Source organism: Salvelinus fontinalis, chromosome 6, assembly GCF_029448725.1.
Source record: "Salvelinus fontinalis isolate EN_2023a chromosome 6, ASM2944872v1, whole genome shotgun sequence".
In the NCBI taxonomy this organism is placed as follows: Eukaryota; Metazoa; Chordata; class Actinopteri; order Salmoniformes; family Salmonidae; genus Salvelinus; species Salvelinus fontinalis.
In genome coordinates, this window is record NC_074670.1 from 55,346,613 (window position 1) to 55,418,701 (window position 72,089).

Genomic DNA, 72,089 nt, shown 5'->3' on the forward strand with positions numbered 1-72,089 from the left:
TTCCTGTCCATTCATTGGCTGTGAGTCTTGGACGCCATCTACGGCATGAAATATTTGTATGGGAACATCATCATGGCCTGGATATATTGACGATGACAACGTGGCATAAGGGCTTCCCTATTTGTGCCACGAGATGAGAGGCTCTTTTTAGCTGACGCCGGAGGCCCTGAGAAGCGTGTGTTGATTACATGGCCAGTGTCCAAGCTGACAGTTGCCATGTTTGCATAATCGCTGTGTTTCCTTGACAGTTTCGGGGAGACCCATGATGACAGGCGCTAGGCTAGCTGCTACACAAGGCTAGTGTGTGTGTGTGTGTGTGTGTGTGTGTGTGTGTGTGTGTGTGTGTGTGTGTGTGTGTGTGTGTGTGTGTGTGTGTCTGTGTGTGTGTGTGTGTGTGTGTCTGTGTGTGTGTGTGTGTGTGTGTGTGGGGGGGGGGGGGGGGTGGTTAAACACAATACTGGCACTGAGCTACAGAGAGAGTATGGATAAAAAAACATGCTAAAGGCAAGACCCGTGAGGTTTACGGAAAAATGTGTCCTCGTAGATAGATTTGCAAACATTTTTAATATATTTTTTTCCAACCTTGCTCTGACATGATCTAGGTCCTAGCTAGCTATGGCATTGATTGTGAAATTGGACCAGTCAGTGCTGGTGCTTGTTGGTATTGGGCCTACGATGACCACATTTAAAATACCCAAATGCGGGACAACAGGATGATTTTGTGGGACAGTGTAACCGACATGAATAAATGCATCCTCCAATTGCAAAGTTTGTCTATTGTCTCAATAAAATGTTCTATTTTGTTAGGTATGTTAGGTATGCCTAACACCAAGTTAGGCATACCTAACTTCAAAATAGGCCACGGCATCATCACTGTCAATCGCGAATGGTAATATCAGAAATGTCCAAACTGTGTCTGCATGCCAATCATTTGATCTCAATCATTTTCATGGGAACATACTAACAAGATATTCTTGAATTACTGTTTGTGAGCAGATGGTGTTAACAAACTATATAGCCTTTCTGTATTTTGTTTCAACCAAAGCACATTCTGCCTAGTGTGTGTGCACTGTTGAGTTTTTTGGGACATAATCATTTTGGGGGACAAGTTAAGCATTCTAAAATCTCATGAGAAATAATTTGTTGTTTTTTGTGTAATGTTATACTATCATCTTCCAAGACATTGATTCAGCTTTGATCTAACTTTACTAAACCAACACCGTTGTGAGAATCATTGTGAGAAGTGGTGCTCTGGTGTGCTCTGGCAGTGGTGTCTGGTGTCACGCCCTAACCATAGAGAGCTTTTTATGTCTCTATTTTGGTTTGGTCAGGGTGTGATTTGGGTGGGCATTCTATGTTAATTTTCTATGTTTTGTATTTCTTTGTTTGGCCGGGTGTGGTTCTCAATCAGAGGCAGCTGTCTATCGTTGTCTCTGATTGAGAACCATACTTAGGTATCTTTTTCCCACATGGTTTTGGTGGGTAGTTTTCTGTTTTGTGTCTGCACCAGACAGAACTGTTTCGTTTTGTTCTCACTTTGTTATTTTGTTTCAGTGTTCAGTTTGAATAAATTATCATGAACACGTACCACGCTGCGCTTTGGTACTCTTCTTCAGACGAATGTGACACGTAGCCTACTCTTGATGCAAAAACGAGAGACCATTGTGTGGCTGTTTTATAAAAATCTCTGAATATTTGGCCCAGGAAACGTTTCTGATTGGTCTCAGTAACCTTTTACTGCAGTGGGCTAAATCAGAGTCACAGAGTGATTATTTGTAGCCTTAAACAAATCTATTTTGAAACAAAGGTATACACCTCATACACAATGTTATGGGCTTAAAAAAAGAAAACACCTGTACCATGTCAGATGTAGAGTTGACATGTATTACATTTTGAGTTTGTATCCCAATATTACTGTAACGGCTGTCTAATGCCTCCTCCTCGGATGAGGAGAAGGAGTAAGGGTCGGACCAAAATGCAGCGTTGTATGTAGACATAATGAATTTAATAAATGAAAGACGAAACACGAAGAACACTTGAATTGATTACAAAATAACAAACGACGTAGACTGACCTGAACAAGAACTTACATAAACACGAAGAACGCATGAAACGGGAACAGACTACCTAAACGAACGAACAAACGAAACAGTCCCGTGTGGTGCAAACAGACACAGACACAGGAACAATCACCCACAAACAAACAGTGAGAACAGCCTACCTTAATATGGTTCTCAATCAGAGGAAACATCAAACACCTGCCTCTAATTGAGAACCATATCAGGCAACACATTTAACCCAACATAGAAATACATAACATAGAATGCACACCCCAACTCACGCCATGACCAACTAAACACATACAAAAACAAGGAAAACAGGTCAGGAATGTGACAGAACCCCCCCCTCAAGGTGCGAACTCCGGGTGCACCACCTAAAGTCTAGGGGAGGGTCTGGGTGGGCATCTGTCCACGGTGGCGGCTCCGGCTCCGGACGTGGTCCCCACCCCACCATAGTCAATCCTCGCTTCCGTAGCCTCCTCCAAATGGCCACCCTCCAAATTAACCCCACCGGACTAAGGGGCAACACCGGAATGAGGGGCAACACCGGACTGAGGGGCAGCTCCGGACTGAGGGGCAGCACCGGACTGGCTGGCGGATCCTGGCTGGCTGGCTCTGGCGAATCCTGGCTGGCTGGCTCTGGCGGATCCTGGCTGGCTGGCTCTGGCGGATCCTGGCTGGCTGGCTCTGACGGATCCTGGCTGGCTGGCTCTGGCGGATCCTGGCTGGCTGGCTCTGGTTGCTCCTGTCTGGCTGGTGGCTCTGGCTGCTCCTGTCTGTCTGGCGGCTCTGGCTGCTCCTGTCTGTCTGGCGGCTCTGGCTGCTCCTGTCTGGCGGAAGGCTCTGGCTGCTCCTGTTTGGCGGAAGGCTCTGGCTGCTCCTGTCTGGCGGAAGGCTCTAGCGGCTCCTGTCTGGCGGAAGGCTCTAGCGGCTCCTGTCTGGCGGAAGGCTCTAGCGGCTCCTGTCTGGCGGAAGGCTCTAGCGGCTCCTGTCTGGCGGAAGGCTCTAGCGGCTCCTGTCTGGCGGAAGGCTCTAGCGGCTCCTGTCTGGCGGACGGCTCTAGCGGCTCCTGTCTGGCAGACGGCTCTGAAGGCTCAGGACAGACGGGCGGCTTTGAAGGCTCAGTACAGACGGGCGGCTTTGAAGGCTCAGGACAGACGGGCGGCTTTGAAGGCTCAGGACAGACGGGCAGTTCAGGCGGCGCTTGGCAGACGGACAGCTCAGACGGCGTTTGGCAGACGGGCAGTTCAGACGCCGCTGAGCAGACGGCAGACTCTGGCCGGCTGAGGCGCACTGTAGGCCTGGTGCGTGGTGCCGGAACTGGAGGTACCGGGCTAAGGACACGCACCTTCACGCTAGTGCGGGGAGCAGCAACAGGACGCACAGGACTCTGGAGACGCACAGGAGGCTTAGTGCGTGGTGTAGGCACTGGTGGTAATGGGCAGGAGACACGTACCATAGGGCTAGTGCGTGGAGGAGGAACAGGGCTCTGGAGACGCACAGGAGGCTTAGTGCGTGGTGCCGCAACTGGTGGTACCGGGCTGAAGACACGCACCATATGGTTAGTGCGTGGAGGAGGAACAGGGCTACACTACGTGGGAGGAAATCGACAGGTGAGTGATTCTGTAACGGCTGTCTAATGCCTCCTCCTCGGATGAGGAGAAGGAGTAAGGGTCGGTCCAAAATGCAGCGTTGTATGTAGACATAATGAATTTAATAAATGAAAGACGAAACACAAAGAACACTTGAATTGATTACAAAATAACAAACGACGTAGACTGACCTGAACAAGAACTTACATAAACACGAAGAACGCATGAAACAGGAACAGACTACCTAAACGAACGAACAAACGAAACAGTCCCGTGTGGTGCAAACAGACACAGACACAGGAACAATCACCCACAAACAAACAGTGAGAACAGCCTACCTTAATATGGTTCTCAATCAGAGGAAACGTCAAACACCTGACGTGTTTTCATATTTAAAAATTTGGGCAGCGATTACAGCCATTACAGTCTTTCTAGGTAAGTCTCTAAGAGCTTTCCACACCTGGATTGTAAAATATCTGCACATTATTATTTTTCTAATTCTTCAAGCTCTGTCAAGTTGGTTGTTGATCATTGCTAGATAGCCATTTCAGATTTTCAAGCTGATTTAAGTCAAAGCTGTAACTAGGTCACTCAGGAACATTCAAAGTCGTCTTGGTAAGCAATTCCAGTGTATATTTGGCCTTGTGTTTTAGGTTATTGTCCTGCTGAAAAGTGAAACATAAACACTTAGCCTATGGAATGGATGTATTAATAGTTACTTTTATGTCTTGAAGCATAATAACTGTATGAAAAGTAACTATTAATGCATCCATATTCTAATTGTTTATGTTTTGTTGAAAATGTCAGGACATTTGCCCTAAATCTATTACTATTTCCATTATACCCATTTTCACCAGATTTGATCTTCAACCCATTGAAAATTGCCTTAAAAATCTACATTTAACGTGTTAACCGGTCTAACTGTGTGTATCACCCCATCATTGTTTGATCTAGCATGGATGAGAGCCTGTAACAAGTCAAAAAATTATCTAGCACTTTTTCCAGGTTGGCTGGTCTACTATTAAGGCTACCTTGCAGTGGTGGAAAAAGTACTCAGTTGTCATACTTGAGTAAAAGTAAAGATACCTTAATAGAAAATGACTCAAGTAAAAGTGAAAGTCACCCAGTAAAATACTACTTGAGTAAAAGTCTAAAAGTATTGGGTTTAAAATATACATAAGTATCAAAAGTAAAAGTATAAATCATTTCACATTCCTTATATTAAGGAAACCATATGGCACGATATTCTTGTTTTTTAAATGTACGGATAGCCAGGGGCACACTCCAACACTCAGACAAAATGTACAAACGAAGCATTGTGTTTAGTGAGTCTGCCAGATCAGAGGCAATAGAGATGTCCAGGGATGTTCTCTTGATGTATGTGAATTGGATCATTTTCTTGTCCTGCTAAGCATGCAAAATGTAACGAGTACTTTTGGGTTTCAAGGAAAATGTATGGAGTAAAAAGTACATTATTTTCTTTAGGAATGTAGTGGAGTAAATGTTGTCAAAATATAAATAGTTAAGTACAGATACCTCAAAAAACGAATTAAGTAGTACTTTAAAGTATTTTCACTTAAGTACTTTACACCACCTCCTCTCACTGCTTTTTAGTACCATATTCTTTTGACATGTAGCACATTGTGCGTCAGTGTAACACATTGAATTATCGTCAACAAGCCATTACAAACAACAATGAATGTCATCTCCTAGTCCCTGAACGACCCTCTGCGGTTCAACCAAATACGTCTTTGGCTTATCCACATCTCTGAAAAATGTGTGTGACATATATTAGCCCAATTCATGTTTTCCATTTCCAAGATTCCACTACATGAGAAAGGAGAAAACACTTCCAAAATCTCCAACACGCTGTATTGGTTTTGGGATTCCCGCAGTGATCTCAGATGAAGCACGAAGAGAGTCCTTTCATTACGGCAAATCATTATTACATTAAATTAACAAGGAACTATTTCTGGTGAAGATGTGAGGAACAGTCATGCTAAATGTAACAATGCATGCAAAATAAGAATGACCTCCCACACTGGCCCAGGAACAACCACAAAGACAATGATACAAACTGAATACAACAGTAATAGTATGATTATGTGAACATCTCTTGTCAGCGTGCATATCAACACTAAAACATTAAAGGGACAGTTTAGCTAAAATGTAATTTAGCTGTAATTTAGCTGGACTATCCATTTAAGGACAAGACATCACAGGAATTCCTCATGAAGATCGGTAGAGAGTTCAACTTTCCAATTCTCCAAGTGATTATTTTTCACTCCGGTTGACCGGTAGGGCTAGGCCCACAGGAAGTGGAGCGTAAGTGAAACAGGAAGAGGGGAAGGTAGACGGTCTGATCCCCGGCATGTAAATCAAGCTTCTTTTATGAGGCCGGCCACCCTGGAAGATGCAGTGCTCTTGTTGTGAGAGAAAACAGTGGAGAAGTACACGTCATAACATTGACACCTCGGAGGGGGTCGGCTGGGAGCCATCCCAAATCGTCCCGGGGCCTTTGCTTCCAAGTGCCCTCTCGGCCTCCCAACACCACTGGCCCCCAAACCCCCATCATCCAAAAAACCATCCACCCATCCCTCTCTCTCTCTCCCTCTGTCTCTCTCGCGCTGACTCTCTGATGCTTCTGTGTCCTCCAAAACACTTTCTCCAACAATAAACACAAGGCCTAGGTGGTCCTGTCAGGGGTGCTAGTCTTCATAGAATAACCAGCTACCACAGGAATTCTTCCCACTGGCTCAAATGCTGTAGTCCAGTCCAGTATACACTCAAATGTTCTTTTAAAGGGACACACAGGGTGCACAGTAAATTGTCACAGTACTGTTGGCTATTAATTAGTTAAGGTACACACACTTAAAGATAATACAGTCATGTATTATGTATTCCAAGACACACCGTTCTTCCTTCCAGTTAATGGTAGAACAAGTGTGAGAGTTATGAATGATTGAATGTATGTTATTTTACATTGATTACTGTATTAAACATAGTACAGGGGACACACTGAATCCTGTGAGCAATGTGTGGATGGAATCCTTCGAAATCCCTGAAATAACCATTTTTGTGTCGCGAATGACCTCATGGTCATGTCAATAGTGTTGTGTGTGTATTGCTTTCAGCGGTGGGCTGTCGGGGTGAACAACCGCACTGTTTGTGTGGAAACAGTTTGTCGCATTTCATTCGTTACATTAGTCCACCTCATTACAGGCACAGGTTACCTCTATTCCCAGCAAAGCTTCGCCTGTATTTAAACAAATATTACGGACACACTTTATTAATTGACCTTTTCACTGTAGGTTACCCCGACGGCATGTTTTTGGACGTCTTTGTTTTCATCGCCATTTACGACAGAGGCCGAGTGATGTAGTGCTGTTGTGGCCTGATATAATTGCAAGTGCACCAGAAGTGTTCGCAGGAAGCTGTGTGTTTACCTCGAGTGTGTGACAGGACCCGAAGAAATGCAGAGCATAATGGAGTTTATTTAGGTTCGCACTCACTTACCCTGGCCAGTGTCTGGCACCCTGAACCAGGGGGACACGTTCTTAGGGGGAGACGTCATGGTGCCGTTGCAAAGAGAAACTGTGTTCTCCGCCACCCGGTCAGTCAGAGGGATTATTCAAATTGAAACGAGCAGGCTGTGGAATAAATGTGAGATCATAGTCAAACGTTGTTCGGATATTGCCATCGCAAAATCAACACCCACCGGTTGAACCAGTTTATCAAGTTTATTTGTGGCGGGAAATAGTTTGTGGGGGGAGTTGTTACATTTTTCTTTTTTGTCATTCAAAGAAAACATGCAAGATGCTATAATCTTGATTTTCTCTATCCTCTCAGATTTTAAATGGTTTTGGTATAGGGCCTAGCTATAGGTAATAGGTTATTCAGCTGCTATTGTCATTGTACCAAATTAAAGTCACAATCTGGAGTATTTCCTGCTGTTCAATGATCATTTCAAATAATAATTTATTCTTAAAGAATATAACGCATACTGTAAAAAAAGCATTATGAGCTTATTAATACTGTTTTACACTATCCTAGCCCAGAGCTTCAAAATATGTTTAAAATATGTTTACAATTATCATGTTAATCTCATTAATTTTCAGTCTTTGTATCCATTCCTGTGTCTATAATTTGGGGTTACATTTCTTCAGCCCCAGTCTCTCAGTTTCACTGGCGGGGCTGCTGTTGGGTTGAATCACAAACTCCACATTGTGGTTTTAAATAATTTCAGAGATGAAATCAAGGAAACCTCATATATTTAATTTAACTAAGTTAAACGTGTAGTCACTGTGTTATGACAGTTAATTACAACAATGTTGACATGTATGGCGGCAGGTAGCCTCAAGGTTAGAGCGTTGGTCCAGTAAACAAAATGTTGCTGGTTCAAATCCCAGAACCAACAGGATAAAACATCTGTCACTGTGCCTTTGAGCAAGGCACTTAACCATAATTGCTCCAGGGGCTCTGGACAATGGTGACCATGTCTGTGACCCCACTCTCCCCCCAGGGGGAGTTGGGATATGCAAGTAATGCATTTCCATCACCTGTACAAGTGTGTAAGAGGAAATGTAATGTTGATTGAAAATGTAATAAAGCATTTTTTTTACATCAGAAGTTGTCACAAAGTGCTCAACACATTACTGGGCCAAGAAGCAAGTTTGTTTTCTTTCATCAAGAGCTCATTTATCCCAATCTTCACCGGAAACCAAAAGTATAAAGTCAGTAGATTGTCCCTTTAAATGAAAGGGAAGGCAACCATATATTCTGCTGTGGTGGAAAAAGTACCCCATTTTCATACTTGAGTATAAGTAAAGATACCTTAAAAGAAAATGACTCAAGTAAAAGTGAAAGTCAACCAGTAAAATACTACTTGAGTGAAAGTTTTAAAGTATTTGGTTTTAAATGTACTCAAGTATCAAAAGTAAAAGTATAAATCATTTAAAATGTCTTATATTAAGCAAACCAGGTGACACGATTTTCTAGTTTTTTAAATTTACGGATAGCCATGGGCACAGTTCAACAATCAGACATAATTTACAAACGAAGCATTGTGTTTAGTGAGTCTGCCAGGTCAGAGGCAATAGAGATGTCCAGGGATGTTCTCTTGATAAGTGTGTGAATTAGACAATTTTCCTGTCCTGCTACGCATTCAAAATGTAACGAGTACTTTTGGGTTTCAGGGAAAATGTAAGCATCTTTAGTAATGTAGTGGAGTAAAAGTTGTCAAAAATATAAATAGTAAAGTAAAGTACAGGTACCCCAAAAAACTATTACGTAGTACTTAAAAGTATTTTTACTTAAGTACTTTACACCACTGATATTCTGAAGATAGGATGTAACATGAGTGAAACACAACATCAGTTGTACTTCGACCAACAGTATTTAGATTGAATGCAGTCAGTATGTCTAGGGCAGTGGCAACCTTTTCTGAGTCAAGATCACTGTCTGAGTCAAAATGCAAGCCAAGATCTACTGCTCAGATTTCTTTTAAACATGATTTAAAAAACGTAAGTCTATGCAACATTAATCAATTTAACAGTTCTGTAGCAATGAGGTTTGTGCAGTAGACAATAGGCCCAATATATTTTGACTGCATATTGGCTGTGCTTGAATTTCCCTGTCAATTATGTTCTTCTCAGACCATTTTGAAATTATATTTGAAAAAATCTAGGTATATGAACACAATGGTAATAGATAATTTGTTGTATTACTTGTGAACAGCGGCGACCGGTCAGTCAGGACAGGCGGGGCACCTGTTTAGCTAAAAAAATCTCTCTCTCTATATATATATATATACAGCGCATTCGGAAAAGTTTTCAGACTCCTCCCCTTTTTCCAAATTTAGTTGTGTTACAGCCTTATTCAAAAATTGATTAAAACATTTTTTCCTCATGAATATGCACACAATACCCCATATTGACAAAGTGAAAGCAGATTTTTATACATTTTTGCAAATGTATTAAACATAAAAAACGAAATACCTTATTTACATATGTATTCAGACCTTTTGCGATAAGACTCGAAATTGAGCACAGGTGCATCTTGTTTCCATTGATCATCCTTGAGATGTTTCTACAACTTGATTGGAGTGCACCTGTGGTAAATTCAATTGATTGGACATGATTTGGAAAGGCACAGACTTGTCTATATAAGGTCCCACAGTTGATAGTGCATGTCAGAGCAAAAACCAAACCATGAGGTCGAAGGAATTGTCCTTAGTGCTTCGAGACAGGATTGTGTCGAGGCACAGATCTGGGGAAGGGTACAAAATAATTTCTACAGCATTGAAGGTCCCCAAGAAAACAGTGGTCTCCATAATTCTTAAATGGAAGAAATGTTGAACCACAAAGACTCTTACTACAGTTGGCCGCTCGGGCAAACTGAGCCATTGGGGGAGAAGGTCAGGGAGGTGACCAAGAACCCAATGGTCACTCTGACAGAACTCCAGAGTTCCTCTGTGGAGATGGGAGAACCTTCCAGAAGGACAACCATCTCTGCAGCACTCCACCAATCAGGCCTTTATGGTAGAGTGGCCAGACGGAAGCCACTCCTCAGGAAAAGGCACATGACAGCCTGCTTTGAGTTTGCCAAAAGGCACCTAAAGGACTTTCAAACCATGACAAACAAGATTCTCTGGTTTGATGAAACCAAGATTGAACTCAATGGAAAGTGTCACGTCTGGAAGAAAGCCTGGCACCATCCCTACGGTGAAGCATGGTGGTGGCAGCATCATGCTGTGGGGATGTTTTTCAGCTGCAGGGACTGGGAGACTTCCAGGATCGAGAGAAAGATAAACGATGCAAAGTGCAGAGAGAGCCTTGTTGATAACCTGCTTCAAGACTCTCAGGACCTCAGACTGGGGTGAAGGTTCACCTTCCAACAGGACAATGACCCTAAGCACACAGCCAAGACAACACAGGAGTCTCTGAATGTCCTTGAGTGGCCCAGCCAGAGGCCAGACTTGAACCCGATCGAACATCTCTGGAGAGACCTGAAAATAGCTGTGCAGCGACGCTCCCCATCCAACCTGACAGAGCTTGAGAGGATCTGCTGAGAAGAATCGGAGAAACTCCCCAAATACAGGTGTGCCAAGCTTGTAGCGTCATACCCAAGAAGACTCGGGGCTGTAATCGCTGACAAAGGTGCTTCAACAAAGTACTGAGGAAAGGGTCTGAATACTTTCAATACATTTGCAAAAAGGTCTAAAAAACATTTTATGCGTTGTCATTATGTGTAACGCTCGTCTTCCTCCTCGTCTGAGGAGGAGCAAGGATCGGACCAAAGCGCAGCGGGGTTTGAATACATACTATCGTTTATTAAACAAAGACGAAAAAACACTTGAACAAACGACGTGAACAGACCTGAACTTGAGAACATATAAAACATGAACGCACGAACAGGTACAAACGAACGAAACAGTAACGTGTGGCGAACAAACACAGACACAGCAACAATCACCCACAAACAAACATTGAAAACAGCGTACCTTAATATGGTTCCCAATCAGAGACAATGATAAACACCTGCCTCTGATTGAGAACCATATTAGGCCAAACGAACAAACCTAAACATAGAAACAAATAACATAGACTGCCCACCCCAACTCACGCCCTGACCAACTGAATAAAGACAAAACAAGGGAAATAAGGTCAGGAACGTGACATTATGGGGTATTATGTGTAGATTGATGAGGTGGAAAAAACGTTTTAATCCATTTTAGAATAAGGCTGCAAAGTGTCAAAATGTGGAAAAAGTCTAGGGGTCTGAATACATTCCGAAAGCACTGTAGAAATTGTTAAACCAATCAAAATATATTTTAAATTGATGACAGCTTTGCACGTTCTTGGCATTCTTTCAACCAGCTTCATGAGGTAATCACCTGGAATACATTTCAATTAACAGGTGTGCCTTGTTAAAAGTACATTTTTTGAATGTATTTCTGCTGCAGAGAACAAGTTAATTAGAGTTACCAGCCTCAGAAATTGCAGCCGAAATAAATGCTTCACAGAGTTCAAGTGACAGACACATCTCAACATCAACTGTTCAGAGGACACTGCGTGAATCAGGCCTTCATGGTTAAATTGCTGCAAACAAACCACTACTAAAGGACACGAATAATAAGAAGAGACTTGCTAGGGCCCAAAAAACGAGCAATGGACATTAGACCGGTGGAAATCTGTCCTTTGGTCTGATGAGTCCAAATTTGAGATTTTTAGGTCCACCGCCGTGTCTTTGTGAGACGCAGACTAGGTGAACGGATGATCTCCGCATGTGTGGTTCCTACCATGAAGCATGGAGGAGGTGGTGTGGGGGTGCTTTGCTGGTGACACTGTCAGTAATTTATTTAGAATTCAAGGCACACTTAACCAGCATGGCTACCACAGCAATCTACAGCGATAAGGCATCTCATCTGGTATACACTTAGTGGGACTATCATTTGTTTTTCAACAGGACAATGACCCAATACACCTCCAGGCTGTGTCAGGGCTATTTGACCCGTGAAGGAGAGTGATGGATTGCAGCATCAGATGACCTGGCCTCCAATCATCCGACCTCAACCCAATTGCGATGGTTTGGCATGAGTTGGACCGCAAAGTGAAGGAAAAGCAGCCAACAAGTGCTCAGCATATGTGGGAACTCCTTCGAGACTATTGTAAAAGCATTCCAGGTGAAGCTGATTGAGAGAATGCCAAGCGTGCCCAAAGCTGTCATCAAGGCAAATGGTGGCTACTTTGAAGAATCTCAAAATGTAAAATATGTTTTGATTTGTTTAACACTTTTTTGGTTACTACATGATTCCATTCGTGTTATTTCATAGTTTTGATATCTTCACTTATATTATACAATGTAGAAAATAGTAAAAATAAAGAACAACCCTTGAATGAGGTGTGTCCAAACTTTTCACTGGTACTGTATACAGTATATATACATAATTGTATTTTTGGACTGTTTTGCATGTTATTTTGGCATTAATACTTATCACATATCAGTTTGCAAACAATGTTTAAAAAATAATCAATGAGTTAATTAAGCCGCATACAAACATGGTATTTTTTTTTGCTTTCTTGAGAAAGGCAGCTCCAAAATACAGGTGTTTCAGCCCAGCGCAGTGCCTTCTGTTGTGGTGAGACAGACAGACGAAAATACGAAGCGTAGGGGTTGGTAATGTTCTCTAGTTGCGCCGTGATTAGCTCTGTCACTCATGGGAACACTACGTCACAGCAAACTCTATGGGGAGAGCTCAAAAAATTCAAGCCCCTTGGGTGCTGCCATAGCTACATTAGAGGTGCCATCCAAGAAGTCTCAAGGTCAATGGCCACAGATAAAATGTGTTATATCTACCGTAGCTTTGATTGGTTTGATCATGTCAAGCTCATACTTTCAAAATCTTATCTAGAAAGCTAGCAGTCATCATCATGAATCAAGTCAACAATCTACTGGCAAATCATTTTCAATCCTTGTCATATGAAGAGAAATTACAGATAAAAAGTATCAAGTGCTCATCTGCCACTGGACATAAACATTACACAACATGTTGGAAATCGCAAATTCAACAATGAGTAGTTTTGAAGGAATCAGTGGCTAACTGCCCTTATTGCAAAGCAATCACTAACCTGATGTTTAGTGAGTGTGTGTGGTCCAAATCTGCGTTCAAGGGTCTCTTTTCCAAGCTTAAAAGGATAAACATTCAACATTGGGCATGCTGTCAATCCAGCATGACTTCACCTATATTCAAAACAACTGGAAACGCAGAACTGGGAAATCTCAGACTTGAATGAGTTCAAGATAACTGGGAAGCTCCAACTTGGAAAATACGTTTTGAACGGTCATCCATTTGGAATTCCAAGTCCGTAACTCGGGCCTCTTTCTAGAGCTCCGACCTGAAGATTACTGACGCCATTACTCAACCTTGCTTTTTTTCTGAGTTCCCAGTCTTGAAAGCACCATAATCCAGAGAATACCAGACTTTGATGACAAATTTGATGACAAAAAGGACTGCCACGCCACCTTCCTGTTCAAGTGAGCACAGCACAACAAGGAGAGTCCAAAAATGTATTGTATGCTGCTGTATAAATGATGTAATATGCCAGAAAATATGTATAGTAAGCTGTTAGTAGCCCTTGTGCCTCACCCTAATAATTTTGTCCCTTTTCCCCTTATAACGTACTGTTCTGACTTGGTGGTGCACATGTAGCCCATAGCCCATTTTAGAGAAATGTCATCATCGAATATTGAGCTTTCATTGTCTGTTTATGTGCCCCCTTTATTACTCCTACTGTTCTGACTTGGTGTACAGGGAGTATACTGTAAGAACGGCCCATGTTCTGAATTCAGTCGCTGTACATTTCAAAGTGCTGAACAAATAATTGTATTGACTACATCCATCCTAGTTCGCTCATTAATGTTTTATACTAAATTACGAATTGTCTCTTACCCGGTCGTCATCCTGTTATGCTATTTTTTGTACATCTCAATTGTCAGTAGAAACCAAATGTGTTTAAGGAAGTCAGCCATATCAGCTATGTTTTTTTTAAAGGCAGTAAATTAGGCTGAATGAAATGTTTCGCTACCAGAGAAGGTTCCGCTGATAGCCAGGTGTAGCAGTGGTAAGCTGTTGGGACTCTGCTGTTGGAATAGCTTTATGTAGACCCTAACAGTTTGTGGGCACTGTTTGTCATCGTTATAGTGCAATTCATGTATTGTGTAGTGCTGTACTCTGTAGTGGCTTTGCTGGCATGCATCTAAAACATAATTTTTCTCCCCACCAAGATTTACATGCTAAAATCGTCACTGTTTGTGAGGCACAGCTGTGCGAGCAGAATAATTAGCTTTTTTTTTTTTACTGGACTGAGGCTGGCTCACAGACACCGTTCCTCCACTCTCCCTCCCTCCACTGAGAAAAGGTGACAGTCTTCCAGCTGATGGCAAAGCTCAAGTCACACTGCATTATTTCTGCCTCATGCACCAATTCATGTTGTTACTCTATGACAAGAGAAGGTGAAACATTCCTCGATATTAAAAAAGACACAAGCCGCAAATAATAACAACGCAAGCTGGAAGCCTTTGAACCTGAATTGAATGATTTATATACAAACCAGTCGCCGGGGGACACAAGTGTATTGCCGGCTGTATACAAAAAGCCCAGACTATAGTGGAGATGCATAAAGCTCACTGGTGGCTGCACAGGCTGGCGTCATGGGAACCCCCCAACCATATCAAGAGATGTTACAGAAGGCTGAAGCACTGGCCAGACACCAGTCCCGCTTCAGAGTAATGGAGGACACTTGAATCAGTTTGGTCACATTTGATTTTGTCAATGTTTAAAATAATATCTGTCCTGGAATTCACCAAACCCCCATTGATAATGTGATCAGTGCTGTGTGTACAATGCATTTGGAAAGTATTAAGAGCCCTTTACTTTTTCCACATTTTGTAGCATTACAGCATTATTCTAAAATGGATAAAATCGTCTTTTCCTCATCAATCTACAAACAATACCCCATAATGACAAAGCAACAAAAGTTATTTTTTTAAATGTTTGCACCTAAAAAATAAATAAAAATGAAATATCACATTTGCATAAGTTTTCAGACCCTTTACTCAGTGCTTTGTTGAAGCACCTTAGGCAGCGATTACAGACTCAAATCTTCTTGGGTATGACGCTACAAGCTTGGAACACCTGTATTTGGGGAGTTTCTCCCATTCTTCTCTGCAGATCCTCTCAAGCTCTGTCAGGTTGGATGGGGAGCGTCGCTGCACAGCTATTTTCAGGTCTCTCCAGAGATGTTCAATCAGGTTCAAGTCCAGCCTCTGGCTGGGCCACTCAAGGACATTCAGAGACTTGTCCCGAAGCCACTCCTGCATTGTCTTGGCTGTGTACTTAGGGTCATTGTCCTGTTGGAAGGTGAACCTTAACCCCAGTCTGAGGTCCTGAGCGCTCTGGAGCAGGTTTTCATCAAGGATCACTTTGTACTTTGCTTCGTTCATCTTTCCCTCGTTCCTGACAAGTCTCCCAGTCCCTACTGCTTAAAAACATCCCCACAGCATGATGCTGCCACCACCATGCTTCACCGTAGGGATGGGGCCAGGCTTTCTCCAGACGTGACCCTTGGCATTCAGGCCAAAGAGTTCAATCTTGGTTTCATCAAACCAGAGAATTGTGTTTCTCATGGTCTGAGAGTCATTTAGGTGCCTTTTGGCAAACTCCAAGCGGGCTGTCATGTGCCTTTTTACTGAGGAGTGGCTTCCGTCTGACCACTTTACCATAAAGGCCTGATTGGTGGAGTGCTGCAGAGATGGTTGTCCTTCTGGAAGGTTCTCCCTTCTCCACAGAGGAGATATGGAGCTCTGTCAAAGTGACCATTGGGTTCTTGGTCACCTCCCTAACCAAGGCCCTTCTCCCCCGATTTCTGCGTTTTCCCGGGCAGAGAGTTCTAGGAAGAGTCTTGGTGGTTCCAAACGTCTTCCATTTAAGAATTATGGAAGCCACTGTGTTTTTGGGGACCTTCAATGCCGCAGAATATTTTTGGTACCCTTCCCCAGATCTGTGCCTTGACACAATCCTGTCTCGGAGCTCTACGGAGAATTCCTTCGACCTCCTGGCTTGGTTTTTGCTCTGACATTCACTGTCAACTGTGGGACCTTATATAGAGAGGTGTGTGCCTTTCCAAATCATGCCCAATCAATAGAATTTACTACAGGTGGACTCCAATCAAGATTTATAAGCTCTCAAGGATGATCATTGGAAACAGGATGCACATAAGCTCAATTTCGAGTGTCACAGGAAAGAGTCTGAATACATATGTACATAAGATATTTCAGTTTTTTTAGTTTTAATAAATTAGCAAAAATGTATAAATACCTGTCGGGCTCCTTCATGTCCAGTATCTGTGACGAGAGGGGCCTGGCGCTGACCTACGCTGCTATGCCCGTCAGGCATTGTAAACACCTCCGAAGGGACCAAAGGTGATTACTGTAACTGCCTGCGAAACACCACTGGAAATATTGTACATGGTTAACACCTTTTGTCTTAACTGTTAGTTAGAGCTAGTTATTTTACTTTTGGAGTATTTTCATGAAAAATTCATGAAAACAAAAATAAGATTTTTAGTGTTAATTTAAGGTTGGAAATAATTCATAGATTGATCATTCCGTTCCAACACTCAGAGTCTCCAAGCCTGGTCGATCCTCAGTGTTAGCTACACCTTTGAAGTGATTAAATGTTACAGTAAACCATATTGTTTCTACTTGTGTTGATTTTTTTAGATAGAGTTGGTCTCTTACATAGTTTATGGCTAGTTTTTACTGCCATTGCGGTAACTTTGTCACATTTGTCTGACCTTCATGTTAGTGATGGCGTTAGCCATGGAGGCAGTCCCAAGTATGAACAGCCTCACTAGCCTGACACCAGTGAATTCTTACCCAAATATCCAGTAAAAAGATATTTCCACAAATCACAAGTAACTTATAACAAGCTTTTTTTTGCATTTGAAAGATTATTTTCATGATTTGGGGATTTTTTATGAGGGTGATGGCAGGTTGAAACTAGACCTCATAAATCATCAGCAGCGGAAGGCCAAGCTAAATAGAACAGCAGAAATATATCTCTAGACCTGTGGTCTCCAAGGCATTCCTAGTCGATCACCAAACATTTCTGTAAAGAACCCAACGATAAAGCCTTGTGTTTCAATTTTTTTTATTCGCATTTCTTCTGCCTGTCTGTATAAATATGAGGAAAAGGAGGAGTGACATTATTGAAAGGGTGATATTACTAGACATTGTGATGTACTGTCTTATTAGTTTGAGTTAATTTTTTCTTGCTCATCGATAAAACTGAAGAAATGCAGAATTTACATTACTAATAATTGCAAAACACTCACTTAAAATACATAACACGTAATACGTGACATTAATAGAATACAGAACACTTGAAACATTACAGGACATTTTTCATGAAGGAAATTGAAATTGAAAAATGCGATCATTTTTGGGAAAACCGTTTAAGAGCTAGTTATTATACAGTCTGACAGCAGACAAGTCTAACCCTCCTGTTTCATGGGATTGTATGAAGGGTAATTGGGAATGTAATCGAGGTAATGAAGTAATGGCACGTTTGTATACTTTTAAATGTGATTTCGCCAATGCAGACATAAGTTGTGTAAAAAACTCAATATTGCTGTGTTATGAGAATTTCATATGATTCTATACATAGTCCCCTGCCTGTCACAATGTTCAAAGCAGATGTCTTACCTTGTGTGTATGACATCGTTATAGTTTATTTTCTTCTCTATGGCAACCTTTGTCATTCTCCCCTTTCGGGGCCATCGGGCACTTATACCCAGAAAGGGGGTTGACAATCACAAAATTGCTACATATTGTAAGATGTCTCTTTAATGTGTGCATTTAAGAAGATCCCCATGCAGGTTATGTGGATTGAAATAATTAATATGCAAGAAACCCAAACAAGTCTAATGGAGTCTAATTAGATATATTTTTATTTTACAATTAAGCATTTGCAGTTTAGATACTTAACTAAATAACATGGATGGGCATCAAATATTGCAAAATGCTCTGAAAAGTTTCTCCTGGATGGCATAGTATTCTCTACAGTGGAAGAGAATGAGAGAGAGGAGGTTGGAAAGAGGGAGGGGCGGGGGGGGCGGGGGGTTCACTGAATGTTTCATTATATCTAATGTTGCCTTCTCCAAAGCGCTCTCCAAAGTAAGCGAGCAGCCTGAGCAAGGGCCGAAATGCTCAACCCCCTTGTGACCACTTGGAGCAAAGCAACTCTCCACTTTCTTTTTTTCGCCCTCAAATGAGAGCCTTCGCATGGATTCTGTGTTTGAACACAGTGGCGCTTTTTATTAAACCTCGATTTGCGTTTGCATGTTTGAACGCGTCGAGTTTCACTCTGAGAAGGTTTGACATAATTAAAACAGGGGGCAATATTTTTAGTATGATAAAGAGGTAAAGTGTAACACATATTTTCCTAAGCGGCTCTGCCATCGCAAACACATGAAGATGGAGGTTTTTAGTTTACTGATCAAATGAAGGGGTTGTGGGAAATCAACAGTCTACAATTTGGACAGAAACAGTTATTCCCCACCACTGAATGTTTTTTAAGTTTAAGATTATTTGTTAGCCTAATAACACCATTTAACTGTGATTATAATAACACCCTTTAACTGGGATCATAATAACACCATTTAACTGGGATCATATCGACCAAACAGCACAGCCTCTTGTGCCTGACTCCAAAAACCTACAATACATAGTCGTTTAATTCCATAACAATATCATGACAACTATTACTATGACACCAAATAGTGCCACATTAATTCAACACAATTATTGTTTTTAAATTATGTTTTTATTAGGCTTTAACAAGATATTATATTCATATCATATTCATATTTATCGAACAAAACAAGGCCAGTACTAATACATACAAAATTGAAAATTATAAATATGTATGGTGCCTAATTTTGTTAGCGCAATAATTTTGACTGTCATAAGAATCAAAACAAACTGTAACAATAATTAATGATGAGAACCAGGTGACAGTAAATGAGTGGTCTTCCTACAGTATGATAATTCTTGTCTTGACACCTGGCTTTGGACACTGGTATCAATCCAAGAGCTTTGGGTTGGTCACGCTATGAATGAGAACACAGTTGTTGACATAAATCAAGGCAGGGCGTGACATCCCCTGAGACATCCACTGAACATTAAGAATGATCCTAATTGCCCCCCATCATTTTGGCTAAATGTTTAATGAATACGGTGATTATCCCTTCAGGGAAGAGTGTGTGTGTGTGTGTGTGTGTGTGTGTGTGTGTGTGTGTGTGTGTGTGTGTGTGTGTGTGTGTGTGTGTGTGTGTGTGTGTGTGTGTGTGTGTGTGTGTGTGTGTGTGTGTGTGTGTGTGTATACATATGTGTGTGTGTGTGCTGTGCAGCCGGCCGACTGCTCATTGATTTGATTTCCCCGGGCCGGCATGTGCGAGGACTTAGTGCACCAGCCTGGAGACATCTGTTGAGTATTAGGGGCAATAACAGCTGGGCGGACCTCAAACATGGTCACCCACTTCACCCCGCTGTGTCTCTGAGGATAACCCTGGCCGCTTCACACTCCAGATGACAAGTGCCTGTTCATCGGCACACAGACTGAGCCCAGGGGCTTCAGAATACAGAGCCACGACCTCCACGGGCAGTCATGGGCCACCACTGCCAAGCACAGTCAGTCCCACTGTGTATCATCATGGTGGGTGGGGTTCTGACTTCACAATGAGAATATCCTTTTCTGTTTGGTTTCCCAGAAATTGTCAGCCCTGTGTCAGCTTGCTGTTGAAATAAATGTTGGTTCACTGTGGTTGTCCATCAATTGTATCTCATCTTGAGCATTCATCTTAGACATTGGGAAGGTTGATTGCAGAGTGTAGCAATGTTTTAATATAGGACAGCATCTATTGTTTTTGTTTCAATTAAAATGCTTTCTTCTGACATTGTTCTTTTTGCAAAGTATATCCCTTTTTCACAGACATACTGTTTATTCACACTAGCTTTAATATTTGTAAATATAAATGATCTGATGGTAGAACATAATACATTGTTTCAACTGTAAACAAAACTATATTTATGAGACTGTACGAAAAATAAACATCATCAATAATGTAATGTTGGTTCCACCATTAGCTGTGTAAATCCTTTCTTGAGGTCAATAAAGGAAGTAGGATTGTAGAGATTTGTGAGCCGTGCTTTTATGATTCAAGGGAGGTGTACAGATGGTCTGTGTAAACTTGTCATACTGATTCTCTCTGTGTGTGTGTGTGTGTGTGTGTGTGTGTGTGTGTGAGTGTGTGAGTGTGTGTGAGAGAGAGAGAGAGAGAGAGAGAGAGAGAGAGAGAGAGAGAGAGAGAGAGAGAGAGAGAGAGAGAGAGAGAGAGAGAGAGAGAGATGTACTTTTCTCAACTCTCTGTATCAACAGAGACCTAGTGCCCTCTACTGGGGGTATTGCTAAACAAGATGTCTGAGTAATGTTCCTTCCAGATTCCCTGTAATGCTTCATTGCATGTAGCAAATAAAGCCTTACTTAATTAACATGAACATTCCGTACACTGCAAACCTACCAAGTTGAAATAGAATAAAAAACAACCACTGATATACTTTAATGCGCTGCATGTTTCCTTCACAGAAAAATGATATGTGATTTTGTCATGTTTCATTTATTTATGCATCAGGGCAATTGCTCATCAGTTGCTATTCAAAGGTACTATAATATGAAGAGTTTTTTCCCCCAAAACACTATATATCCCTTTTCAGAAATGTTGGTAAATGAGCTTTTATTGTTTAAAGAAATTATGAAAGAGATTGGTGTGTTTTTTCACTATCCAATCAAAGCATTGGGGTTGTTCAATGACTGACATGTATTGGTTTAAAATCTATCACTTGGTTTTATTTCATTTTTTTTTTTTTTTTTTTTTTTTTTTGCTAAATGCAATATATCCACCTCCCTCTTAGATAAATAAGTAGCACTTCTAAGTTTTTACACAGTCAAATGTAGCATCTAACCATTTTCTTTATAAAGAACTGTACAAATGATACATTTGTGGCATCAATATTTTAAAAATGTTCAAAAAAATTCTGAAATACATTAATATGAGATCTGTATGTAAACCATTTACATTTGGCATTTTTATCAGATGCTCTTAACCAGACCGACTTACAGTTAGTGTATTCATCTTAAAATAGCTAGGTAAGAAAACCACATATCACAGTCAAATATACAGGATATGGACATTCCATTCCAGCTATACAATGGATATATAGCATTTTTCAAAAAACTAAACATTTTCATACTAAAATCTTTGATTTAAAAAAATCTGAGAACAGTAATATTTTACACACACGTGAAGGTACAATCATTTCTCATGAAAAAACACAAATGTGAAAAATATTGTGGATTTGCGTTTTTGGAAATAAACTCTTCATATGCAGTTTCTGGAACCCTAGAGATGATCTGTGCTGCTCAGCAGTTTCTGGAAACCTAGAGATGATCTGTGCTGCTCAGCAGTTTCTGGAACCCTAGAGATGATCTGTGCTGCTCAGCAGTTTCTTGAACCCTAGAGATGATCTGTGCTGCTCAGCAGTTTCTGGAACAACTAGAGATGATCTGTGCTGCTCAGCAGTTTCTGGAACCCTAGAGATGATCTGTGCTGCTCAGCAGCTCAGGATCAGAACTGCTTCTTTAATTCAACTCAAGAGAATCACTGTAACAGCATTGTTAAATCCCTTTTAAGACAATGGCCAAAGAAAGAGTTTTATTTTGGCTTGGCACGTTATGATGGGTGCTGTGGTTGTTTCCCCTGCGTTACTGGTGAGCCCTGTATCCTGCACAGCAAGCTGGCATTAACAGGCCATGTGTTACGCGTTTACACATTCTTTAACATCCAGTGTCCAGTTACATCCTCTCTCTGTCTTGCTCACATATACCCCTTATGTACCCTAACTTAAAGGACACACCTACACACATGCAGCACACACACACACACACACACACACCCATACATCATTAGTCAACTGAACAGATGATTGTGAGAATATGTGTAAAGCCTTTATTTGAAGCAAGGTAGCAACACATTAAGATGGTGTAGTAGGTTTTATACTGTTATAAAAATGCAGGTTTCTTCAATGATCATGACACATTTCAAATTTCAAGATTGTATTATTGTATGTAGGGGACACGCATGTGTGTACGTATGGTATACATCGTCCAACGAAATGCTTCCTTGCAGGTTCCTTTTCGACAATGGAACAACAATAAGAAATAATAAAATATAATAATATGAACATAAAGTAAATGACTCGGTAGAATAAAATAAACATTTTAACATCACATATTGCAATTTCTCCACTGCCACATTAACCATTCATATTGTTGTCTTACATGGGTACGTTTTGTGTGTGGTCTGGGAAAGTTACGGAGGGTTTTTGCTTCAACCTGGACAAACAGCGTTGAGGGAACACATGTATATGCAGTTAAAGAAGTCTCATGTTGAGTTTTGGCATTAGAGTTTCGGGCGGGGTAGTAAATAATGTATATTATTACTGAGATCCTGACATTCAAAAAAAAATGTACGTTTGGAAATAAGGACTCGGCTATTTTGCCGTACTCTCCTCTGACCTCCCTGCCTATGATCCTCAACATTCTGTACCCGTTCTTCCACAGCCAGCAGTCTCCACGAGCCCAGTTTCGCTCCAGCGACGACAAAACTCCCGAACTCGTAAAGATAACATTGATTCAAACGTTGATAATATTCCGACTGTGTTCAACAAAAGAGCGGGCACATTTTCCAGCCAGCTGTCCCAAAAGGGAGACAACTCCACTCTTAAATGGAGCAGAATATTACTTCTCCAAATGGTTTTAAGTGGCTGCACAACCAGGTGACCAGAGAAATGGCCTCCAGTGACCCACAAAGCTAGGGCTCAGCCCCCAACCCCTCACAGTACATATGCTGGCCATTTCCACACACACATGGGCTTCTGGGGAAATGATATGTAAAAATGGTGTCCCACACAAAAGGAAGCAGGAAAGACTGCTCTATCTTTTTGAGATTTGAGAACCTGTGAAGATAAAATCAAGTGAAATCATAAATTAATTGTGCAGATTCATAAACACATTTTTAAAAATGTTGAATTGCATTATTAACATGTATTGTTGAGATGACATGTTGCTGTGCAGTAGCTGCAATTTATTAGAATTAAATCTTTGTTATATGCATAAACTGCACCCTCGTTTTTGTAAAGCACTCACATTCTGATTACCTAAGAAGCAGATTGGATTGGGTTTTATTTATTTTAATAAGGTGTATTTGATCCCAGAGGATAGTAGATGAAAGCATTACTGAAAGCACTAATTTTCTAAGTGGTCCTCCATGGTAAAGGTTGGAAACATAACAATACATTATGGCTCAACTAGGTTTAACTGTCTTTTTAACTACACATGCGTATAGGTAATCTTGCTGTTTGTACAGGTTGAAGCAAAAACCCTCCATAGCTTTAATTTCCACTGCTTATTTGAAAACGAGATAACAATCTCAACGTGACTTCCCTGATCACTCATGACAAGCAGGTTCTTCTTTGGAATAGGTCTCTCTTTCTGGTAGTAACCAATAATATTCCTGATCATTTTAGAGAATCTTAATAGACTTTTGGGACTATTTTATGAGGGACACCCTGGTTTAAAGGGACACCCTGGTTTAATTTCTCATAAAGATGTGATGTGCTAAATAAAATTCCATTTCACAAAACATTAATTTCAGCCTCTGCTGCATGCAATCCTAGCAAAACAATTCTAAGATATCAAATCACACGCAAAATGGAAAATATTTAATGAGGACCACATTTTTTTCATAAATTACACCACTTTGCGCCATATTGGGAGTGAAATATATTTTTGGATGGTTTCGCTTTGAAATGACTCACATGCATATAGAGGATTAATGGTCATGAAACTTCAAAAAGTGTTTTTCTTTGAGACGCATCATCATTACGAAGTAGTGAATCTGTCAGAGGCCGATTCCATGTGCTATAGTCACCAAGTTGGCCTCGCAAATAGTATGCGGTCTATGTAGTTGTACGGACTACCTCGCTAGCAGCAGGCTAGCCACACTGCAGCTGTTTGCTAGATTATGTATCTAGGTACCTACCCATGCTTCCATATAATGTTGTTTAAAATAAGCATGGGGCATCAGATACAAGACTGGAGTCTGTGCAGCATGTAGGTCAATCGTAGATATGATCATGTTTTTTTGTGGATTTTGAACCGATATCAAGTAACAATGCTGCTTTGTTGCTGTGACATCATCAGGAAAGGCCTAGGTAACATTAGATCAGAATGTCAGTTTGCATAATTTTTTGTTCAATAAAATTGTTATTTAATTTTCAATGGAATCTATTCAAAGCTCAGTTCAAAGCTGAGTGTTTGTTCAGCCTTTGTTTCACTTCTACTCTATTCATTTGAAGATGCAGCACAACATTTTGGTTACGTGACATTATTACTTCATCAAATCCTTATTTTAGGTTTAGATAAGACTATGAGAGGGAAGCAGTTCCATCAGAGGACACACACCACAGACTGCCAAGTCAGTCTTGTCTCATAGTGGTCTATCTGATACCATGTAACCAGTGGTTAGAAACAGCAGTACAGCTGTAATTATGCTATAGAGAACCCTTCTAACGCTGGATCAAACTTTAAATTGATCATCATGGTTTGGTTGAGAATAGAGCAGCATGCTGACCGTTTCAGGAAGGATCCTGTGGGAGGCTGATGCTCTGACATACAGTGCCCTTATTAGGACAGCCTGACACCAACTCATTATGACACTGACAAGTATGAGTGACTGGCATCAATTCCCTTGTGACTGTGAAGTTATCCTAATATGGACACCGTACAGGCAGGATCCGGAGGAAAAGACATCCAACACAGAACAAAGAAAGGCACAAGACACTGGGCTCTCTGGGCGCACTACTAAAAGCACAGTAACTCTGGCCCCACTCTCTCAGTGTTCTTACGTGAATGTCTGTGTGTACTTGTAGCTGTACTTGTATGTGTGTATGTGCGTATTTGTGGGCGCGTTTCTGTGTGTGTGTGTGTTTGTGTGTGTGTCTCAGTTCAAGTTTGGTGTGCTTACATAAATGTGCAAGTGTCTGGTTGTCGTTGACCTGTATGTGTTTACTCCATGGGTTCATTTGTCTCTATAATGGGCTGTGCCTGTTTGTTCCACTGTGAGTTTTTTGTGTTGGTTCATTCATTGAGGTTTGACTGGATGTTGAACAGCACTACTGTTGCCAAATCTGTCTGCCATGCGACTAAAAGCCAGCTCCCCTGGTTACCCACTAAGTGCTCCAGTGAAAACATTCTGCTTGTCTTGCATCTTTCGGAGTTATTACACCTGTCAATCATCTCAGGCCTCAATGCATCAAAGCTAATTAGCATTGAAATGAATCTCTGGTAAAAACATGAAAAAGGGCTACTTTTTTATTAGGCCAGTGTCCACTTGTGTGAGTGAGAGATGCCTTTCCCAAACAGTGGTGAACTATACACAGCTCACTTCTATTTTATTATCATTGTCCATGTTAGCCCTCCTCCAAGAAAGACATCTTTAATTTGTTTGGATTCCACAGAACAGGAGGGATATTATATCTATATATAACCAGACAGTGTTTCTGCTTGGACAAGTCAGCCGAGGCAAACTTGTTTTTTCAGGTGCTGGTACTTTGGAGGACGTTGAGCCGCAACCTTGGAGGTTTCCACGTAGAAGCACCGGAGCCAGAGTCAAGCTGAAGCAAGCAGTGCTGGAAAGGGAAGGTGGTGTGTCGGCGAGTTTAGCGATGGATGGTGGATAATGCTGCAGGAATGAATCACGGCACGCTTCGTTGACGCTGACGCACTGTGGCGGAGGAGACGCTTGTTCCCATTGCGTAGCCACTCATGGTCTCCTCGTTTACTGTATAGATGCTCGTTAACACCTATGATGTCATCAAGAAGGGACTCAGTGAGGCTTGAGATGCGCTTTACATTGATGGTTCACCCTGTCAGATGCTCTCTTTTCCATCTGCATGTATTGATGTCTATGTTGCTTCCACAGACATGTTAGCTTTATTATAATCTTTACTAATGGATTCTATTGACCTTTAACCGTGGCTTATTATCCAAATATGAGACTAATAAATACATGCGCTTGGTTGACGTTTGGGAGTGTGGGAGTGAGTGATGACAGGGGCGGGGCATCCTCAAGCAAGATCCTCCAAAATTGAAACATAGGCCTACATTTTCTACATAACACCTGACCCACGTGACGTTTTCGAACAGATATACATTACAGTCTCCTGTCCTCTCTCTCTCTCTCTCTCTCTCTCTCTCTCTCTCTCTCTCTCTCTCTCTCTCTCTCTCTCTCTCTCTCTCTCTCTCTCCTTCCTTCCCTTCCCTCCCTCCCTCCCTCCATCTTTAGGCCTAACTTTTCATGTGAACTTCAAACAAATAAAGATGCCTTTCAAACAAACAGTTGTACCACTGAACTCTCTCAGCAGAGTAAACATTCCTACTCACAAAGCAGCGTGACAGGGGCAGGGGGAAATGACACTGTTGTTGCTGTTGTCTTACCCAGCCACCCCTATGTGTAGTTTTCCATCTGGCTGCATGGGGGATAGAGGAACATAAACCTAGCGGATGGGATACAGTAGTAGGCTCCTTCTCAGGGAGAGGGTGTGTTTAGTGCAGTCAGCCTGGGGAGTGTCAAGCAACCTCTTACGGGAGGTAAAGAGATGGAGGGAAAGAGGGCCGGAGAGAGATGAGAAAGAGAGAGAGAGAGAGAGAGAGAGAGAGAGAGAGAGAGAGAGAGAGAGAGAGAGAGAGAGAGAGAGAGAGAGAGAGAGAGAGAGAGAGAGAGAGAGAGAGAGAGAGAGAGAGAGAGAGAGAAGAGAGAGAGAGAGAGAGAGAGAGAGAGAGAGAGAGAGAGAGAGAGAGAGAGAGAGAGTGAGAGAGAGAGAGAGAGAGAGAGAGAGAGAGAGAGAGAGAGAGAGAGAGAGAGAGAGAGAGAGAGAGAGAGAGAGAGAGAGAGAGAGAAATGGATAGAGGCAGACAGACAGAAAGTAAGAGAAAGAAACAGAGAGAAAGAGACAGAGAGAGAGAGAAAGAGAGAAAGAGAGAACGAGAGAGAGACAGGCTGCATGGCTGGAATTAATGAATGAAAAAGAGAAAGAAGGAGTAAGAGACGGTAGGGTTAGAGGAGTTGAGCGATGAAGAGGAAAGTAACAAACTGGAAGACAATGGATGGGCACAATAGACTGAAAGTGATTAAGGACCGACTGAGAAAGAGATAGACTGTAGGTGTGACAGGTAAGTGTAGAGAACAGGGGTGAGACAGATGATGAGATGGAAAGAGGGCGAGGAGAGCAAGTTGATGGGGGCATAATAACTGTATTTGACAGAGAGGGCTGAAGAAAATAGTTGAATGGAGAGATGGGGGGGTTGAAAGGTAGAGGAGAGAGAGTGAGAGAGAAAGAAAGAAAGAGCTAGAGGGCCCCAGTGTGGTGTGTTTGTACAGCTGAACACAAGCTGAAGAAGCCCAGGCCCCTCTCTCACACTCCATTAGGCCCTAAGCTCCACGGAGTGCTGCACTCAACACATAAACAGCGTCCCGGAACACCTCGGGATGTGTGAAAGAGCAAGGTAGACGCAGGGCGGCTCAACAAGAAACAACAACCGCCTATTCACATCTGCACAATGCCTCCAAATTGCTGAAAGATAGAGTTGAGTTGTGTTGGCTGGCTGGCCTGGGCGCAGCAGTGAAAAGGGTCCTCCCTGTCAAGCCCCACTCACCCACAGAACCACTCACTGAAGGCCAATGTTTCCAGTGGGAAGGGAAGGACCAGACAACTGTATTTAGCTAGTGTGTGTCAAGGCCATAGTTGACACTCTCAAACATGTATTTACAGTATCACATTTTGGGTTTAGTGGCTACAGTACATGTGTCTGTTGTGTCCAAAACCATGTTGGTATCTCCACATCTATCAATATCTAGTAATCAATACTTCATCTGTCAGGTCATGCGTTTCCAAGCTACAGTGAAAGTGAATGACATGACCAGAGAGGAATTCCCCAAAATAACTTATGTTGTCTACTGCATGGAAATAAATTGCCAGTAAATTAAACCCCTAAAATGAAGAAGTGGACAAAGAGAGAGAGGGAGAGAGAGAGAGAGATAAGGGGGAAATGAGAAGGAGAGAGAGATGGGAGAAAGGAGAGGCAGAGAGAGAGAAGGGGGAAAGGAGAGGGAGAGAGAGAGAGAGAAGGGGAGAAGGAGAGGGAGAGAGAGGGGGAAGAGAATGAGAGGGGAGAGAGAGAGAGAGAGAGGGGGGAGAGAGAAGGGGAGAAGGAGAGGGAGAGAGATAGAGAGAGACAGAAAGAGAGAGGGAGGGGAGAGAGAAGGGGAGAAGGAGAGGGAGACAGAGAGAGAAGGGGAAAAGGAGAGGGAGAGAGAGATTAGGTTATATTTCATCATGAAAACATTCCTTGGACTGAATGATTGTATTGCTCCAGTGTTCTTCATGGACAGAGCTAATGGAACGTGAAGAGGGAATCCATCAATACTGTCATTCTCACTCACACACACACACACACACACACACACACACACACACACACACACACACACACACACACACACACACACACACACACACACACACACACACACACACACACACGTTCCTTTTACTATACTTGTGTTGACCAAACAATTGATTCTCATTCAAAATCCTATTTTCCCTAACCCCTAAACCAAAACTTAACCCTAACGGTAACCCTAATTCTAACCCTAACCCTAAACTAAACAGCTAAGCAAAAAATAGCCTTTTTCCTTGTGAGGACCGAAGAAATGTCCCCACTTGTCTGCATTTTCCTTGTTTTACTATCCCTTTGAGGACTTCAGGTCCCCACAAGGATAGTAAAACCAAAAACACACACAGCCATATATTATACTGTTTACATTACAAACGGTCACAAAACATTGGGCCCCCATCAGGCCACTCTCTAAGTGGAAGAGTGCATGATGCATAAACATGATGTTTGGGTTCTCACAAGACCTGCACTCAACACTGGGTAAGATATTAAATAAGATACATTATAATGAGGCTGCACCCTCAGTCACAGTGTTGTGGAACAAACAGCCCACCATGGTTTTAGAACGGTACACAGAGAGAGTAAGAGGACCCCCCTTTCTGACCCTGGTCTGGCCCAGATCTAACCTGGTCTATCCTGCCCCCCTATGGTGTAAACCTACAGGAACTCTGCTATGCCCCGGCCCCTCTCTCACCCCCCGGACACCCAGATGGGCTCTCCAGCTTCAGGGTCAAGTGATGTGAAGAAACAGATAAGTCGGGGCCAGCTCGGGGAGAGACTAAACACTCGCCGTGGGGAATGTCATTGTTTTGGATATCTTCAGGAGGGTTTTTATGTACTCAGCTGTAGCTTGGCCTGCCCATGGCAGCAGTACTGGGAGTCCGGACGCGTACTGGATTCCAGTTCCATGCCGTTTGCTGCTATTCTACATGGTCAAACCCATGCCACACACACTGAGGAAAAGGAGGGATATCACAACCGATACTCCAGTGTGACTGTCTGTCAGTCGTGCTCTCTTGTCTCTCTCTCTCTCTGTGGTTTTTCAGTGAACGGTGTGTCAGCAGTTATTACTCATATTCTGATTTATAAAAACGATTAGACGTTGAATAAAAAATAAAGACAACATGACATAAGCAACATAAACAGCCCCACACTCACAAATGTGAAAATGCTGAAATTGTGTGATTCTGTTTCCTAAATTGTGCCCTCTGTTGGGCAATATTGTTCCTACTACTCCTGCCCCATCCCTCTGAAATAATTGCTGAATGGTATTTTTTAGGAGGCAGTCATAGTGGACATGCAGCTACAGTTTCACATCATTTAGCACTATGACCACCGCCATGATTCCTCCAAACACTCACAGTATAATGCATCAATAGTTAATTTAGTTCATCGTGGCAAGCTGTGGGCACAGATGTCAGTTCAACATTTAGTTTTGATTTACATTTGATTGAGTTGTCAACTTACATGAATTTAACATGAAATCAACAAACATTTGAATTATGTCATTGAATTAATGTTAAAAGTTGCATGAAAAACAAAAGACAAACATTTTGAAAATGTATTTACGAATCCAATTCAGTTTTCCATCATCAAATTGAATATTTTGCTGGAATGGTGTGGAAACAACATTGATTCAACCAGTTTGTGCCCAGTGGGTTTGATGACACAGGAGTGATACGTGTAGGCTGTGTCACCAGTTTGTACCCAGTGGGTTGGCTTTTATGGCACAGCCCAGATCATTTTTCCAAGTGTGAGTTGAATCCTTAAGAGATGCACCTGTGCCTCAACGTAATTCACATAATGAAAAAATCTGTAGCGTCTGAAATGTGTGTAGTGTACAAAAGGTTTGACCACTCCATGGAAAGATGAGACTCACGAACATGATGGTGTTCTCTGTTTTACTCTATGGAAAGATGAGACTCACGAACATGATGGCGTTCTCTGTTTTACTCTATGGAAAGATGAGACTCAGGAACATGATGGCGTTCTCTGTTTTACTCTATGGAAAGATGAGACTCACGAACATGATGGCGTTCTCTGTTTTACTCTATGGAAAGATGAGACTCACGAACATGATGGCGTTCTCTGTTTTACTCTATGGAAAGATGAGACTCACGAACATGATGGCGTTCTCTGTTTTACTCTATGGAAAGATGAGACTCACGAACATGATGGCGTTCTCTGTTTTACTCTATGGAAAGATGAGACTCACGAACATGATGGCGTTCTCTGTTTTACTCTATGGAAAGATGAGACTCACGAACATGATGGCGTTCTCTGTTTTACTCTATGGAAAGATGAGACTCACGAACATGATGGCGTTCTCTGTTTTACTCTATGGAAAGATGAGACTCACGAACATGATGGCGTTCTCTGTTTTACTCTATGGAAAGATGAGACTCACGAACATGATGGCGTTCTCTGTTTTACTCTATGGAAAGATGAGACTCACGAACATGATGGTCTTCTCTGTTTTACTCTATGGAAAGATGAGACTCACGAACATGATGGTCTTCTCTGTTTTACTCTATGGAAAGATGAGACTCACGAACATGATGGTGTTCTCTGTTTTACTCTATGGAAAGATGAGACTCACGAACATGATGGTGTTCTCTGTTTTACTCTATGGAAAGATGAGACTCACAAACATGATGGTGTTCTCTGTTTTACTCTATGGAAAGATGAGACTCACGAACATGATGGTGTTCTCTGTTTAACTCTATGGAAAGATGAGACTCACGAACATGATGGTGTTCTCTGTTTTACTCTATGGAAAGATGAGACTCACGAACATGATGGGGTTCTCTGTTTTACTCTATGGAAAGATGAGACTCACGAACATGATGGTCTTCTCTGTTTTACTCTATGACCCCCACAAGTGTCACGGGAAGGTAACCCATACACATTAATGGAAGTACTGTATGGAGGTAGTTTTGTGCCAACAAACAAAAGGTTAAATATGTCCCAAAATGTTTTATATTTCCTGAGCTTTCTTATATCTCCTAGATAGACAAACACTTCAAAACCTTGTTCCTTATGATTAAATGTTTTACTGTCTTTTTGCCATTTATGAATGTGTTATTCAATGTGTTTTTATGGGCTATAATAGTAAAAGCCAAATATAATATTTTATCAATTCTTTTATACAAAAAAACATATTTTTGAGAGATACATACTGTACAGTGGTCCTAAAATTCAAAATCAAATAGCTAAATGATCATTGGAATGACCATCTTGAAACCATTCCATATGTTAGCTTAGTAGATAGAACATTCTGCTACCAAATGCAGTATTCAAGCCATGAAGTTTGTAATGTTTCAACAACAGTCATTCACTAGAAGGGTCACTTTTTCTCTCAACCATAGTTCTACTTCCATCCAGACTAGTGAATTTTACGTTACATTTTTTGGTCATTTAACAGACGCTCTTTTCCAGAGGGACTTATAGGAGCAATTAGGGCTAAGTGCTTTGCTCAATGGCACATTGACAGATATTTCACCTATTCGGCTCAATGATTCGAACCAGCAACCTTTCTGTTACTGGCCCTCAAGGAACTACACTGGACTTTGTGCAAACTGGAAACCGCATATCCTGAGGAAGCATTTATTGCAGCTGGGGACTGTAATAAAGCAAATCTGAGGAAAATGCTACCAAAGTTCTATCAACACATCTCCTGTGCTACTCGCACATTGAGCCCTCTTGATCATTGCTACTCCCCCTTCCGGGATGGCTTGTCACGCCCTGACCTTAGAGATCCTTATTTATTCTCTATGTTTGGTTGGGTCAGGGTGTGACTCGGGTGGGAAAATCTATGCTTTCTATTTCTTTGTTGTTTTGCCGAGTGTGGTTCCCAATCAGAGGCAGCTGTCTATCGTTGTCTCTGATTGGGGATCATATATACAGTGGGGCAAAAAAGTATTTAGTCAGTCACCAATTGTGCAAGTTCTCCCACTTAAAAAGATGAGAGAGGCCTGTAATTTTCATCATAGGTACACTTCAACTATGACAGACAAAATGAGAAAAAAAATCCAGAATATCACAGTGTAGGATTTTTTATGAATTTATTTGCAAATTATGGTGGAAAATAAGTATTTGGTCAATAACAAAAGTTTCTCAATACTTTGTTATGTACCCTTTGTTGGCAATGACAGAGGTCAAACATTTTCTGTAAGTCTTCACAAGGTTTTCACACACTGTTGCTGGTATTTTGGCTCATTCCTCCATGCAGATCTCCTCTAGAGTAGTGATGTTTTGGGGCTGTTGCTGGGCAACACAGACTTTCAACTCCCTCCAAAGATTTTCTATGGGGTTGAGATCTGGAGACTGGCTAGGCCACTCCAGGACCTTGAAATGCTTCTTACGAAGCCACTCCTTCGTTGCCCGGGCGGTGTGTTTGGGATCATTGTCATGCTGAAAGACCCAGCCACGTTTCATCTTCAATGCCGTTGCTGATGGAAGGAGGTTTTCACTCAAAATCTCACGATACATGGCCCAATCCATTCTTTCCTTTACACGAATCAGTCGTCCTGGTCCCTTTTCAGAAAAACAGCCCCAAAGCATGACGTTTCCACCCCCCTGCTTCACAGTAGGTATGGTGTTCTTTGGATGCAACTCAGCATTCTTTGTCCTCCAAACACGACGAGTTGAGTTTTTACCAAAAAGTTATATTTTGGTTTCATCTGACCATATTACATTCTCCCAATCTTCTTCTGGATCATCCAAATGCTCTCTAGGAAACTTCAGACGGGCCTGGACATGTACTGGCTTAAGCAGGGGGACACGTCTGGCACTGCAGGATTTGAGTCCCTGTCGGCGTAGTGTGTTACTGATGGTAGGCTTTGTTACTTTGGTCCCAGCTCTCTGCAGGTCATTCACTAGGTCCCCCTGTGTAGTACTGGGATTTATGCTCACCGTTCTTGTGATCATTTTGACCCCACGGGGTGAGATCTTGCGTGGAGCCCCAGATCGAGGGAGATTATCAGTGGTCTTGTATGTCTTCCATTTCCTAATAATTGCCCCCACAGTTGATTTCTTCAAACCAAGCTGCTTACCTATTGCAGATTCAGTCTTCCCAACCTGGTGCAGGTCTACAATTTTGTTTCTGGTGTCCTTTGACAGCTTTTTGGTCTTGGCCATAGTGGAGTTTGGAGTGTGACTGTTTGAAGTTGTGGACAGGTGTCTTTTATACTGATAACAAGTTCAAACAGGTGCCATTAATACAGGTAACGAGTGGAGGACAGAGGAGCCTCTTAAAGAAGAAGTTACAGGTCTGTGAGAGCCAGAAATCTTGCTTGTTTGTAGGTGACCAAATACTTATTTTCCACCATAATTTGCAAATAAATTCATAAAAAATCCTACAATGTGATTTTCTGGATTTTTTCCCCTCATTTTGTCTGTCATAGTTGAAGTGTACCTATGATGAAAATTACAGGCCTCTCTCATTTTTTAAGTGGGAGAACTTGCACAATTGGTGGCTGACTAAATACTTTTTTGCCCCACTGTAAGTTGTGATTTTCCATTTGGGTTTTGTGAGGTGTTATTTTCTGTTTAGTGTCTGTGCCTGACGGAACTGTTCACTTTCATTTTTGGATTTGTTATTTTTGTTTGAGTGTTTCTTGTAAATAACAATCATGGACACTTTCCACGCTGCCCTTTGGTCCACTCTTCCTTCCACCGATGACGGGCGTTATATGGCTACAATGCCCTCCCTCACCCTCCCTTCAGCAAATCAGATCACGCCTCAATTTTTCTCCTCCCCTCCTATAAGCAGAAACTTAAACAGGTGGTGTGTTCAACGTTGTTATGTTCAATCGGAATCTATGCTTCTGTCACGCCCTGAACTGAGATATCTCTGTTTTCTTTATATTTTGGTTAGGTCAGGGTGTGACTAGGGTGGGTACGTTAGTTTTTGTATTGTTTAGGGTTTTTGTATGTCAAGGGTTGTTGTAGGTCTAGGTGATTTATATGTCTATGGTGGCCTGATATGGTTCCCAATCAGAGGCAGCTGTTTATCGTTGTCTCTGATTGGGGATCATATTTAGGTAGCCATTTTCCCTTTGGTGTTTGTGGGTTCTTGTCTATGTGTAGTTGCCTGTCAGCACTCATTTGTATAGCTTCACGGTTCGTTTTGTTATTTTGTTAGTTTTGTTCAGTGTTCATTCTTATAATAAAGAAGAATGTACGCATACCACGCTGCGCCTTGGTCTCCTCCTTTTGACGGCCGTGACAGCTTCAAGATTGTTTTGATCACGTAGACTGGGAAATGTTCCGGGTTGCCTCTGAAAATAGTATCAACGTATACACTGACTCAGTGACTGATTCCCACTATGACGATTAGAACATATGTGGCAGGGACTCCAGACAATCACGGATAATAAAGAGAAAAATAGCCAGGTCGCGGACACCGATGCCTCGCTCCCGGACAAGCTAAACACCTTTTTTGCCCGCTTCGAGGAAAACACAGAGCTGCTGATGAGGGCCACCGCTGCTCACAAGAACTGTGAGCTCTCATTCTTCATGGCCAACGTCAGTAAGACATTTAAGCGTGGTAACCCTCGCAAGGCTGCCAGCCCTATCTGGACAAGAGGAATACCTATGTAAGAATGCTGTTCATCGATCACTGCTCAGCCTTCAACACCATAGTGCCATCCAAGCTCATCACTAAGCTCGGGGCAGTGGTGTAAAGTACTACTTAAGTTTTTTTTGTTGGTATGTATACTTTACTATGTATATTTTTGACTACTTTTACTTCACTACATCCCAAAAGAAAATAATGTACTTTTTACTCCATACATTTTCCCAAACACCCAAAACTACTTGTTACATTTTGAATGCTTAGCAGGACAGGAAAATTGGCCAATTCATGCACGTATCAAGAGAACATCCCTGGTCATCCCTGCTGCCTCTGATATAAACACAAATGCTTTGTTTGTCTGGTTTGCTTAATATAAGGAATTTGAAAGGATTCATACTTTTACTTTTGATACTTAAGTATATTTGAGCAATTACATTTACTTTTGATACTTAAGTATATTTAAAACCAAATACTTTTAGATTATTATTCAAGTAGTATTTTACTGGGTGACTTTCACTTTTACTTAAGTCATTTTCTATTAAGGTATCTTTACTTTTACTCAAGTATGACTCTTGGGTACTTTTTCCACCACTGGCTCGGGGCCCTGGGTCTGAACCCCGCCCTATGCAACTGGGTCCTGGACTTCCTGACGGGCCAACCCCAGGTGGTAAAGTTAGGCAACAACACCTCCACCACACTAATCGTCAACAAGGGTGAGTGCTCAGCTCCCTCCTGTACTCCCTGTTCACCCATGACTGCGTGCCACGCATGTCTCCAACTCAATCAGCAATTTTGCTGACGACACAACAATGTAAGCCTGATTACCAACACCTCCAAAAGGGAGGAGGTGAGGGCCCTGGCGGAGTGGTGCCAGGAAAATAACCTCTCCCTCAACATCAACAAAACAAAGGAGCTGATCGTGGACTTCAGAAAACAGCAGAGAGAGCATGCCAGCATCCACATCGACGGGGCCGCAGTAGTGAGAGTGAAAAGCTTCTAGTTCCTCGGCGTGCAAATCACTGCCAACCTGAAATGGTCCATTCAAACATACAGTGCGGTGAAGAAGACGCAACAGCGCCTCTTCAATCTCAGGAGGCTGAATAAATTGGTCCCTAAAACCAGTGCTTAATCTGAGCTGGATCCTACCGGAACAGGATCCGGCACTTCTCAGATTTGACTTTGTTCGTTCTGGCACCTATTTGCTCGGCTCTCGGGATGATTTATAAAAAGAATATCACTGTTTACATAGTAAACATTCTTATAAAAGCATTCAGAGTTAAATCAAGTTGCCTCCTTGTTATTTATCCCGCCCCCCAGAAAAACCATCACGTAAAAGCGTGGTGGTCCTTCTGTGTAATCATTCTATCCTTCCTCACTGATTCCAGACCTGCTCTCTTATTTGTACATATAGGTTATGGGGCAGGCTGGAGAGGTAAGTACCTGATCTTGAAACAGGTCTTGGCAGTGCTGGTCAGCTAGTGAAGAGGTCCCTACATTATCACGTCCCTCGTCCCGTAGCCTAGGCTAGTCGTCTCCCTACTGAATTTGAAACATGGGAAAGCCAAATCAAAAATGAATAAGAAAAGGCAATCGAGTTTGACGTTTTTCAAGTCCAAAAATCCAGAGAAAGATGGTGAATCAAACTAGAAACAAGCCAGAGTACTGTCAGTGCCGGATGAGAGGAGTGAGGGGCAAACTATTCCTGATGGCGATGCCTTAGTTAGCAGCACTGCTAATCCCACCAGTTCAGCATCACCGGCCTACTAGAGAGGCAGACGGAGAGCCAGGTGGGGGGGCAGTGCATCCACCAATAATGAAGTGCCCGTAGCAGGTGCAATTTGGACGGAGGCTCAGTTCAAGAAAAAGCTAACCTTTAACCCTTGGCTTGTCATGCAAAATTCAAAGCTGGGCTGTACAAAATGCAAAAAGGACAGTAGCTTGGGCTCAGAAAAGACAGGAGGGATGAAACTAGAAAAAGAGTGTGTGGAATGTACAGTAACGTCCTCTGCCTCCGACGTAGAAAAACAAGAAAGAGCCCTCTGAAAAAAGATTTTTGAACATCCCCGAACCAAAGCCCATTTAGCGGAAGCAAGCATTGTAGACAAGGCTAAAGAGGACACCTTAACACAGGTTGTAGTTAACGCTCAAAATAAAAACATAGACACTACAGCCAGAGTATTCCGAACAGTTACAAGGAGGCTAAACGTCACATGGTTTTGAGCAAGAAATTGACTGTCAGGAGTTAAATGGACTTGACATTGTGAGAATTCTCCATTCCAATGTTGCTTGCTCCAACATACAGCAACATGTTTAGAGTTTAGACATTCAGCTGTTTAAAATCGGCATGATCTTGGACACTAGCTGGGTGGCATCCATTTTAGAACTGTAGTGTGTGTGGAAAAATAACCCTGCTCTTCAAAAGCATTTCATGGCAGCAGCTGAGGATGCCTCCCGCGATGGTTTGACCCATCAGAGCTATAGTGTCCTTGCCATGCGCATATCCTCGCATGCGTTTGTTGACAATCTAGGCCTTGTGTGTGATGCACTTCAAAAACTATCTGATTTGTCACTCAAGCTCTAAAGGAAAGAATGCGGAATTATTACTGCAAACAGGGCAGTCTTCAGGGAAGTGAGGGTATTCAGTGCAATGGCAGAGCAGCCAGGCCAACACACACAACTCAGCCAGAGAGAGATTCAGAAGAACTCTTTCCAAGGCGTCAAACTGAATGGTGGAAGACCCAGCGTCCTTTATCAGTGGGAGTTTTTCAAGAGCTTGGCAAGGAACATGGAGGCTAGAATGTTCTCTCAAGGAGGACGGCGTTGGACAAAACGGATACAGCCAGTTCATCAAGGAGCTGAAGGTGCAATACTGTCCGGAGGACACAGGAGCACTGTACAGAGAAACAGAGATAGAATCTCTCTGTCAGCAGTTTGGCATTGACAGTCCACGTACGGTCATACGGGCCTACAGGCAGTACAAGGACACCAATGGTAAAATAGACATTCCAGATGGACTTAAAAATCTGGTGGTGGTGGTCAGCACCATCCCCATCTCCAGTGTAGAATGCCAGCGGGGATTTTCTCAAATTAATCCAATTTACACTGCAACCTGTGCCTCCCTGCATACCTCCACCATATCAGAACTACTCTTTCCAAACCTTGCTTGCACACCCCTGAACAAAGTCAACCTAGTCCCCTATGTGAGTTCATGAACTGCTAAAGGACACAAATGTGTCAGACACCTGGAGCAAAACAAGAAATAGGGGGGAGAATACACATGAGGAAATGGCTGTGTTGTGGGAGGTTTTGGAAAACTAAGGTAGGAACATATTTTTCCTTTACAAACTTGTTCTGTACTGTGAAGTTAATCTAAATATTCGCTTCATTTCATCACATAGGCAGGAGGCCTGTTCCCCGGGCGCCGAAGACGTGGATGTCGATTATGGCAGCCCCCGCACCTCTCTGATTCAAAGGTTGGGCTAAATGCGGAAGACACATTTCAGTTGATTGCACACAGCTGTAGAACTGACTAGGTATCCCCCTTTCCCTTATATATTCTCATATGTGTTCTGCTGTAGCCTACATTTATTTTATTTGAAGTTATATTCTGATATTGTGATATGTTTGTTCTACTGCTATTCCATTGATGCCTTGAAAATGATATGACATTCGAGTCTTGTAAGCCCCATAGCTGAGTATATGTGCATATGCATATGGCGGGTGTTCTGCAGTGACGTCTAAACATGTTGCTGTACATTGATGTCTTGAAAATTAGGCTGTAAGAAATGCAAACTTGTGTAATTCCCACAGCTACACTTGAGTATGTGGGCATACTATAGGATATGATGTGTTGAATTAATCAGAACCTTGGACAGTGCTGTCTATTTCACCACCATAGATAGTAGGCTACTTGGAGAGTGCTGTCTATTTCACCACCACAGATAGCAGGCTACTAGGAGAGTGCTGTCCACTTCACTACCATAGATAGTAGGCTACTTGGAGAGTGCTGTCCATTTCACCACCATAGATAGTAGGCTACTAGGAGAGTGCTGTCCACTTCACTACCATAGATAGTAGGCTACTTGGACAGTGCTGTCTATTTCACCACCAAAGATAGCAGGCTACTTGGAGAGTGCTGTCTATTTCACCACCACAGATAGTAGGCTACTAGGAGAGTGCTGTCCATTTCACCAGCATAGATAGTAGGCTACTTGGACAGTGCTGTCTATTTCACCACCATAGATCGTAGGCTACTTGGAGAGTGCTGTCCACTTCACTACCCTAGATAGTAGGCTACTTGGAGAGTGCTGTCCATTTCACCACCATAGATAGTAGGCTACTTGGAGAGTGCTGTCCATTTCACCACCATAGATAGTAGGCTACTTGGAGAGTGCAGTTCATTTCACCAGCATAGATAGTAGGCTAGTAGGAGAATGCTGTCCACTTCACTACCATAGATAGTAGGCTACTTGGAGAGTGCTGTCCACTTCACTCCCATAGATAGTAGGCTACTTGGAGAGTGCTTTCCACTTCACCAGCATAGATAGTAGGCTACTTGGAGAGTGCTGTCCATTTCACCAGCATAGATAGTAGGGTACTTGGAGAGTGCTGTCCATTTCACCAGCATAGATAGTAGGGTACTTGGAGAGTGCTGTCCATTTCACCACCATAGATAGTAGGCTACTTGGAGAGTGCTGTCCATTTCACCACCATAGATAGTAGGCTACTTGGAGAGTGCTGTCCATTTCACCACCATAGATAGTAGGCTACTTGGAGAGTGCTGTCCATTTCACCACCATAGATAGTAGGCTACTTGGAGAGTGCTGTCCATTTCACCACCATAGATAGTAGGCTACTTGGAGAGTGCTGTCCATTTCACCACCATAGATAGTAGGCTACTTGGAGAGTGCTGTCCATTTCACCACCATAGATAGTAGGCTACTTGGAGAGTGCAGTTCATTTCACCAGCATAGATAGTAGGCTAGTAGGAGAATGCTGTCCACTTCACTACCATAGATAGTAGGCTACTTGGAGAGTGCTGTCCACTTCACTCCCATAGATAGTAGGCTACTTGGAGAGTGCTTTCCACTTCACCAGCATAGATAGTAGGCTACTTGGAGAGTGCTGTCAATTTCACCAGCATAGATAGTAGGCTACTTGGAGAGTGCTGTCCATTTCACCACCACAGATAGTAGGGTACTTGGAGAGTGCTGTCAATTTCACCAGCATAGATAGTAGGCTACTTGGAGAGTGCTGTCCATTTCACCACCACAGATAGTAGGGTACTTGGAGAGTGCTGTCAATTTCACCAGCATAGATAGTAGGCTACTAGGAGAGTGCTGTCCATTTCACCAGCATAGATAGTAGGCTACTAGGAGAGTGCTGTCCATTTCACCACCACAGATAGTAGGCTACTAGGAGAGTGCTGTCCATTTCACCAGCATAGATAGTAGGCTAGTAGGAGAGTGCTGTCCATTTCACCAGCATAGATAGTAGGCTACTAGGAGAGTGCTGTCCATTTCACCAGCATAGATAGTAGGCTAGTAGGAGAGTGCTGTCCATTTCACCAGCATAGATAGTAGGCTACATGGAGAGTGCTGTTTATTTCACCACCACAGATAGTAGGCTACTAGGAGAGTGCTGTCCATTTCACCAGCATAGATAGTAGGCTACTTGGAGAGTGCTGTCTATTTCACCACCAAAGATAGTAGGCTACTAGGAGAGTGCTGTCCACTTCACCACCACAGATAGTAGGGTACTTGGAGAGTGCTGTCAATTTCACCAGCATAGATAGTAGGCTACTTGGAGAGTGCTGTCAATTTCACCACCACAGATAGTAGGGTACTTGGAGAGTGCTGTCAATTTCACCAGCATAGATAGTAGGCTACTTGGAGAGTGCTGTCAATTTCACCACCACAGATAGTAGGGTACTTGGAGAGTGCTGTCAATTTCACCAGCATAGATAGTAGGCTACTTGGAGAGTGCTGTCCATTTCACCACCACAGATAGTAGGGTACTTGGAGAGTGCTGTCCATTTCACCCTCATAGATAGTAGGCTACTTGGAGAGTGCTGTCAATTTCACCACCATAGATAGTAGACTACTTGGAGAGTGCTGTCCATTTCACCACCATAGATGGTAGGCTAGTTGTAGAGTGCTGTCCACTTCACTACAATAGATAGTAGGTTACTTGGAGAGTGCTGTCCACTTCACTACCATAGATAGTAGGCTACTTGGAGAGTGCTGTCCACTTCACCACCATAGATCGTAGGCTACTTGGAGAGTGCTGTCCACTTCACTACCCTAGATAGTAGGCTACTTGGAGAGTGCTGTCCATTTCACCACCATAGATAGTAGGCTACTTGGAGAGTGCTGTCCATTTCACCACCATAGATAGTAGGCTACTTGGAGAGTGCTGTCCATTTCACCAGCATAGATAGTAGGCTACTTGGAGAGTGCTGTCCACTTCACTACCATAGATAGTAGGCTACTTGGAGAGTGCTGTCCACTTCACTCCCATAGATAGTAGGCTACTTGGAGAGTGCTTTCCACTTCACCAGCATAGATAGTAGGCTACTTGGAGAGTGCTGTCCATTTCACCAGCATAGATAGTAGGGTACTTGGAGAGTGCTGTCAATTTCACCAGCATAGATAGTAGGCTACTTGGAGAGTGCTGTCCAGTTCACCAGCATAGATAGTAGGCTACTTGGAGAGTGCTGTCTATTTCACCACCAAAGATAGTAGGCTACTAGGAGAGTGCTGTCCATTTCACCACCACAGATAGTAGTCTACTAGGAGAGTGCTGTTTATTTCACCACCACAGATAGTAGTCTACTAGGAGAGTGCTGTCCATTTCACCAGCATAGATAGTAGGCTACTAGGAGAGTGCTGTCCAGTTCACCAGCATAGATAGTAGGCTACTAGGAGAGTGCTGTCCAGTTCACCAGCATAGATAGTAGGCTACTTGGAGAGTGCTGTCTATTTCACCACCAAAGATAGTAGGCTACTAGGAGAGTGCTGTCTATTTCACCAGCATAGATAGTAGGCTACTAGGAGAGTGCTGTCCATTTCACCACCATAGATAGTAGGCTACTAGGAGAGTGCTGTCCAGTTCACCAGCATAGATAGTAGGCTACTAGGAGAGTGCTGTCCAGTTCACCAGCATAGATAGTAGGCTACTAGGAGAGTGCTGTCCAGTTCACCAGCATAGATAGTAGGCTACTAGGAGAGTGCTGTCCATTTCACCAGCATAGACAGTAGGCTACTAGGAGAGTGCTGTCCAGTTCACCAGCATAGATAGTAGGCTACTAGGAGAGTGCTGTCCATTTCACCAGCATAGATAGTAGGCTACTAGGAGAGTGCTGTCCAGTTCACCAGCATAGATAGTAGGCTACTAGGAGAGTGCTGTCCATTTCACCACCACAGATAGTAGGCTACTAGGAGAGTGCTGTCCAGTTCACCAGCATAGATAGTAGGCTACTAGGAGAGTGCTGTCCATTTCACCAGCATAGATAGTAGGCTACTAGGAGAGTGCTGTCCAGTTCACCAGCATAGATAGTAGGCTACTAGGAGAGTGCTGTCCATTTCACCAGCATAGACAGTAGGCTACTAGGAGAGTGCTGTCCAGTTCACCAGCATAGATAGTAGGCTACTAGGAGAGTGCTGTCCATTTCACCAGCATAGATAGTAGGCTACTAGGAGAGTGCTGTCCAGTTCACCAGCATAGATAGTAGGCTACTAGGAGAGTGCTGTCCATTTCACCACCACAGATAGTAGGCTACTAGGAGAGTGCTGTCCAGTTCACCAGCATAGATAGTAGGCTACTAGGAGAGTGCTGTCCATTTCACCAGCATAGATAGTAGGCTACTAGGAGAGTGCTGTCCAGTTCACCAGCATAGATAGTAGGCTACTAGGAGAGTGCTGTCCATTTCACCAGCATAGATAGTAGGCTACTAGGAGAGTGCTGTCCATTTCACCAGCATAGATAGTAGGCTACTAGGAGAGTGCTGTCCATTTCACCAGCATAGATAGTAGGCTACTAGGAGAGTGCTGTCCATTTCACCAGCATAGACAGTAGGCTACTAGGAGAGTGCTTTCCACTTCACCAGCATAGATAGTAGTCTACTTGGAGAGTGCTGTCCATTTCACCAGCATAGATAGTAGGGTACTTGGAGAGTGCTGTCAATTTCACCAGCATAGATAGTAGGCTACTTGGAGAGTGCTGTCAATTTCACCACCACAGATAGTAGTCTACTAGGAGAGTGCTGTTTATTTCACCACCACAGATAGTAGTCTACTAGGAGAGTGCTGTTTATTTCACCACCACAGATAGTAGTCTACTAGGAGAGTGCTGTCCATTTCACCACCACAGATAGTAGTCTACTAGGAGAGTGCTGTTTATTTCACCACCACAGATAGTAGTCTACTAGGAGAGTGCTGTCCATTTCACCAGCATAGATAGTAGGCTACTAGGAGAGTGCTGTCCAGTTCACCAGCATAGATAGTAGGCTACTTGGAGAGTGCTGTCCATTTCACCAGCATAGATAGTAGGCTACTAGGAGAGTGCTGTCCATTTCACCACCAAAGATTATAGGCTACTAGGAGAGTGCTGTTTATTTCACCAGCATAGATAGTAGGCTACTAGGAGAGTGCTGTCCACTTCACTACCATAGATAGTAGGCTACTAGGAGAGTGCTGTTTATTTCACCACCATAGATAGTAGGCTACTAGGAGAGTGCTGTCCACTTCACTACCATAGATAGTAGGCTACTAGGAGAGTGCTGTTTATTTCACCACCACAGATAGTAGGCTACTAGGAGAGTGCTGTCCATTTCACCAGCATAGATAGTAGGCTACTAGGAGAGTGCTGTCCAGTTCACCAGCATAGATAGTAGGCTACTAGGAGAGTGCTGTCCATTTCACCAGCATAGATAGTAGGCTACTAGGAGAGTGCTGTTTATTTCACCACCATAGATAGTAGGCTACTAGGAGAGTGCTGTCCAGTTCACCAGCATAGATAGTAGGCTACTTGGAGAGTGCTGTCCATTTCACCAGCATAGATAGTAGGCTACTAGGAGAGTGCTGTCCAGTTCACCAGCATAGATAGTAGGCTACTTGGAGAGTGCTGTCCACTTCACCAGCATAGATAGTAGGCTACTAGGAGAGTGCTGTCCATTTCACCACCACAGATAGTAGGCTACTAGGAGAGTGCTGTCCAGTTCACCAGCATAGATAGTAGGCTACTAGGAGAGTGCTGTCCATTTCACCACCACAGATAGTAGGCTACTAGGAGAGTGCTGTCCAGTTCACCAGCATAGATAGTAGGCTACTAGGAGAGTGCTGTCCATTTCACCACCACAGATAGTAGGCTACTAGGAGAGTGCTGTCCAGTTCACCAGCATAGATAGTAGGCTACTAGGAGAGTGCTGTCCAGTTCACCAGCATAGATAGTAGGCTACTAGGAGAGTGCTGTCCATTTCACCAGCATAGATAGTAGGCTACATGGAGAGTGCTGTTTATTTCACTACCACAGATAGTAGGGTACTTGGAGAGTGCTGTTTATTTCACTACCACAGATAGTAGGGTACTTGGAGAGTGCTGTTTATTTCACTACCACAGATAGTAGGGTACTTGGAGAGTGCTGTTTATTTCACTACCACAGATAGTAGGGTACTTGGATAGTGCTGTCTATTTCACCAGCATAGATAGTAGGCTACTAGGAGAGTGCTGTCCATTTCACCAGCATAGATAGTAGGCTACTTGGAGAGTGCTGTCCATTTCACCAGCATAGATAGTAGGGTACTTGGATAGTGCTGTCTATTTCACCAGCATAGATAGTAGGCTACTAGGAGAGTGCTGTCCATTTCACCAGCATAGATAGTAGGCTACTAGGATAGTGCTGTCCATTTCACCACCACAGATAGTAGGCTACTAGGAGAGTGCTGTCCATTTCACCACCATAGATAGTAGGCTACTTGGAGAGTGCTGTCCATTTCACCAGCATAGATAGTAGGCTACTTGGAGAGTGCTGTCCATTTCACCCTCATAGATAGTAGGCTACTTGGAGAGTGCTGTCAATTTCACCAGCATAGATAGTAGGCTACTTGGAGAGTGCTGTCCATTTCACCAGCATAGATAGTAGGCTACTTGGAGAGTGCTGTCCATTTCACCCTCATAGATAGTAGGCTACTTGGAGAGTGCTGTCAATTTCACCAGCATAGATAGTAGACTACTTGGAGAGTGCTGTCCACTTCACTACCATAGATAGTAGGCTACTTGGAGAGTGCTGTCCACTTCACTACCATAGATAGTAGGCTACTAGGAGAGTGCTGTCCACTTCACCACCATAGATAGTAGGCTACTTGGAGAGTGCTGTCCATTTCACCAGCATAGATTGTAGGCTACTTGGAGAGTGCTGTCAATTTCACCACCATAGATAGTAGGGTACTTGGAGAGTGTTGTCTATTTCACCACCACAGATAGTAGTCTACTAGGAGAGTGCTGTCCATTTCACCACCACAGATAGTAGGGTACTTGGAGAGTGCTGTCAATTTCACCACCACAGATAGAGGGTACTTGGAGAGTGCTGTCAATTTCACCAGCATAGATAGCAGGCTACTTGGAGAGTGCTGTCCATTTCACCAGCATAGATAGCAGGCTACTTGGAGAGTGCTGTCCATTTCACCCTCATAGATAGTAGGCTACTTGGAGAGTGCTGTCAATTTCACCACCATAGATAGTAGACTACTTGGAGAGTGCTGTCCATTTCACCACCATAGATGGTAGGCTAGTTGTAGAGTGCTGTCCACTTCACTACAATAGATAGTAGGTTACTTGGAGAGTGCTGTCCACTTCACTACCATAGATAGTAGGCTACTTGGAGAGTGCTGTCCACTTCACCACCATAGATCGTAGGCTACTTGGAGAGTGCTGTCCACTTCACTACCCTAGATAGTAGGCTACTTGGAGAGTGCTGTCCATTTCACCACCATAGATAGTAGGCTACTTGAAGAGTGCTGTCCATTTCACCACCATAGATAGTAGGCTACTTGGAGAGTGCTGTCCATTTCACCAGCATAGATAGTAGGCTACTTGGAGAGTGCTGTCCACTTCACTACCATAGATAGTAGGCTACTTGGAGAGTGCTGTCCACTTCACTCCCATAGATAGTAGGCTACTTGGAGAGTGCTTTCCACTTCACCAGCATAGATAGTAGGCTACTTGGAGAGTGCTGTCCATTTCACCAGCATAGATAGTAGGCTACTTGGAGAGTGCTGTCAATTTCACCACCATAGATAGTAGGGTACTTGGAGAGTGTTGTCCATTTCACCACCATAGATAGTAGGCTACTAGGAGAGTGCTGTCCATTTCACCAGCATAGATAGTAGGCTACTTGGAGAGTGCTGTCCATTTCACCACCATAGATAGTAGGCTACTAGGAGAGTGCTGTCCATTTCACCACCATAGATAGTTGGCTACTTGGGGAGTGTTGTCTATTTCACCACCATAGATAGTAGGCTACTAGGAGAGTGTTGTCCATTTCACCAGCATAGATAGTAGGCTACTAGGAGAGTGCTGTCCATTTCACCACCATAGATAGTAGGCTACTAGGAGAGTGCTGTCCATTTCACCACCATAGATAGTTGGCTACTTGGGGAGTGTTGTCTATTTCACCACCATAGATAGTAGGCTACTTGGGGAGTGTTGTCCATTTCACCACCATAGATAGTAGGCTACTTGGAGAGTGCTGTCCATTTCACCAGCATAAATAGTAGGCTACTAGGAGAGTGCTGTCCATTTCACCACCATAGATAGTAGGCTACTTGGAGAGTGCTGTCCACTTCACTACCATAGATAGTAGGGTACTTGGCTGTTTACTTAGGTTGCTGCGATGCTACGTTGTGTTTGTCAGATTTTTTCTCATGTGTTCCGGTACCTAAGAGCCCCCCGGTCAATCCCCCTCTTGCATTCACAATATGTTCTGCGACCTCCCGATTTACAAATGAAGCACTGCCTAAGACCCTTAAGCCCTGTCGGAGTGGTACCAGGAAAATAACCTCTCCCTTAATGTCAACAAAACGAAGGAGCTGATCGTGGATTTCAAGATAGAGCAGAGGAAGCACGCCCACATCTACATCGACGAGGAGGGAGTGGAGAAGGTGAAAAGCTTAAAGTTCCTCAGCGTACACATCACTGACAATCTGAAATTCTCCACCCACACAGACAGTGTGGGGAAGAAGGCGCAACAGTGCCTATTCAACCAGGAGGCTGAAGAAATTTGGCTTGGCCTCTAAGACCCTCACAAACTTCTACAGATGCACCATTGAGAACATGCTGTCGGGCTGTATCACCACCTGGTATGGCAATTGCACCGTTCAAAAGTTTGCGGTCACTTAGAAATGTCCTTGTTTTTGAAAGAAAAGCTATTTTTTTTGTCCATTAAAACAACATCAAATTGATCAGAAATACAGTGTAGACATTGTTAATGTTGTAAATGACTATTGTAGCTGGAAACAGCTGATTTTTTTATGGAATATCTACATAGGCGTAAAAAGGCCCATTATCAGCAACCATCACTCCTGTGTTCCAATGGCACGTTGTGTTAGCTAATCCAAGTTTATCATTTTAAAAGGCTAATTGATCATTAGAAATCCCTTTTGCAATTATGTTAGCACAGCTGAAAATGGTGGTGCTGATAAAAGAAGCAATAAAACTGGCCTACTTTAGACTAGTTGAGTATCTGGAGCATCACCATTTGTGGGTTTGATTACAGGTTCAAAGTGGCCAGAAACAAAGAACTTTCTTCTGAAACTCGTCAGTCTATTCTTGTTCTGAGAAATGAATGCTATTCCATGTGAGAAATTGCCAAGAAACTGAAGATCTCGTACAACGCTGTGTACCACTCCCTTCACAGAACAGTGCAAACTGGCTCTAACCAGAATAGAAAGAGGAGTGGGAGACCCCGGTGCAAAACTGAGCAAGAGGACAAGTACATTACAGTGTCTAGTTTGAGAAACAAACGCCTCACAAGTCCTCAACTGACAGCTTCATTAAATAGTACCCACAAAACACCAGTCTCAACGTCAACAGTGAAGAGGCGACTCCGGGATGCTGGCCTTCTAGACAGAGTTGAAAAGAAAAAGCCATATCTCAGACTGGCCAATAAAAAGAAAGGATTAAGATGGGCAAAAGAACACAGACACTGGACAGAGGTACTCGCCTAGATGGCCAGCATCCCGGAGTCGCCTCTTCACTGTTGACGTTGACACAATTTCTCACATGGAATTGCCTTAATTAAACATTGCATTGCCCTTCAAACTCGCTCTGGTGTTTTGTGCTTATTCTCATTGGCCATCTTAGTTTTACAATAACATTGTGGCTTTATTTATATATATTTGGATTTTGGTACTTTCAGCAAGCTATAGACTTCGGCTGGCAACAACTGCAGGCTAGCTAGCAATGTGTGTGTGCTTCAATATGAAAAACTAAATTTACATCATGTCATCCTTGCTGATTATGTGATTTAGTTGTTAATCAGTTCATCATAAAATCCTGAAAATAATAATATGACATAGTGGCAACTGTTATATTAGATTGGCTTGTCAAACTTAAGTAACGTTAGCGACCTGAAGTAACGTTAGTGACCTGAAGTAACGTTAACCCATCTTGCAAAAGAGGGAATCCGGTTAGCTCTATTCCTATCTGCAGTGTTAGAAACACTGCAACTCACTGAATAAGGCAATGTTCTCTTCCATATCAGTAGAGGTACATTTGACATTTTGATTTGAAAGGTGGTAGAACCTTCAGCTTTTAACAGTTCTGTTTTATTTTATATAAAAGGAGATAGCATACCTTTGTCAATGAAGCAGCCCCTCAATGACTATTTCAAGGGCCTGGTGACAAGAACTGATTTTTTGAGTGGATAAATAAGTCTAGCCCCTCTGTCAACACAACGGGTATCAGATGTTTCGTTGAAGACCTCTGAACCTCTGGAGCATCACTTGAAGAACTGGCCCCCTCTCAATGCCAACATAGATATTATATCTGCCGAATCCTAAAACACAAATCTGTCATTCAAAGGAGGTATTTCGGAATATGGGACCCGCATAACACCACAATTGCCTGTTTCTTGTGCTTGTACATGCAAGCGAAGGTGCCAATGCATTTGCCATTGCGGCCATATAAAGGGATTCTGACAGACTTTTGCCGTGGCTTGGCAAATCTTCTCAGTATGTGTGGTGCATGCAAGGCATGTGTATTAGAGCTGCCCACTTATGGTCATAAAGATATACAAACCACACCCGCAGATGCACGTCGTTGCTAATTTATGAGCCACGATCAATGAAATCCAATGGAGACAAAGTCAAGGGCAGGCTGGAATGTTCCTGATTCTGCATGAATTCCTAACTGGTACTTCGTTCGAATGTCAGCTAGCAGGGAGGTGTCTTAATCCAAACTGTGATGGAGATGCCTGGACAAACCCTTAATAAAAGTGATTGAGACAAAATGAACACCATGTGCTCACAGATATGGGAATAGTCTCTCTCTCTCACTCTCTCACTCACATGCAGTAATACACACCCTCATGCTTGCATGCATGCGCACACAGACACACACATACATACACACAAGGGACGCAAAAACACTCCATAAACAGTCACATGAAAAACAAACACTTTGGCGAGTGAGGAGGGTCTAGAGAATGCTCCTACAAGAGTCAGCCAGAATGAAATGTGTTGCGCCATGTGGAGGAAAGTGATTTAAAGTGCACTGAGGTGTGGCCGTCAGGGATATGACTGTTCTCCGGAGTTGGGGCTGGGGCTCTCAGACACTGACCTGAAGACCACACAGAGAGATGACTGTTCTCCAGGATTGAGGGAAGCTAGGGCTCTCAGACACTGACTTGAAGACCACACACAAGAGGGGATCCTCTCCATTGGCCGTCTGATGATTAAGCAAATCATAGTGTATTTTCATATGGGTTCATAAAGACACAAGCTGGGAGACCTTTAAAAGCAGGTGCAGAGAGACAGTCATCTGGAAATAAATACAGCTAAAAGGAGAAAGGGGGAATGAGGGTGAAGTCTCTCCGTTTCTCACCCATAAATGTCAGAGTAGACGTCAGAAGACCGACATTCTTTTATTATACATTTATTTATTCAAGCTCTAATGTGAGTTTATTCAAGATGTCTTCCTTGGTCCGCTGTCTCATAAAACTATTGCATTGAATTGAAAAGATTAGTCAGAAACCGTTGAATCATAAGACATTACTGTAAATCAGTGCTCAAGGTGAAGGTAAAAATTCACCCTTTGTTTTTAATGTCAACAACACTGGCTCTGTGCTGAACAGGTTTCAGCAAAGACAGGTATCATCTTCCAGAAGATAGGATTTGGGATAAAGTCTTGGCAATGATACATTTGAATAAGAGCACTTCAGAGGGCATCTGCCATGAAAGGGGCTCAAGAAACAGACAGTGTATTCACACCTATGAATTTGTCAATTGGGCTCTGTCCTGGAAGTTGGGCTCTGTCCTGGAAGTTGGAGCGTTATGTGTTCTGTAAGATCAAAGACAGTGAGGGCTGAACTCTTTAAGTCACCTTGTTTTCCATCTTGGCTGAGGTATGATGTAGAGCCACTAAATCATTGCAGGGTGTTTGTCTCTATAGACAAAGTAGCCCACAGCCGCTATAACATACCCTACTTAAATAAGCTATTTATTCTCAATGTCTCACTGCACCCTTTTTCAAACTAGCCCATTCATCCAAGAGGAACGGAAGGAGTTGAATGATAGGGGCACATTTTTTGGAGGGGACCACACCTCTTACTGTAACTGCTGGAAAATGTGAAAAGAAAGTGGAATTTAACAAGTGCCCAGATTATCCTTACCTCATCTACTACAAGTTAATTTGTACAATAGAGAACCTGGCATAAATATTAACAAACACAAATAATACATCTTAGTTTGAATTTTCACTTAGTTATGCATTGATGTTGACTTGCATGAAAGTACTGTATGTTGATTATGGATGTTATCTACAATGCCTTTGTGACACAAACCTGATGGTATTTTTTAGGACACAAATCACTACCCTTTGACCTTTACCCTCTCTGTCAGCACCAAGAGAAAAGAGGATCCCAGGGAAACATGTTGGTTTGGGCATAGTTCCTTGTTATACCCAATGTCAGAAGCTCATGGGAGCACAATAGCCACTTAGTTAGTCCACACTCAGGTGAACAAACGGATGTAAGAAACATTTATCAGAGTGGTTGTACCAAACGTTCTGTGTATCAGTACGGAACAATGTGTGGAAACTGTCACCAAACCTGTCAACCTTATCACACATATTGATTAGGTTTTCCTAAATCATGACTTACCCACATGACAAAATACTATGGTATACTATGGTATAAATACTACAGTGTTCACTGTTGCGTTTATGTGGACCAAAGTCCGCAAAAGCACTACAGCCACTATGATAGTAATTCATGTTGTGTTTTTAAGGATTGTAGTATACTGTAGTCCTTACTGTAATGTTTTTTTTAGACTGTATTATTTACTATGGCGTTTTTACAGATATTACTGTAGTATTTACTATAGTATATCTGTTTAATTATCTTTGACATACACTACCGGTCAAAAGTTTTAGAACACCTACTCATTCACGAGTTTTTCTTAATTTTTTAAATTGTAGAATAATATGAAGACATGAAAACAAGGAAATAACACATATGGAATCATGTACTAACCAAAAAAGTGTTAAACACATCAAAATATATTTTATATTTGAGATTCTTCAAAAAGACACCCTTTGCCTTGATGACAGCTTTGCACATTCTTGGCATTCTCTCAACCAGCTTCATGAGGTAGTCACCTGGAATGCATTTCAATTAACAGGTGTGCCTTCTTAAAAGTTAATTTGTGGAATTTCTTTCCTTCTTAATGTGTTTGAGCCAATCAGTTGTGTTGTGACAAGGTAGGGGGGTATACAGAAGTTAGCACTATTTGGTAAAAGTACATATTATGGAAAGAACAGCTCAAATAAACAAAGAGAAACGACAGTCCATCATTACTTTAAGACATGAATGTCAGTCAATACGGAACATTTCAAGAACTTTGAACGTTTTTTCAAGTGCAGTCGCAAAAACCATCAAGCGCCATGATGAAATTGACTCTCACGAGGACCGCCACAGGAATGGAACACCCAGAGTTACCTCTGCTGCAGAGGATAAGTTGATTAGAGTTACTAGCCTCAGAAATTGCAGCCCAAATAAATGCTTCACAGAGTTCAAGTAACAGACACATCTCAACATCAACTGTTCAGAGGAGACTGTGTGAATCAGGCCTTCATGGTTCAAATTCTGCAAAGAAACCACTACTAAAGAACACCAATAAAAAGAAGAGACTTGCTTGGGCCAAGAAACATGAGCAATGGACATTAGACCGGTGGAAATTGGTCCTTTAACTCCAAATTTGAGATTTTTGGTTCCAACCGCTGTGTCTTTGTGAGACACGGTGTGGGTGAACGGATGATCTCCGCATTTGTATTTCCCACCATAAAGCATGGAGGAGGAGATGTTATGGTGTGGGGGTGCTTTGCTGGTGACACTGTCTGTGATTTATTTAGAATTCAAGGCACACTTAACCAGCATGGCTACCACAGCATTCTGCAAGGATACGTAATCCCATATTTTCAAAATTTTCAATGACCCAAAACACCTCCAGACTGTGTAAGGGCTATTTTACCAAGAAGGAGAGTGATGGAGTGCAGCATCAGATGACCTGGCCACAATCCCCCGACCTCAACCAAATTGAGATGGTTTGGGGTGAGTCGGACCGCACAGTGAAGGAAAAGCAGCCAACAAGTGCTCAGCGTATGTAGGAACTCCTTCAAGACTGTTGTAAAAGCATTCCAGGTGAAGCTGGTTGAGAGAATGCCAAGACTGTGCAAAGCTGTCATCAAGGCAAAGGGTGGCTATTTGAAGAATGTGTTTAACACTTTTTTGGTTACTACATGATTCCAAATGTTTTATTTCATAGTGTTGATGTTTTCACTATTGTTCTGCAATCTAGCAAATAGTATAAATAAAGAAAAACCCTTTGAGTAGGTGTTCTAATACTTTGACCGGTAGTGTAGAAGTATAGGCTTTCTCCCTGAGGAAACCTACTGGAGAAACACTAAAATAGCAATTTTTCATAACCTTAATGTAGGTAGGTAGGTAGGTAGGTAGGTAGGTAGGTAGGTAGGTAGGTAGGTAGGTAGGTAGGTAGGTAGGTAGAGATAGACACATAGATAAATATTTTCTATGACCTTTAGGGAGCACAATATGGTCTATTGTTGGCATATACGTTTCTCACTAATCGGTGGCACAAATCGTGAAATGGGGCAGCGGAATTAGAAGGTTATATGCAAATGAAATACTGTAGCATGTACTAAAGTTAAAAAAAGTTAAATTTTTTGGGCATTGTAGTGTTTGACGGACATTATTGTAGTATTTACTACTGTCTTTCAAGTAAATGTGCGATTTTTTTGTTAATACATGCAAAATGGCTTAATCCTCCATGGTTGGGAGATTGCAGTAAACTGAGAATGAATTAACTGTAAATTGATGGAGACGTTTATTTAGGAGACATTTTGGCCTGGTTATATGGTGGTTGTGTTGTGTAGGAGCCATTTTGGCCTGGTTATGTGGTGGTTGTGTTGTGTAGGAGCCATTTTGGCCTGGTTATGTGGTGGTTGTGTTGTGTAGGAGCCATTTTGGCCTGGTTATGTGGTGGTTGTGTTGTGTGTTTTTATGCAAATATATTCATCAAAAAGAACACATCTATTGTTCCCCTGAGAGTGAACGATGAGCCAAAGATCGCACTGGGCACAGTCTGTTTGAATCAACGCTATTTCCACGTCATTCATTTAAAGAAAAACGTGGATTAATGTGGGAAAATTATTAGATTTGCAATGTCATCAATCTACACGTATTTCAATTTTTTTTACCCAACTTTTACCCATACCAGATAATATAAATAAAATCTAAACATTTAACTGATGTCTATTCCCTGTGGGACAGCTGTGTTAACATTTTACATTGTTCTCAACATGGAAAAGTTAAATCCTCCCCCAAAAATCCCAGGGCAGATACTGATTTGGACTCAACCAGCTGAGTGCTTTGTTCTGGAAAGGGGTTAAGGGGGAGACGGCTGCATTGAGAGATGCTGTCATAGTGGTTGGAGTCATTGCACAGTGGTCGGAGTCATTGCACTTGAATACCACCCACCAAATACCACACAGCTGGCTCCCTCCACACTGCGCTAAACTGCAGCAAGAGAGCCAGCACACCAACACATCCAGAGCGATAACAGATGGTGATATGGGAGTCGTTTTGCGAGCCCCATTGCTCCTAATCCAGCAGTGTTGTGTTGGTGGTGAACTTGTGTAACCCTTCACACTGCATCGCCTGTAGAGCTGCAGAGGAGAAGGAATGCTTAGAGTGGAGATGCTAAGTGGCTTAATCCTTTGTCTGTAGCGCTCGGATGGAATATGATATGAGTATTTGGTTCATGTCCCAGAGATCTTGGTGGTTTCCAAATATTGCTCTTTAGCAGACATTTACAGGAACAAGTGTCATCGCTGCAGGATTAGGGGTGGCAGTAGCCTTGAGGTTGTGGAGGCAGCCAGTGACCGGAAGGTTGCCAGTTCAAAACCCAGGGTTGATAGGGTAAATCAAGCGGGTGTGAGCAGTCAACCAGAGGTTTGCTGGCATCAGAAGTGTTGTACCTTTTAGCAAGGCACTTAACCCCTAACATGCTGCAGGCACTCTGCTCTGTTGATAAACCTCTGTTGCTTTTGTGTGTGTGTTGACAGCAAATAAACACATTTCCTTTTCGATTAACAATAAAGTTCTATTCTATCCAGGATTCTCTGATGTATAATCTAAAGATAGTTCCTTGAAAGATCTACATACTGTCATGCAAGTAAATGTGTGATTTTTTGTTAATGTATTCAAAATTCCTAAATCCTCCATGGTTAGGAGAATGGAAAAAAGCTGAGAATGAAAATTGTAAATTGATGGAGACATTTCTTTAGGAGCCATTTTGGCCTGGTTATATGGTGTTTGTGTTGTGTAGGAGCCATTTTGGCATGGTTTTGTGGTGGTTGTGTTGAAGCAATTTTGGCCTGGTTGTGTTATGCAGGAGCCATTTGGCCTTGTTGTGTATTGGTTGTGTTGTGTGGGAGCCATTTTGGCCTTGTTGTGTGGTGGTTGTGATGTGAAAGAGCCATTTTGGTCTGGTTATGTGGTGGTTTTGATGTGAAGGAGCCATTTTGGCATGGCTGTGTTGTGGTCGTGTTGTGTAGGAGCCATTTTGGCCTGGTTGTGTGGTGGTTGTGTTGTGTAGGAGTCATTTTGGCCTGGTTGTGTGGTGGCTGTGTTGTGTTTGAGCCATTTTGGCCTGGTTATGTGTTGGTTGTGTTGTGTAGGAGCCATTTTGGCCTGGTTGTGTGGTGGTTGTGTTGTGTAGAAGTAATTTTGGCCTGGTTTTGTTGTGTAGGAGCCATTTTGGCCTGGTTGTGTAGTGGTTGTGTAGAAGCCATTTTGGCCTTGCAGTGTAGGAGCCATTGGCCTGGTTGTGCAGTGTTTGTGTTGTGTAGGAGCCAGTTTGGCCTTGTTGTGTGGTGGCTGTGATGTGTTGGAGCCATTTTGGCCTGGTTATGTGTTGGTTGTGTTTTGTAGGATCAGTTTTGGCCTGGCTGTGTGGTGGTTGTGTTGTGTAGTAGCCATTTTGGCCTGGTTGTGTGGTGGTTGTGTTCTGTAGAAGCCATTTTGGCCTGGTTATGTGGTGGTTGTGTTGTGCAGCAGCCATTTTGGCCTGGTTGTGTAGTGTTTGCATTGTCTTGGAGCCATTTTGGCTTTGTGGTGTGGTGGTTGTGATGTGTTGGAGCCATTTTGGCCTGGTTATGTGGTGGTTGTGTTGTGTAGGAGCCATTTAGGCCTTGTTGTGTTGTCTAGGAGCCATTGGCCTGGTTGTGTAGTGTTTGTGTTGTGTTGGAGCCATTTTGGCCTGGTTATGTGTTGGTTGTGTTGTGTAGGAGCCATTTTGGCCTGGTTGTGTGGTGGTTGTGTTGTGTAGGAGTCATTTGGCCTGGTTGTGTGGTGGTTGTGTTGTGTAGGAGCCATTTTGGCTTTGTGGTGTGGTGGTTGTGATGTGTTGGAGCCATTTTGGCCTGGTTATGTGGTGGTTGTGTTGTGTAGGAGCCATTTTGGCTTTGTGGTGTGGTGGTTGTGATGTGGTGGAGCCATTTTTGTCTGATTGTGTGGTGGTTGTGTTGTGTAGAAGTCATTTTGGCCTTGTTGTGTTGTGTAAGAGCCATTGGCCTGGTTGTGTGGTGGTTGTGTTGTGTAGGAGCCATTTTGGTCTGGTTGTGTGGTGGTTGTGTTGTGTAGATGTCATTTTGGCCTTGTTGTGTTGTGTAAGAGCCATTGGCATGGTTGTGTAGTGTTTGTGTTGTGTAGGAGCCATTTTGGCCTGGTTGTGTAGTGGTTGTGTAGGAGCCATTTTGGCATTGTAGTGTAGGAGCCATTGGCCTGGTTGTGCAGTGTTTGTGTTGTGTAGGAGCCAGGTTGGACTTGTTGTGTGGTGGCTGTGATGTGTTGGAGCCATTTTGGCCTGGTTATGTGGTGGTTGTGTTGTGTAGGATCCATTTTGGCCTGGCTGTCTGGTGGTTGTGTTGTGTAGGAGCCATTTTTGCCTTGTTGTGTCGTGGTTGTGTTGTGTAGGAGCCATTTTGGTCTGGTGATGTGGTGGTTGTGATGTGAAGGAGCCACTTTGGCATGGCTGTGTTGTGTAGGAGCCATTTTGGCCTTGTCGTGTCGTGGTTATGTTGTGTAGGAGCCATTGTGGCCTGGTTGTGTGGTGGTTGTGTTGTGTAGGAGCCATTTTGGCCTGGTTGTGTAGTGTTTGCGTTATGTTGGAGCCATTTTGGCTTTGTGGTGTGGTGGTTATGATTTGTTGAAGCCATTTTGGCCTGGTTATGTGGTGGTTGTGTTGTGTAGGAGCCGTTTTGCCTGGTTGTGTGGTGGTTGTGTTGTGTAGGAGCCATTTTGGCCTGGTTGTGTAGTGTTTGCGTTATGTTGGAGCCATTTTGGCTTTGTGGTGTGGTGGTTATGATTTGTTGAAGCCATTTTGGCCTGGTTATGTGGTGGTTGTGTTGTGTAGGAGCCGTTTTGCCTGGTTGTGTGGTGGTTGTGTTGTGTAGAAGCCATTTGGCCTGGTTGTGTAGAGGCTGTGTTGTGTTGGAGCCATTTTGGCCTGGTTGTGTTGTGTAGGAGCAATTTTTGCCTGGTTGTGTAGTGTTTGTGTTGTGTTTGAGCCATTTTGGCTTTGTGGTGTGGTGGTTGTGTTGTGTAGTAGCCATTTTGGCCTTGTTGTGTCGTGGTTGTGTTGTGTAGCAGCCATTTTGGCCTGGTTGTGTAGTGTTTGCGTTGTGTTTGAGCCATTTTGGCTTTGTGGTGTGGTGGTTGTGATGAGTTGGAGCCATTTTGGCCTGGTTGTGTTGTGTAGGAGCCATTTTTGCCTGGTTGTGTAGTGTTTGTGTTGTGTGGGAGCCATTTTGGCCTTGTTGTGTGGTGGTTGTGATGTGAAAGAGACATTTTTGGTCTGGTTATGTGGTGGTTTTGATGTGAAGGAGCCATTTTGGCATGGCTGTGTTGTGGTCGTGTTGTGTAGGAGCCATTTTGGCCTGGTTGTGTGGTGGTTGTGTTGTGTAGGAGTCATTTTGGCCTGGTTGTGTGGTGGTTGTGTTGTGTAGGAGCCATTTTGGCCTGGTTATGTGTTGGTTGTGTTGTGTAGGAGCCATTTTGGCCTGGTTGTGTGGTGGTTGTGTTGTGTAGAAGTCATTTTGGCCTGGTTTTGTTGTGTAGGAGCCATTTTGGCCTGGTTGTGTAGTGGTTGTGTAGGAGCCATTTTGGCCTTGCAGTGTAGGAGCCATTGGCCTGGTTGTGCAGTGTTTGTGTTGTGTAGGAGCCAGTTTGGCCTTGTTGTGTGGTGGCTGTGATGTGTTGGAGCCATTTTGGCCTGGTTATGTGTTGGTTGTGTTTTGTAGGATCAGTTTTGGCCTGGCTGTGTGGTGGTTGTGTTGTGTAGTAGCCATTTTGGCCTGGTTGTGTGGTGGTTGTGTTCTGTAGAAGCCATTTTGGCCTGGTTGTGTAGTGTTTGCGTTGTCTTGGAGCCATTTTGGCTTTGTGGTGTGGTGGTTGTGATGTGTTGGAGCCATTTTGGCCTGGTTATGTGGTGGTTGTGTTGTGTAGGAGCCATTTAGGCCGTGTTATGTTGTCTAGGAGCCATTGGCCTGGTTGTGTAGTGTTTGTGTTGTGTAGGAGCCATTTTGGCCTGGCTGTGTAGTGGTTGTGTAGGAGCCATTTTGGCCTTGCAGTGTAGGAGCCATTGGCCTGGTTGTGCAGTGTTTGTGTTGTGTAGGAGCCAGTTTGGCCTTGTTGTGTGGTGGTTGTAATGTGTTGGAGCCATTTTGGCCTGGTTATGTGTTGGTTGTGTTGTGTAGGAGCCATTTTGGCCTGGTTGTGTGGTGGTGTGTTGTGTAGGAGTAATTTTGGCCTGGTTGTGTGGTGGTTGTGTTGTGTAGGAGCCATTTTGGCCTGGTTGTGTGGTGGTTGTGTTGTGTAGGAGTCATTTGGCCTGGTTGTGTGGTGGTTGTGTTGTGTAGGAGCCATTTTGGCTTTGTGGTGTGGTGGTTGTAATGTGTTGGAGCCATTTTGGCCTGGTTGTGTGGTGGTTGTGTTGTGTAGGAGCCATTTTGGCTTTGTGGTGTGGTGGTTGTGATGTGGTGGAGCCATTTTGGTCTGGTTGTGTGGTGGTTGTGTTGTGTAGAAGTCATTTTGGCCTTGTTGTGTTGTGTAAGAGCCATTGGCCTGGTTGTGTGGTGGTTGTGTTGTGTAGGAGCCATTTTGGTCTGGTTGTGTGGTGGTTGTGTTGTGTAGAAGTCATTTTGGCCTTGTTGTGTTGTGTAAGAGCCATTGGCATGGTTGTGTAGTGTTTGTGTTGTGTAGGAGCCATTTTGGCCTGGTTGTGTAGTGGTTGTGTAGGAGCCATTTTGGCCTTGTAGTGTAGGAGCCATTGGCCTGGTTGTGCAGTGTTTGTGTTGTGTAGGAGCCAGGTTGGACTTGTTGTGTGGTGGCTGTGATGTGTTGGAGCCATTTTGGCCTGGTTATGTGGTGGTTGTGTTGTGTAGGATCCATTTTGGCCTGGCTGTCTGGTGGTTGTGTTGTGTAGGAGCCATTTTTGCCTTGTTATGTCGTGGTTGTGTTGTGTAGGAGCCATTTTGGTCTGGTGATGTGGTGGTTGTGATGTGAAGGAGCCACTTTGGCATGGCTGTGTTGTGTAGGAGCCATTTTGGCCTTGTCGTGTCGTGGTTATGTTGTGTAGGAGCCATTGTGGCCTGGTTGTGTGGTGGTTATGTTGTGTAGGAGCCATTTTGGCCTGGTTGTGTAGTGTTTGCGTTATGTTGGAGCCATTTTGGCTTTGTGGTGTGGTGGTTATGATTTGTTGGAGCCATTTTGGCCTGGTTATGTGGTAGTTGTGTTGTGTAGGAGCCGTTTTGCCTGGTTGTGTGGTGGTTGTGTTGTGTAGAAGCCATTTGGCCTGGTTGTGTAGAGGTTGTGTTGTGTTGGAGCCATTTTGGCCTGGTTGTGTTGTGTAGGAGCCATTTTTGTCTGGTTGTGTAGTGTTTGTGTTGTGTTTGAGCCATTTTGGCTTTGTGGTGTGGTGGTTGTGTTGTGTAGTAGCCATTTTGGCCTTGTTGTGTCGTGGTTGTGTTGTGTAGCAGCCATTTTGGCCTGGTTGTGTAGTGTTTGCGTTGTGTTTGAGCCATTTTGGCTTTGTGGTGTGGTGGTTGTGATGAGTTGGAGCCATTTTGGCCTGGTTATGTGGTGTTTGCGTTGTGTTGAAGCCATTTTGGCTTTGTGGTGTGGTGGTTGTGATGTGTTGGAGCCATTTTGGCCTGGTTATGTGGTGGTTGTGTTGTGTATGAGCCATTTTGGCCTGGTTGTGTGGTGGTTGTGTTGTGTAGAAGCCCTTTGGCCTGGTTGTGTTGTGTAGGAGCCATTTTGGCCGTGTTGTGTTGTGTAGGAGCCATAGGCCTGGTTGTGTAGTGGTTGTGACGTAAAGGAGCCATTTTGTCCTTGTTGTTTGGTGGTTGTGATGTGAAGGAGCCATTTTGGCATGGCTGTGTTTTGTAGGAGCCATTTTGGCCGTGTTGTGTCGTGGTTGTGTTGTGTAGGAGCCGTTTTGGCCTGGTTGTGTAGTGTTTGCGTTGTGTTGGAGCCATTTTTGCTTTGTGGTGTGGTTGTTGTGATGTGTTGGAGCCATTTTGGACTGGTTATGTGATGGTTGTGTTGTGTAGGAGCCAGTTTGGTATGGTTATGTGGTGATTATGTTGTGTAGGAGCCATTTTGGCCTGGTTGTGTGGTGGTTGTGTTGTTTAGAAGCCATTTGGATTGGTTTTGTTGTGTCTGAGCCATTTTGGCCTTGTTGTGTTGTGTAGGGGCCATCGGCCTGTTTGTGTAGTGTTTGTGTTGTGTAGGGGCCATTTTGGCCTTGTTGTGTCGTGGATGTGTTGTGTAGGAGCCAATAGGGCCTGGTTGTGGAGTGTTTGCGTTGTGTTTGAGCCATTTTGGCTTTGTGGTGTGGTGGTTGTGATGTGTTGGAGCCATTTTTGCCTGGTTATGTGGTGGTTGTGTTGTGAAGAAGCCATTTTGGCATTGCTGTGTTTTGTAGGAGCCATTTTGGCCTGGTTTTGTAGTGTTTGTGTTGTGTTGGGGAAATTTTGGCTTTGTGGTGTGGTGGTTGAGATGTGTTGGAGCCATTTTGGCCTGGTTATGTGGTGGTTGTGTTGTGTAGGAGCCATTTTGGTATGGTTATGTGGTGATTGTGTTGAGCAGGAGCCATTTTGGCCTGGTTGTGTGGTGGTTGTGTTGTGTTGAAGCCATTTGGCCTGGTTTTGTTGTGTATGAGCCATTGTTGTGTTGTGTAGGAGCCATTGGCCTGTTTGTGTAGTGTTTGTGTTGTGTTGCAGCCATTTTGGCCTGGTTGTGTGGTGGTTGTGATGTGAAGGAGCCATTTTGGTCTGGTTATGTGGTGGTTTTGATGTGAAGGAGCCATTTTGGCTTGGCTGTGTTGTGTAGGAGCCATTTTGGCCTTGTTGTGTAGTGGTTGTGTTGTGTAGGAGCCATTTTGGCCTGATTGTGTGGTGGTTGCGTTGTGTAGGAACCATTTTGGCCTGGTTGTGTAGTGTTTGTGTTGTGATGGAGCCATCTTGGCTTTGTGGTGTAGTTTTTGTGCTGTGTTGGAGCCATTTTGGCCTTGTTGTGTGGTGTTTGTGATGTAAAAGAGCCATTTTGTCCTTGTTTTTTGGTGGTTGTGATGTGAAGGAGCCATTTTGGCATGGCTGTGTGGTGTAGGAGCCATTTTGGCCTTGTTGTGTCGTGGTTGTGTGGTGTAGGAGCCATTTTGGCCTGGTTGGGTAGTGTTTGTGTTGTGTAGAAGCCATTTGGCCTGTTTTTGTTGTGTCTGAGCCATTTTGGCCTTGTTGTGTTGTGTAGGGGCCATTGGCCTGTTTGTGTAGTGTTTGTGGTGTGTAGGAGCCATTTTAGCCTGGTTGTGTGGTGGTTGTGTTGTGTAGGAGCCATTTTGGCCTTGTTGTGTCGTGGTTGTGTTGTGTAGGAGCCATTTTGGCCTGGTTGTGTAGTGTTTGCGTTGTGTTTGAGCCATTTTGGCTTTGTGGTGTGGTGGTTGTGATGTGTTGGAGCCATTTTGGCCTGGTTATGTGGTGTTTGCGTTGTGTAGGAGCCATTTTGGCCTTGTTGTGTGGTGGTTTTGATGTAAATGAGCCATTTTGTCCTTGTTGTGGGGTGTTTGTGATGTGAAGGAGCCATTTTGGCCTGGTTATGTGGTGGTTGTGTTGTGTATGAGCCATTTTGGCCTTGTTGTGTGGTAGTTGTGATGTAAAGGAGCCATTTTGTCCTTGTTGTATGGTGGTTGTGATGTGAAGGAGCCATTTTGGCCTGGTTATGTGGTGGTTGTGTTTTGTAGGAGCCATTTTGTTCTGGTTGTGTTGTGTTGGAGCCATTTTGGCCTGGTTGAGTTGTGTAGGAGCCATTTTGACCTGGTTGTGTAGTGGTTGTGTTGTGTAGGAGCCATTTTGGCCTTGTTGTGTTGTGGTTGTGATGTAAAGGAGCCATTTTGGCCTGATTGTGTGGTGGTTGTGTTGTGTAGGAACCATTTTGGCCTGGTTGTGTAGTGTTTGTGTTGTGATGGAGCCATCTTGGCTTTGTGGTGTGGTGGTTGTGATGTGTTGGAGCCATTTTGGCCTGGTTATGTGGTGGTTGTGTTGTATAGGATCCATTTTGGCATGGTTGTCTGGTGGATGTGTTGTGTGGAAGCCATTTTGGCCTGGTTGTGTTGTGTAGGAGCAATTCTGGCCTTGTTGTGTGGAAGCCATTGGCCTGGTTGTGTAGTGTTTGTGTTGTGTAGGAGCCATTTTGGCATGGTTGTGTGGTGGTTGTGATGTGAAAGACCCATTTTGGCCTGGTTATGTGGTGGTTGTGTTGTGTAGGAGCCATTTTGGCCTGGTTGTTTAGTGGTTGTGTTGTGTAGAAGCAATTTTGGCTTGGTTATGTGGTGGTTGTGTTGTGTAGGATCCATTTTGTTCTGGTTGTGTTGTGTTGGAGGCATTTTGGCCTGGTTGAGTTGTGTAGGAGCCATTTTAGCCTGGTTGTGTAGTGGTTGTGTTGTGTAGGAGCCATTTTGGCCTTGTTGTGTGGTGGTTTTGATGTAAAGGAGCCATTTTGTCCTTGTTGTGGGGTGTTTGTGATGTGAAGGAGCCATTTTGGCCTGGTTATGTGGTGGTTGTGTTGTGTTGGAGCCATTTCGTCCTGGTTATGTGGTGGTTGTGTTGTGTAGGAACAATTTTGGCCTGGTTTTGTAGTGTTTGTGTTGTGTTGTGTATGAGCCATTTTGGCCTTGTTATGTGGTAGTTGTGATGTAAAGGAGTCATTTTGTCCTGGTTATGTGGTGGTTGTGTTGTGTAGGAGCCATTTTGGCCTGGTTGAGTTGTGTAGGAGCCATTTTAGCCTGGTTGTGTAGTGGTTGTGTTGTGTAGGAGCCATTTTGGACTTGTTGTGTGGTGGTTGTGATGTAAAGGAGCCATTTTGTCCTTGTTGTGTGGTGTTTGTAATGTGAAGGAGCCATTTTGGCCTGGTTATGTGGTGGTTGTGTTGTGTTGGAGCCATTTTGGCCTGGTTATGTGGTGGTTGTGTTGTGTTGGAGCCATTTTGGCCTGGTTGTGTGGTGGTTGTGATGTGAAGGAGCCATTTTGGTCTGGTTATGTGGTGGTTTTGATGTGAAGGAGCCATTTTGGCATGGCTGTGTTGTGTAGGAGCCATTTTGGCCTTGTTGTGTAGTGGTTGTGTTGTGTAGGAGCCATTTTGGCCTTGTTGTGTAGTGGTTGTGTTGTGTAGGAGCCATTTTGGCCTGATTGTGTGGTGTTTGTGTTGTGTAGGAACCATTTTGGCCTGGTTGTGTAGTGTTTGCGTGATGTTGGAGACATTTTGGCTTTGTGGTGTGGTGGTTGTGATGTGTTGGCACCATTTTGGCCTGGTTATGTGGTGGTTGTGTTGTATAGGATCCATTTTGGCATGGTTGTGTGGTGGATGTGTTGTGTAGAAGCCATTTTGGCCTGGTTGTGTTGTGTAGGAGCAATTCTGGCCTTGTTGTGTAGAAGCCATTGGCCTGGTTGTGTAGTGTTTGTGTTGTGTAGGAGCCAGTTTGGCCTGGTTGTGTGGTGGTTGTGATGTGAGGGAGCCATTTTGGCCTGGTTATGTGGTGGTTGTGTTGTGTAGGAACCATTTTGGCCTGGTTGTTTAGTGGTTGTGTTGTGTAGAAGCCATTTTGTTCTGGTTATGTGGTGATTGTGTTGAGCAGGAGCCATTTTGGCCTGGTTGTGTGGTGGTTGTGTTGTGTAGAAGCCATTTGGCCTGGTTTTGTTGTGTCTGAGCCATTTTGGCCTTGTTGTGTTGTGTAGGGGCCATCGGCCTGTTTGTGTAGTGTTTGTGTTGTGTAGGGGCCATTTTGGCCTTGTTGTGTCGTGGATGTGTTGTGTAGGAGCCAATTTGGCCTGGTTGTGGAGTGTTTGCGTTGTGTTTGAGCCATTTTGGCTTTGTGGTGTGGTGGTTGTGTTGTGAAGAAGCCATTTTGGCATGGCTGTGTTTTGTAGGAGCCATTTTGGCCTGGTTTTGTAGTGTTTGCGTTGTGTTGGGGAATTTTGGCTTTGTGGTGTGGTGGTTGTGATGTGTTGGAGCCATTTTGGCCTGGTTATGTGGTGGTTGTGATGTGTTGGAGCCATTTTGGCCTGGTTGTGTGGTGGTTGTGTTGTGTAGAAGCCATTTGGCCAGGTTGTGTTGTGTATGAGCCATTGTTGTGTTGTGTAGGAGCCATTGGCCTGTTTGTGTAGTGTTTGTGTTTTGTTGCAGCCATTTTGGCCTTGTTGTGTGGTGGTTGTGATGTGAAGGAGCCATTTTGGTCTGGTTATGTGGTGGTTTTGATGTGAAGGAGCCATTTTGGCTTGGCTGTGTTGTGTAGGAGCCATTTTGGCCTTGTTGAGTAGTGGTTGTGTTGTGTAGGAGCCATTTTGGCCTGATTGTGTGGTGGTTGTGTTGTGTAGGAACCATTTTGGCCTGGTTGTTTAGTGTTTGTGTTGTGATGGAGCCATTTTGGCTTTGTGGTGTAGTGTTTGTGCTGTGTTGGAGCCATTTTGGCCTTGTTGTGTGGTGTTTGTGATGTAAAAGAGACATTTTGTCCTTGTTTTTTGGTGGTTGTGATGTGAAGGAGCCATTTTGATATGGCTGTGTGGTGTAGGAGCCATTTTGGCCTTGTTGTGTCGTGGTTGTGTTGTGTAGGAGCCATTTTGGCCTGGTTGGGTAGTGTTTGCGTTGTGTAGGAGCCATTTTTGCTTTGTGGTGTGGTGGTTGTGATGTGTTGGAGCCATTTCGGCCTGGTTACGTGATGGTTGTGTTGTGTAGGAGCCAGTTTGGTATGGTTATGTGGTGATTATGTTGTGTAGGAGCCATTTTGAACTCGTTGTGTGGTGGTTGTGTTGTGTAGAAGCCATTTGGCCTGTTTTTGTTGTGTCTGAGCCATTTTGGCCTTGTTGTGTTGTGTAGGGGCCATTGGCCTGTTTGTGTAGTGTTTGTGTTGTGTAGGAGCCATTTTAGCCTGGTTGTGTGGTGGTTGTTTTGTGTAGGAGCCATTTTGGCCTTGTTGTGTCGTGGTTGTGTTGTGTAGGAGCCATTTTGGCCTGGTTGTGTAGTCTTTGCGTTGTGTTTGAGCCATTTTGGCTTTGTGGTGTGGTGGTTGTGATGTGTTGGAGCCATTTTGGCCTGGTTATGTGGTGTTTGCGTTGTGTAGGAGCCATTTTGGCCTTGTTGTGTGGTGGTTTTTACGTAAATGAGCCATTTTGGCCTTGTTGTGTGGTAGTTGTGATGTAAAGGAGCCATTTTGTCCTTGTTGTATGGTGGTTGTGATGTGAAGGAGCCATTTTGGCCTGGTTATGTGGTGGTTGTGTTTTGTAGGAGCCATTTTGTTCTTGTTGTGTTGTGTTGGAGCCATTTTGGCCTGGTTGAGTTGTGTAGGATCCATTTTGGCCTGGTTGTGTAGTGGTTGTGTTGTGTAGGATCCATTTTAGCCTTGTTGTGTGGTGGTTGTGATGTAAAGGAGCCATTTTGGCCTGATTGTGTGGTGGTTGTGTTGTGTAGGAGCCATTTTGGCCTTGTTGTGTCGTGGTTGTGTTGTGTAGGAGCCATTTTGGCCTGGTTGTGTAGTGTTTGCGTTGTGTTTGAGCCATTTTGGCTTTGTGGTGTGGTGGTTGTGATGTGTTGGAGCCATTTTGGCCTGGTTATGTGGTGTTTGCGTTGTGTAGGAGCCATTTTGGCCTTGTTGTGTGGTGGTTTTGATGTAAATGAGCCATTTTGTCCTTGTTGTGGGGTGTTTGTGATGTGAAGGAGCCATTTTGGCCTGGTTATGTGGTGGTTGTGTTGTGTATGAGCCATTTTGGCCTTGTTGTGTGGTAGTTGTGATGTAAAGGAGCCATTTTGTCCTTGTTGTATGGTGGTTGTGATGTGAAGGAGCCATTTTGGCCTGGTTATGTGGTGGTTGTGTTTTGTAGGAGCCATTTTGTTCTGGTTGTGTTGTGTTGGAGCCATTTTGGCCTGGTTGAGTTGTGTAGGAGCCATTTTGACCTGGTTGTGTAGTGGTTGTGTAGGAGCCATTTTGGCCTTGTTGTGTTGTGGTTGTGATGTAAAGGAGCCATTTTGGCCTGATTGTGTGGTGGTTGTGTTGTGTAGGAACCATTTTGGCCTGGTTGTGTAGTGTTTGTGTTTTGATGGAGCCATCTTGGCTTTGTGGTGTGGTGGTTGTGATGTGTTGGAGCCATTTTGGCCTGGTTATGTGGTGGTTGTTTTGTATAGGATCCATTTTGGCATGGTTGTCTGGTGGATGTGTTGTGTGGAAGCCATTTTGGCCTGGTTGTGTTGTGTAGGAGCAATTCTGGCCTTGTTGTGTGGAAGCCATTGGCCTGGTTGTGTAGTGTTTGTGTTGTGTAGGAGCCATTTTGGCATGGTTGTGTGGTGGTTGTGATGTGAAAGACCCATTTTGGCCTGGTTATGTGGTGGTTGTGTTGTGTAGGAGCCATTTTGGCCTGGTTGTTTAGTGGTTGTGTTGTGTAGAAGCCATTTTGGCTTGGTTATGTGGTGGTTGTGTTGTGTAGGATCCATTTTGTTCTGGTTGTGTTGTGTTGGAGGCATTTTGGCCTGGTTGAGTTGTGTAGGAGCCATTTTAGCCTGGTTGTGTAGTGGTTGTGTTGTGTAGGAGCCATTTTGGCCTTGTTGTGTGGTGGTTTTGATGTAAAGTAGCCATTTTGTCCTTGTTGTGGGGTGTTTGTGATGTGAAGGAGCCATTTTGGCCTGGTTATGTGGTGGTTGTGTTGTGTTGGAGCCATTTCGTCCTGGTTATGTGGTGGTTGTGTTGTGTAGGAACAATTTTGGCCTGGTTTTGTAGTGTTTGTGTTGTGTTGTGTATGAGCCATTTTGGCCTTGTTATGTGGTAGTTGTGATGTAAAGGAGTCATTTTGTCCTGGTTATGTGGTGGTTGTGTTGTGTAGGAGCCATTTTGGCCTGGTTGAGTTGTGTAGGAGCCATTTTAGCCTGGTTGTGTAGTGGTTGTGTTGTGTAGGAGCCATTTTGGACTTGTTGTGTGGTGGTTGTGATGTAAAGGAGCCATTTTGTCCTTGTTGTGTGGTGTTTGTAATGTGAAGGAGCCATTTTGGCCTGGTTATGTGGTGGTTGTGTTGTGTTGGAGCCATTTTGGCCTGGTTATGTGGTGGTTGTGTTGTGTTGGAGCCATTTTGGCCTGGTTGTGTGGTGGTTGTGATGTGAAGGAGCCATTTTGGTCTGGTTATGTGGTGGTTTTGATGTGAAGGAGCCATTTTGGCATGGCTGTGTTGTGTAGGAGCCATTTTGGCCTTGTTGTGTAGTGGTTGTGTTGTGTAGGAGCCATTTTGGCCTTGTTGTGTAGTGGTTGTGTTGTGTAGGAGCCATTTTGGCCTGATTGTGTGGTGTTTGTGTTGTGTAGGAACCATTTTGGCCTGGTTGTGTAGTGTTTGCGTGATGTTGGAGACATTTTGGCTTTGTGGTGTGGTGGTTGTGATGTGTTGGCACCATTTTGGCCTGGTTATGTGGTGGTTGTGTTGTATAGGATCCATTTTGGCATGGTTGTGTGGTGGATGTGTTGTGTAGAAGCCATTTTGGCCTGGTTGTGTTGTGTAGGAGCAATTCTGGCCTTGTTGTGTAGAAGCCATTGGCCTGGTTGTGTAGTGTTTGTGTTGTGTAGGAGCCAGTTTGGCCTGGTTGTGTGGTGGTTGTGATGTGAGGGAGCCATTTTGGCCTGGTTATGTGGTGGTTGTGTTGTGTAGGAACCATTTTGGCCTGGTTGTTTAGTGGTTGTGTTGTGTAGAAGCCATTTTGTTCTGGTTATGTGGTGGTTGTGTTGTGTAGGAGCCATTTTGGTATGGTTATGTGGTGATTGTGTTGAGCAGGAGCCATTTTGGCCTGGTTGTGTGGTGGTTGTGTTGTGTAGAAGCCATTTGGCCTGGTTTTGTTGTGTCTGAGCCATTTTGGCCTTGTTGTGTTGTGTAGGGGCCATCGGCCTGTTTGTGTAGTGTTTGTGTTGTGTAGGGGCCATTTTGGCCTTGTTGTGTCGTGGATGTGTTGTGTAGGAGCCAATTTGGCCTGGTTGTGGAGTGTTTGCGTTGTGTTTGAGCCATTTTGGCTTTGTGGTGTGGTGGTTGTGTTGTGAAGAAGCCATTTTGGCATGGCTGTGTTTTGTAGGAGCCATTTTGGCCTGGTTTTGTAGTGTTTGCGTTGTGTTGGGGAAATTTTGGCTTTGTGGTGTGGTGGTTGTGATGTGTTGGAGCCATTTTGGCCTGGTTATGTGGTGGTTGTGTTGTGTAGGAGCCATTTTGGTATGGTTATGTGGTGATTGTGTTGAGCAGGAGCCATTTTGGCCTGGTTGTGTGGTGGTTGTGTTGTGTAGAAGCCATTTGGCCAGGTTGTGTTGTGTATGAGCCATTGTTGTGTTGTGTAGGAGCCATTGGCCTGTTTGTGTAGTGTTTGTGTTTTGTTGCAGCCATTTTGGCCTTGTTGTGTGGTGTTTGTGATGTAAAAGAGCCATTTTGTCCTTGTTTTTTGGTGGTTGTGATGTGAAGGAGCCATTTTGATATGGCTGTGTGGTGTAGGAGCCATTTTGGCCTTGTTGTGTCGTGGTTGTGTTGTGTAGGAGCCATTTTGGCCTGTTTGTGTAGTGTTTGTGTTGTGTAGGAGCCATTTTAGCCTGGTTTTGTGGTGGTTGTTTTGTGTAGGAGCCATTTTGGCCTTGTTGTGTCGTGGTTGTGTTGTGTAGGAGCCATTTTGGCCTGGTTGTGTAGTGTTTCCGTTGTGTTTGAGCCATTTTGGCTTTGTGGTGTGGTGGTTGTGATGTGTTGGAGCCATTTTGGCCTGGTTATGTGGTGTTTGCGTTGTGTAGGAGCCATTTTGGCCTTGTTGTGTGGTGGTTTTTACGTAAATGAGCCATTTTGGCCTTGTTGTGTGGTAGTTGTGATGTAAAGGAGCCATTTTGTCCTTGTTGTATGGTGGTTGTGATGTGAAGGAGCCATTTTGGCCTGGTTATGTGGTGGTTGTGTTTTGTAGGAGCCATTTTGTTCTTGTTGTGTTGTGTTGGAGCCATTTTGGCCTGGTTGAGTTGTGTAGGAGCCATTTTGGCCTGGTTGTGTAGTGGTTGTGTTGTGTAGGATCCATTTTAGCCTTGTTGTGTGGTGGTTGTGATGTAAAGGAGCCATTTTGGCCTGATTGTGTGGTGGTTGTGTTGTGTAGGAACCATTTTGGCCTGGTTGTGTAGTGTTTTTGTTGTGATGGAGCCATCTTGGCTTTGTGGTGTGGTGGTTGTGATGTGTTGGAGCCATTTTGGCCTGGTTGTGTTGTGTAGGAGCAATTCTGGCCTTGTTGTGTAGAAGCCATTGGCCTGGTTGTGTAGTGTTTGTGTTGTGTAGGAGCCATTTTGGCCTGGTTGTGTGGTGGTTGTGATGTGAAAGATCCCATTTTGGCCTGGTTATGTGGTGGTTGTGTTGTGTAGAAGCCATTTTGTTCTGGTTATGTGGTGGTTGTGTTGTTTAGGAGCCATTTTGTTCTGGTCGTGTTGTGTTGGAGCCATTTTGGCCTGGTTGAGTTGTGTAGGAGCCATTTTAGCCTGGTATTGTAGTGGTTGTTTTGTGTCAGAGCCATTTTGGCCTTGTTGTGTGGTGGTTTTGATGTAAAGGAGCCATTTGTCCTTGTTGTGGGGTGTTTGTGATGTGAAGGAGCCATTTTGGCATGGCTGTGTTGTGTAGGAGCTATTTTGGCCTTGTCGTGTCGTGGTTGTGTTGTGTAGGAGCCATTTTGGCCTGGTTGTTTGGTGGTTGTGTTGTGTAGGAGCCATTTTTGCCTGGTTGTGTATTGTTTGCGTTATCTTGGAACCATTTTGGCTTTCTGGTGTGGTGGTTGTGATGTGTTGGAGCCATTTTGGCCTGGTTATGTGGTGGTTGTGTTGTGTAGGAGCCATTTTGGCCTGGTTGTGTGGTGGTTTTTACGTAAATGAGCCATTTTGGCCTTGTTGTGTGGTAGTTGTGATGTAAAGGAGCCATTTTGTCCTTGTTGTATGGTGGTTGTGATGTGAAGGAGCCATTTTGGCCTGGTTATGTGGTGGTTGTGTTTTGTAGGAGCCATTTTGTTCTTGTTGTGTTGTGTTGGAGCCATTTTGGCCTGGTTGAGTTGTGTAGGAGCCATTTTGGCCTGGTTTTGTAGTGGTTGTGTTGTGTAGGATCCATTTTAGCCTTGTTGTGTGGTGGTTGTGATGTAAAGGAGCCATTTTGGCCTGGTTGTGTGGTGGTTGTGTTGTGTAGGAGCCCTTTTGGCCTTGTTGTGTCGTGGTTGTGTTGTGTAGGAGCCATTTTGGCCTGGTTGTGTAGTGTTTGCGTTGTGTTTGAGCCATTTTGGCTTTGTGGTGTGGTGGTTGTGATGTGTTGGAGCCATTTTGGCCTGGTTATGTGGTGTTTGCGTTGTGTAGGAGCCATTTTGGCCTTGTTGTGTGGTGGTTTTGATGTAAATGAGCCATTTTGTCCTTGTTGTGGGGTGTTTGTGATGTGAAGGAGCCATTTTGGCCTGGTTATGTGGTGGTTGTGTTGTGTATGAGCCATTTTGGCCTTGTTGTGTGGTAGTTGTGATGTAAAGGAGCCATTTGTCCTTGTTGTGGGGTGTTTGTGATGTGAAGGAGCCATTTTGGCATGGCTGTGTTGTGTAGGAGCTATTTTGGCCTTGTCGTGTCGTGGTTGTGTTGTGTAGGAGCCATTTTGGCCTGGTTGTTTGGTGGTTGTGTTGTGTAGGAGCCATTTTTGCCTGGTTGTGTAGTGTTTGCGTTATCTTGGAACCATTTTGGCTTTCTGGTGTGGTGGTTGTGATGTGTTGGAGCCATTTTGGCCTGGTTATGTGGTGGTTGTGTTGTGTAGGAGCCATTTTGGCCTGGTTGTGTGGTGGTTTTTACGTAAATGAGCCATTTTGGCCTTGTTGTGTGGTAGTTGTGATGTAAAGGAGCCATTTTGTCCTTGTTGTATGGTGGTTGTGATGTGAAGGAGCCATTTTGGCCTGGTTATGTGGTGGTTGTGTTTTGTAGGAGCCATTTTGTTCTTGTTGTGTTGTGTTGGAGCCATTTTGGCCTGGTTGAGTTGTGTAGGAGCCATTTTGGCCTGGTTTTGTAGTGGTTGTGTTGTGTAGGATCCATTTTAGCCTTGTTGTGTGGTGGTTGTGATGTAAAGGAGCCATTTTGGCCTGATTGTGTGGTGGTTGTGTTGTGTAGGAGCCATTTTGGCCTTGTTGTGTCGTGGTTGTGTTGTGTAGGAGCCATTTTGGCCTGGTTGTGTAGTGTTTGCGTTGTGTTTGAGCCATTTTGGCTTTGTGGTGTGGTGGTTGTGATGTGTTGGAGCCATTTTGGCCTGGTTATGTGGTGTTTGCGTTGTGTAGGAGCC